At 41.3% G+C, this 72,089-nt stretch overlaps 1 long non-coding RNA gene across 1 annotated transcript; it reads right to left on the reverse strand.

The window, feature by feature from the left end:
• Positions 1–28,464: 28,464 nt before the first annotated feature.
• LOC139070516 (uncharacterized) lies at positions 28,465–29,176 on the reverse strand. Its single transcript, XR_011521014.1, has 3 exons — positions 28,998–29,176; positions 28,823–28,927; positions 28,465–28,733 (listed from the first exon to the last, which is right to left on the reverse strand). It is a non-coding gene; the product is annotated as an uncharacterized lncRNA (long non-coding RNA).
• Between the last annotated feature and the right edge of the window lie 42,913 nt (positions 29,177–72,089).

A 72,089-nucleotide genomic window follows, 5' to 3' on the forward strand; every position in this document is an offset into this window, starting at 1 on the left:
ATGTGCTGGTATTTTTTTAAAGTTGCACCAGAGCAGTTAAAATCAAAACTTAAAATTGGACAAATAAGGATTCATTGGTAAATAAGCCAAAAAACACACTCAAAGTTTTTTCTTCTTCTATCAACTGTAACTTTGGGTTTCCACAACATAGTCTCAGGATTCATATCTGAGTTGCTGTTCTCAGCTGGAGTCCTCGTGATGTGTTTGAAAGTTTTGTATGATGCTTCTTTTTATCTTCATGGGCCTCAAGACAAGAAAAGTGTGGATGTTTTAAAGAAAAAAGCTGGAGAATGGTTGAAATATATTTCCCAGTGTACAACAAGTCAAACGAATGCAAGCTTATAACAGTATTCCTAATATAATAGTTATTTTTTTAATCTTACTTTGAAGTCAGCTGTAAAAGCTACTTTAATCTGCACTGATTTGGGCAAAATGTGTTTTCTTTGAGAAATAGCTGTGAAAAAGGGGCTATTGAAGCCTTTGAAGCTCCATGGAGTGACACTTGAGTCCTTAATAAAAAAAGGATTTTCTCCTCTCTCTTTAATCTTTTGCTTTCTCTGTTTTATGTTTGCAAAAGAGTTATGATTTTTTAACCCACAAATAACCCTTCAGACAACAATAAAATGGGAATTTTTCCTTGTCAGACATCGAGTTATGTCTAAACACGAACAATGGACATTTTGAGAATATATCCAAAACTATAGATTATCCCAAAACATGTGAGCAATGAATGACTTAAGTTATTAAAAGACAAAAAATGCTACTTCTCAATACAATTTTAACTTTTGTAGGAAGAAGTTGCAAAAAGTTCCTCAAGAAATAAAATTCACAGCCAGAAACACCTCACATAAAATAAATAATAGTCATAAAAAAGAAAACCTCACACTTTGTTAGTGAGGAAACACATAGCTGGGAGTGAGAACACCTTCTGGTAATTGGGCTGGAAATTGGATCAGCATGAAGTTTATCTGTCAAGCATCCCGTATACGGATGGCTACTAAAATATTCAAAAGGAGATATCTCACAGAGGATTGAACACCAGCTGTGGCTTTACATTTTAAGTCCCAGTTCAAGGCCTGTTGAGGGAAATGTGGCAAAAAACAGCTTCAAACTGTGGGTTCTTTTGTCTTCTCTCCAGCTGTGAATGATGAAATGGTAAACCCACTCAGGTGTTTTAACTTTCTGCCTAATTAGGTCTTTTCTCAGGCCTGCGTGGGTTGGACAGATAGACGTTTAACCTTTTAGCCCTTCATTTCTGACCAAAAATATAAAACGTTGCCACATTTAAACATATTTGGGGAGTACACACTATCAGATGTTTGAAATCCTTTGTGAGATTTCTTCTGAAAGGTCTTTATGAAGTTTTCCTTTCAACTAGAGTAATTGTGTTCAAACATCTTGTAGTACAAGTACGTTCATTTAGATTCATGTTAAGTCAGCCTTAGTTATGTTTTTCAGCATTTGGGGTCATACATTGGTGCTTAAGGCTGGAGATGGGCCAGTGGGTAACGGGAAAGCAGGCTGGATGGTAAAACTCAACCAAAAACAAATTAAAACACAAACTGATGGCTAAACTAGTCAGCCAGAAACAGACAACAACCAACATCAGCCCACCACCAAGCAGAACTAAGGATTCTATCAGAGAACTGTAAAACTGGGACTATATGGGGTCCTGATTACGAGTGCAGGTGAGTGATTACAGATGGAGGACAGGTGTGACGGACAGTAAAACTAGGAGGCTGAGAAGAAATAATGGTCAGACAACAGGATGCCTTTATTTCAGCCCTGCAATAGAATTTAAATTAACAGGAGACCCTTTCCACGAAGAAGGTTTCCAGTTGGATCCACCATGCACAGAGATTTCCTCAACTTTCCAAGAGAAGAACAACAAACAAGATAATGAAGTCATCTCATCAAGCAGCCGTAAAAAGCAAAAGAATGCTATGATTGGCATGGGTTTTGGGGAAGCATAAAGATCTCCGATGCTGTAATAATAAAAGAAAGACTGAAGTGAGGAAAACCGTGAAAGCAAACAAAAAGAGAAAAGGACTGCTGCACGTAAGCACATCCCCCACAGCAGAAAAGCCAGCTGCAGATCTAAATGAACAGCTCTGTGATGACATAGTAAAGGCATCTGAGCTGTGGATCAGCCTGCCAACACCACTGATGATGCTTGGTTGATGGTGTTTGTGGGGTCTTATGAGGAGACAAATGCGGTTTTTTTTACGATGAGTTGGGCCTGTCAAACCTCTGTGGACACACAAAAAGGGGCAGGAAGACATTTCTGATGCAATGGTAGAAATGTAGCCTGCCACTCCATCCTACATGTACAGTAGTCTGGCTACAGCCCATAGACAGCTCCGTCATCACTGTAGCTTAGCTCCGTCGCGGCTCTAGTTCTTACCCCCAAATTCCACTACCTCTGCTCCGGCACGAACTCCGGAGCAAAATCGGTCCCGTTGTAGTCAATCAGAGCAATTCCACTACTGCGGCCATGCTCCAGCAGTGCGCCGCCCTGCAAAAATAGAATCGATCCTATTTTCCCGGACGCCGGAGCACCTCCGCAGTAAATGGACAGAAATCACAACCGCCCAACAGGAAAAGAAGCAAGTACAACTTCCGTTTTTCACAATAAACCGATAAACAAAAGGCGTTTTTTGTTTCATATGCACAGGTTTAACAACTTTTAACAACTATCAATGGCGGCTGAAGTTTAAATGCACAAAAGTAAGCCATAAATACAGTTTCTACTATCAAAGTAGTCACACTTTGTTGATCCAAACACTGCTGATCTCTCAACACAAATGATGGTCAGATTAAACAGTTCATTTCGATGCTTCTCCCACACAACGGGTGTTTGGATCTAACTTCCGCGTTTATTGCTCGGACTGTATCGCAAGATCTCGAAAATCCCGCGCATGCTTGTTTGCCCCCCTCAGGTCTCCGCACCGGAGCGGAGCCGTTGTAGAGCGGGTACCAGTAAAAATTGAGTTCGGAAGCGAGCGGCTGCGGAAGGCGGGGGCGGACCGGAGCGGAGGTAGTGGAATTTGGGGATAAGCCCGCCCAACGTCTCTCTGTGATTGGTTGAGCCTATACTTAGCTGACCCAAAGGTGGACCTTCTGAGGCCTCTCTGTCAGAACCAAAGCAGCAGAGTTCATGGAATCCCTGCAAAAATCATGAAAGATGGAAGCTGTGGCATTATTCCCTGATATAACATCTCCTCTCAAGGACATTGAAGCTAGATAGAACAACAGTCTGCCAGCTGCAGAGCGCGCTTTCCAAGAAGTACTGAAGGTCTAAAGGTGACCTACAGGTAGAATGTAGAACACATCATCTAGATTATACTACACATGTTTTATACAGCGTGTATAAACACATTTTTATCCTTCAAAAAAGTGTTAAACTCTTGACACAGGCCAAAGGAAATGGAGATAATAACAAGTGAGCAAGTCCTTCCGTTTATTAAAAAGGTCCATTTCTGGTCATAAAAGTGAGAGTTCTCTTCAGAAGCACAACAAACACTCTCAGTGACCACAGCTGCTTCACTGTAATGTGAGTTAATTACAAGCAAGAAAGCAGCACACTGAAAGATCCTCAGTGTGACGTTATTATCTTCTGGACAAAGACACTGCAGCTAATTTCCCTCTGCTGCAGAAGTTTGCACTTTAAAATCTGACCACGGCTCAATCCCAATACTCACACTGCGCCCTACAGTCTTCAGCGCAGTGCACTTGGAAGGAGTGAGCAGTAAGGATTCAAGTGCGTAGGCAAGTGCACAAATAATTGCTGAATTGGGACAGCGAGCATTGTGTCATGCACCACAATGCATGTCGCTGTTTGTTCTACTTAAAAAAAATCTTTATTGACAACTTTCAAACAAATAAGTCCGCATTGATGCCGACTTGCGAAAAGTTCGGATCAAGGGTGCAAAAGGGGCGCACTTGAGGATCGGGACACCCTGCACACTTGAAGGGGGCAAGGGTGGAAGTGTGGGTATTGGGATTGAGCCAATGTTTGGGTCACTATGCTGCTGTTAATCTGCATTCTCAGCAATAAACAGAGTAAAGACCTTGATAGTGGATTTCTGCACCAGCATCACCATCACCATCGCACCATTTAGCCAAAATTCAAGGACTTTAAATTGACGCAAGATGACAGAAAGTAGATTTCCTTGTAGCTATTGATTTCTTTGTAACACAAATCTGAGTGGGTGGTTGTTTTTGTTAAACTGAGACCAACTTTGTGTTATTTTTGCACATTTATTATATTTACATTTGCTGAGATTCACCTTATATTAGAACAGCAGCAATAGAGTATTGATTTGAATGTATTTCTAAATCTAAAATCAAATGCTCCCTTTCTCTCTCATTCACTTTGTGTTTGCCTGTGTGACTAATTGCATGCATGCTTCAGTTTAAGACATGTACAAGAAGAGCAGAGCTCAAACTTTAATCAGTAACACGGAATACTTGTTCTCCTAATTGGCTGAAAGGTCGCTAACTGAAGACAGTGGTAAGGACTAATCAGACGAAAACTTAACCAAGTCCATTCATAGCCTTTTTATTTGGTTTTATGAGCTTTATCACCTCTCCAGAGTGATAACTGGTGTGTGAACATGCATGTCTCACACTCATTGTGTGAGGTTTCAGAGCTCTACAGGTAAGAGTCAAGTTAAGACACTGGTTTAATTCAGTGGAAATGTTCTAAAAATAACAAGTGACCCAAGCTGGTGGACATTTCATTTCATTTCATTTATTTATTTAAGGACCGTGCACATTAATAAACATTTCTGTAAATGTGCCAGTGTTAGCCAGCAGGCAAGATGTTATACTAAGCACGATGGCTAAGGAGAAGAAAGAAAGAAAGAAAGAAAGAAAGAAAGAAAGAAAGAAAGAAAGAAAGAAAGAAAGAAAGAAAGAAAGAACACATTAAAAGAGCATAGTAAGTAATTAATATACAAAAATAAATAATAATGCCATTACATTCAATTTCATTAAAACATAACATACATACCTAAAGTTTGCTAGATTATATTTGGTAATTTGCACTACCTTTCTCACCTGATGTTTAAATGATAATGTATGGTCAATGATAATGCCTAGATATTTAAACCGTGTAACTGTTTGAATGACCTCCCCAGACACAAACACAGTGGGTTCACAGTCGGATGAAATGTTCCTTTTGCTAAAAAACATGCAAACTGTCTTTTTTACATTGAGATACAGCTGTGAGCAAGGGAGCCATTTATGTACATGTACCATAGTATCACTGAGCTTAGCAGCAGCTTGGGCTTTAGTTATTGCATGCACATATATGGCTGTGTCATCAGCATACGGCTGCACCTCACATCCAGTGCACACTGATGGCAGGTCATTTATGTAGATGCTGAACAGAATAGGGCCGAGGACAGATCCCTGGGGTACACCCGGCTCGTTCCTTAATGGTGTTGATGTCTCACCATTAACTCTCACACACTGAGCTCTGTTTGCTTAGTAAGATCTCATCCAGTCTATAACACTGGTTGAGAAGTCAAAACAAGACAACTTCTGGATGAGTATGTCATGATTGACAGTGACAAAAGCTCTTTTCAAGTCTAAAAAGATGGCACCAACTATACCTCCTTTGTCCAATTTAGACTTTATGTTTTCCACAAAGAAACAGTTAGCTGTCTCTGTGGAGTGATTTGCTCTAAATCCAAATTGCATAAGATGCAGTTTAGAAGGTGTACTGTTAAGATGCTCAGTCAATAGCTCAGCTACACATTTTTCAGAGATTTTAGACATAATGGGCAAGATACTAATTGGCCTATAGTTATTCGTGTCAGTTGCATCTCCTGATTTGCAGACTGGTACAACAACAGCAGACTTCCAGTTGTTTGGAAATTTACCCTTCTTAAAAGAGGTGTTTATGATTTTAGTTATAGGCCCTGCAAGGGAGGCAGCATGTTTCTTTAAAAACATGGAGTCCAGTCCAAAAACATCTTTTGATTTGGAGTCTTTGATAGACGTAATGATACATTTAACCTTCAATTCAGACATTTCAGTCAGGACAAATACTGGCTATGCTATGTCAATTGGTAAATAGTTGAGTGGACCACTTATGGGACTAATCACAGTTTGTCTAAGAGAATTAATGAAATGGTTATTGAGAATAGCCGCTATTTTAGCAGGTTCCTCATATAGAGTATTTTTGTCTTTGATCTCCAACTGCTTTGGTGCTTTGCTGTGTCCTTTCCCCATTAATTTATGCAGACAATTCCAAACTTGTTTGTGGTCACCCTTAGCATCTCGTATGAGGTCAACAAAGAAGTTAGATGTAGCAACCCTGATTTCCCTAATTACTTTGTTTCTCAAGGACACAACTATGTGCCTATCAGTCAATAGGTTGGTCTTAAGATAGAGTTTTAAGGCATTGTCCCGTTCTTTCATTCATCTCCTTATGTGACTAGAGATCCAGGGGAGTGTATACCTATTATTCCCTTTAGGTTTGCTTTTCTTAAGGAATCGCTTTGTTATGTTTTGGATTGTGGACATAAGGACATTTGTATTACTATCCACATCTACACCAGATATGATTTGATCCCAGTTAATATTTTTGATTTCCCTATCAAATTTATCAACATCACATTTGGGTATTCTAAATTGGCTAGATTTAGTGTGAGGCTTTATATGGAAACGGGATTTAGTGAGCTTCCTTGCTAAAAGAGTAAGGTTATGGTCAGACAGACCAGTTACCATGTTAAATGATTTTGTCACCCTTTCAGCCTTGTTAGTGAATATCAAATCAATTTGAGTTTTTGAAGACAACGTTATTCTGGTGGGCCCTTTAATTAGTTGAGTAATATCAAATGTATTTGTTACCCTTCGTAGTGCTCTGCTGGTGCCGTCATCCTCCCAATTTACATTGAAGTCCCCCATTATCAATATTTCCTTCCCTGAGCTACATTCCTTTACAACAGTTTGTAAGTTGTCAAAGAAAATTGCTTTAGCAGATGGTGGTCTATAAACTCCAATGATAAAAAAGGACATTTGTGGTGACAAGCTAATATTAGGGCAGATATGCTCAAGCTCATTAACTGAGCAATGAACCTCTTTACATGATATATGATCTTTGATGTAAAACAGTAATCCCCCACCTTCACCAGTCTTTCTATCTTTCCTAAAAACATTATAGCCAGGAATGTGTAGGGCTGCAGATGGGGCGTTTTTATTTAACCAAGTTTCTGATAAACATAGGAAGTCCAAGTTAGAGTCCATAAGTACACGTTTTATCCCATCACTTTTAGAACTCAAACTATGGATATTCAAGTGACCTCCCAGTAGCCCACTGGGTTTTGATCGAGGGTCCCATAAAACTTTAGCATTGTTCACCATTTGGAAAAAGTTGGTTTTATGCAGTTTTATAATTGCTGGATTTAGTCCCCCGACTCTTTGTTGAATGGCACCTGCTCCTATTCTACGAAAGCTCTTGACTGTCTCATGCCTACCTGGACCACAGTGAGCACAGGGAGGAAGAGCAGAGTTCGCTGCACCCAGATCAGCCGGCAGAGCGCTGCCTGGCCACCCGGAGGAACCACCGTCCCAGTTGGAGAGTGGGCCTTGTCCGATGGCAGCTGGGACACAGCAGCCGGCACAGCTGAAGCCTGGCCTGATGGCAGCTGTGCTGCTGCAGCTGGAGCCCGGCTGTCGCTCGGTGGAAGCTGAGCTAGGACAGGTGAAGTTTGGGCCTTACCTGATGGCAGTGGAGGTAGTGGAGCTGGAGCTGGTAGAGCTTGAGCCCGGCTTGGTAGTAGCTGTGCCACTAGTTAAAATGTGGATTGCTTTGACAATACTTTGGACAAGAGTTATGGCTAAGATACACTGCAAAAACTGATTTCTAAGAAAGTAAAAAAGGGTCATTTTTAGACAGTTTATCATTTTTTCTCAAAAAAATTAATATTAATGAGGTAAAAATCTTGAATATTATCAAAATATTTTGAGTAAATGGATCTGCCAATGAGGTTGGTTGGCTAGAAATCTTAAATCTAATTTCCCTCTGGGATTAATAAAGTATCTTTGATTTGATTGATTGAAATAATCAAGTGAAAGATTGTTTAGCTATTTTTAGGAATTTTAGCCAAGTAACTTTTGTTTTCCCCATTGGCAGATTAATTTATCCAAAACAAGGACATTTGGATAATATTTAGAACATTTATCTTAATTTAAAGAGACAATGTGCAGTTGTTACTATTCATCTCTGAAAATATCCATGGAAATGTTTTTTGAAAAGGAATTAAATGATGCCCAGTTGTTGACAAATATTGGCAGCTAACATATAAGCAGAAAAATTAGACGTGATGTTTCCTTCTACGGGAGCCCATGAGGACAAAATGTGTTTACTAACAAGCAGGTAACAAAACTTTTGACATTCATAAATGTTGTGTTATTTATTTCTTCACCCGTTGCCAGTGATGAAAGGGAGTTAGATGTGTTTGTCGTTTAGCTGGAGGTTGAACAAAGTACTTGTTTGAAAAAGTTGGTCCCCAATGGCCATCTGTTTGTAAGGTCTTACTCTAAATCATAAAAAAAAAAAACGCTTGTTTGCATTGATTTAGGTATGTACTGCCCCCTATGGCTATGGAAAATACACACCGTCACTTAGAATAAAGCTATTTTTCTAGATTTTCTATTTATTTTCAAACTAAAAGTAAGCTAAAATATCCAAAACTGAGTTTCTTAGAAATCTGTATTTTTCAGTACAGTCCTAAAATTAATTTTTCTATTTTACTCAGTAGGAGCCTAACAGAGGTGGGATTTCCCTGCAGGTGCATAACCAAACCCACAACCATTTATGATTGCATTTCTGCTCTTAGACTGCGTTACTAAACCTCCAAAGTAATTAAGTAAAGCAACATCTTCAACCTTGCATGAACCAGTCTGAAACTTCATAACACTTAACGTTGTAATGATTTCATTCTGTTACAATGTTGTTCTTTGATTATTTAATTGGCACTGATGTGCTGGAACACACTGATGATCTACGTTCCAGCTAACAGAGAACAGATGCTAAACAAAAGAGACATAACAGGAGCTAATGGTTTATAGTTGGGATGTCAGCAAGATCAAGTGAGCGATTAAAGTTGTTTACCACATTTCCTCCTTTTTGGGTTTAATCTTGTCACTAATATGGAGTTGGTTCAGGTTGGGGATGCAGAGGGGAGAAAACTGAATTTGCATTTTAACTGGTTTTTAATCTGGCATTGAGTCTTGAAATCTGAGTCGAGGTTTTTTGGTTTGATGAAGTGGAAGTGGTCTCGCACCCCGACAGTCAGCAGCATCCCGCACACCGAGCCACGTTGTTATGACAGCCTCCATTTTTCATCATTCAGCCATTTGATTACAAGTTCATGATGATTGATGAGGCCCACAGGTTGGCTTTAACACATCACGTCAAGTCTAAAGGTGGTACGGCAGGTAGACACCAGGAAGTGAGGAAGAGCACCTCTTTCTATGACTACAGGGGATAAAAGAGATGCTCCGATTGTTAGTTGCTCTGTTTTCACACACCACAAAAGTTTACTTAGTTATTTAAGGATGCCCAAAACTCTAAACCACATTTAAGACTGGAAAAACTTGAGGTCTTGTCTAAATGTTGAGAACAAACATCCACTTTGGAGCTTTCTTCTCTACTGAACACTTGATTTTCATCTTTCCACACTTCAAATCAAACTCAAGTGGTTTTCAGATAGATTGTTAGCTTTACTTCCAAAAGTATACATCTCAAAAACGGTGTTTTGGTCCTTTTGTCTTTTCTTCTATTATGGTTTTTCTTTGGAGAATCCAGAACGTTCGGGAGGTTTGCGCTAATCGTGTCTGGGTGGAAAAAAAGGATGTCTGAAAGCTTGAGTTTGAGATTATTTTTAAACTCTTCCAACAGTGCAGAACGTGTTTTGACAGCCTTACAGGCAGAAGAAAAAGGACATTCAGGAATAAATTACCTCGTGTCTGTGGAAACAAAAAGATGAATCACCATTTATTTAAAACATGTGCAGTCACAGAATCAGGTTTCTTTCAAAGGTATGACTGCACATATTTCTCTGTGTTGTAGCAACTCAGCCTCTGACTGAATAAAGAAAAGCTGGCCTTGTAGATTGAGTCGAATAAAGATTCTGCTTTAAAAAAGAAGGAAATACAGCAGCTGACTTGGTTACATTTTGATGTGAATGGAAAATCTTACAGGCTTAGAAAAACATGACAACTACTTTATATTCAGTGACAAGTGAAAATGTAATCACGATGCTTTGGTGTCCAAACAGAAATGACAGTTTATACCAACGCCTGTGAGGATGCGATTTTGAGGTCTCGGTTGGGAAATCCTCCTCATTATTCATCTTGATGAGGTGGGAATCAACTCGTTGGAAGCATAATTGGTAAAGTCAAAATGCTCTGTCCTTATAGACCAGTGGTTCTCAAAGTTTGGGTCGGGGGCCCCACTGTGGGCCACTAAAAACAACACAGCGGTCTCGAGATGATTTCCAGAAATCAAAATAAAACTGAAAAACAACTGTTAAAGCCATTTTTCTAGCATAACTGTGGAAAACGCTCAACTAAATGTCCATGATAGATATAGATGTAAGTGAAAATGAGCAGAATAGTAGTTTATGCCCTGAATTATTTTGCTTTTTAAGCATATTTGTATTGGTGGGCCATCCCAAAAATGTGTTCTGGCCCTATCTTGTCCCTTATGAAATGTCTGAGGGCACCATTGGCTTTTATTTCTTGCAGTTTTCCGATGGATTAGGGTTAGCCCAACCCTAACCCTAACACAGGGTAATGGCCTCCATGGCCGGCCAAACGTGTGCAGTATTTAAAGCAAAAGAAGCCCAACAAAGTGTAAAAGAAATGAAAATACTTTTCAGAATCCAAAAGGGTTCGGATGAAGGCAACTGGACTTCTTTAGTTTCTTGAAGATGTTTCGCTTCTCATCAGGAGCTTTGTCCATTCTGACTGGAATGACAGAATGATGACAAAGCTCCTTGGATGAGAAGTGAAACATCTTCAAGAAACTAAAGTCCAGTTCCCTCCATTCAAACCCTGCTGGATTACCATGACCTGGATTACTGAGGACCTTCCCCAGCATACGTTTCAGAAGCATGACATTTTAATCCAACATCTTATTCCTATTTATCTTATGTGATTTTCTGTTACAGCGTCATCTTCAATCCATAATCAAAATTACAAAACACAAAGGCTGGAATCACTTCAAAGAGGAAAAAATATACCCATAATTTCACAGCGGAGCCTTGGCAACCTCAGTTGCCAGTGTTTAACCCCTCCTTTCCACCAGATAATAAAGGTGTTTTCCCCACGAGCTCCCTTTCGAGCGTTTCTGATTCGAAATGGGAGTGAAAGGGTTCCACCCAGCAGTCCCGCAAGGTCACAGAGAATTGCAAAACCACACGTGATTTTGGAAGTTCACACGACAACAAGCAAGGAGAGATGGCTGCTTGTATCCCAAAAAATGGTGTGCAATTTTTACTGGTTAAGCAACTGGAAATCTCTGCGTGACTTTTATTTTGAAAGTTTCCAGATGTTTTACACTGCTTTCGTCTCCGATTTCCTGAATGGACCGAATTGAGCTGTTGATTTTGAGACGGTCTAGAATCAGAATCAGATTAGGTTGATTGCCATCGTCAGTGAACAAACAATTCACAAACTAGGAACTTGCTTCGGTACTAACGTGCTACATATAACATGAATAATATAATTAAAAATAGAATAAAGTAGAATAAAATATAATAAACTAGCATAAAACTTTGCTATAAAAAAGGCAGGTAATGGTAACATGGCCGATAACGTGACGTCATGTCGAGTACAGAAGACGAGCATGGTTGTGTGTTTATAAGCTGTTCACAAGTCTAACGGCAGATGGAAAGAAGCTGTTCTTGTGGTGGGAGGTTCTGGTCCGGATGGACCGTAACCTCCTGCCTGAGGGAAGCGGCTCAAAAAGTCTGTGACCCGGGTGCGAAGGGTCAGCTGCTATCCGACCTGCACGCCCCCGAGTTCTGGAGACGAACAGGTCCTGGAGAGATGGAAGGCTGCAGCCAATCACCTTCTCAGCAGAGCGCACAATGCGCTGCAGTCTATTTTTGTCCCTCACCGTGGCTCCAGCGTACCACACAGCGATGGAGGAAGTGAGGATGGACTCAGAAGAGTAGCGTGTAAAAAAAACTCCAAGCGTGATCAATGAAGCCCTTCGCTTCTGGGACACGTCCAAAACATGACGCCTGGTGGTCGGTGGAATGGAACCCGTCCACCATAAAAGCGGCTATGGCGCAAAGTATGTTTCCACAGCTTTTTTGCGATGCTTTTGCGTTTGTTGGAAAGCAGGGGTTACAGTATAATCTACGAATTTAATGTATTTAAATGCATGTTTTGATGTAACTTTTGTACATTTTTTCTAAGCGGGATGGGGTGGTGAAACAAAAATTGTCAGAAAAATTGAAACTTCACCATTTGACACTATTAACTAAAAAACATTTGCTAAAACATTTGAAGCTTTGAAACTTCCATAATTCCCTGTTTTACAACAAGAAAGAGAACAAAACCTGAAATGTTGTTTTTCTGCACCGGAACATGACCTTTGTCAAAACGGAGCTGAACACTTAAAACCCAATCCAGAAAAACCCGTTCGCCCCTTTCAACCTGCTTCGCTCTTAATCTTTTTCTGTGTCCGTCAGCTCTTGTTTCTCCTGTCTGACAACTTTTCCCCTCAACCCTTTCAGACATTAATGATAGCGGGATAATAGCAGCTTTTATGTCCAGGCCTTTGACCCTCCTGGGTGTTTTTCAGGGCTGCAAATGTAATCTTCCGTCTCGTCACTTACGGCTCTGCCGAACGCCCATTCATGCAATATAAATGAGACTAACAAGTCTATCAACAACATAAAACGTAGCATACCTGGGGTTGGTTGTTGGGAGCATCATCCTCATGGTGGATCAAGCTTTTCTCTACAGGAAGGAGGGCGAGTCTTGGCCTTGCAGAGGGATACCAGTGTCAACAGTGTTCAGTCACCCTCGCTCGCTTCTGTTATCAACCTACCCTTTTCCACCTTATCAAATATATTAATCTTTATTCTCGGGGCCTCTCGCTTTCTTTTTTCTAAATAAAAAACAGCCGCTATAACCTGTTATCGCACACGGACGGGCATGAAGGATTTCTGTCCTTTATCACCCTCCTAACATGCAACCAAATATGGTTCATTTCTCAATCTCTCTCCACCCTCATGACTCCAGTTTGCCATGGAGCCGCCTGGCTTCTCCATAGATACAGCAGGAGGTTTTCTGTGGCTTCAGATTAAGGCTGAGACATCAAAGGGTGTCTTGTGGGCACTACTCGATCTGCTTCTCCATGAAAAAGCAGCAGAAGAAAAAAAAAGCCACAGCCTGGCCTTTGAATTCACTGAAACAGGCTGACGGTGAAGGTTTTACTGTCACTTTACTTTACTTTACTCCCTTGGTTTAATCTTACCTGTGCGTATGAGAGTGGAAATCAGCAGAATGTGACTGTAATTATGGAAACTAATGCAAAAACATTTCCTTCCTCTGTATTTGATTCTTATTCATCGTGTACTTTGATCTGTGTTATGTTTTCCCAGACGCTTTTGAGGAAGCCTAACTGTGCTTAATGTTTATGGATGAAATGCGTTCCAGACGTATCTTAGTGTAGTAAAAAGCAAACAACATGCTGATCAAATTGGACGTATGAAGGCCTGAATATTTATTTTAACAACAATGCATTTGGTGACCTACTACCTCGTCAACAACAACAACAACAACAAAAAATACTGTCCCATGATTTATTTTGACCAAGGCTTTAAATTTGCATGATGTAAGCTATTGTTCACAGGTCAAGGATTCCTAGACCAGCACAGAAACATTTGGAAACAATTAAAAATAAAATAAACAAGGATATAGTGAAAACACAGGGCTTCAACTTGTGTAATTATTTATGCATTTTTTCACTTAGGGAAAACAAATTAACCATTAATTAGCTGCCAATTAATATGCATATTAGCGGACTACTAACTCTGAATTAGTCATTATTAGGTGCTTATAACCAGTGCTGTAATTCTAATATTAATAGCCCAAAAATTAAGAGTTTTATCCTAATAAGCCATTCATAATGGTTTGTTGCTGATTAACACACATGCTAATTAGCTCAAATTAATATGTGGCTTTTAAAGGAGTAATTCAAGGGGAATAGTTATTCTGCATCAATAACCAAAAATATTATGTTGTGGTATTATGTAAATAAACACCACAGAGCCTAAACAACAATAATTTAACCACTTAAAGGCAGTAATAGGTTCCCCTTGAATTACTTCTTTAAAAGCCACATATTGATTTGGGCTAATTAGCATGTGTGCTAATCAGCAACAAACCATTATGAATGGCTTAGGTCATAAATCAAGAGTCTTATCAAACTGTCAGTGCTAGAATTACGGCATTATGTTTATGTTTATTTATTTAGCAGATGCTTTTACCCAAAGCGACTTACAATTTATAACCTATAGGGCATGTTGTGATCTGTGGGGTAAACCGGAGTACCCGGAGGAAACCCACACATGCACGGGGAGAACACACAACTCCACGCAGAAAGGCCGCAGCTGAGTTTTGAACCTGCGACCTTCGTGCTGCGAGGCAACAGTGCTAACAACTGCGCCACTGTGCAACCCAATTAGTAATGAGCTGTTAAGAAGTGCTTAATAATGAGTAGTACAGACTTAGTAGTCCACTAATATGCATGCTAATTGGCAGCTAATTAATGGTTAATGTGTGTTCCCTAAACTAAAGTGTTACAGAACATTTATATAAACTATCCATGTATTTTTCTCCACATATCTAAGGTATGGTCCAGGAAGGAAACCAAAACTTCCCACCCACCAGTGAGATTTTCCAGCTCCTTTAGATGGATCTAAAGTTGTGGAAAGACCAGATTAGATATACAATCCCTCCTGAAAGTTACGGGTCTGCCCAGGGTCAAATACAAGTGGAGTGTCACTAAATAACCTCACACAGCTAGCTGTACCAAACACAGCCTGAGATGATCTGTACGTCACACAGAAACACAACAACCCGGAAACGGCTACGACTAGCGAGGCAGCAGGCAGAGAGCTCTGTAGCAACCAGCGACTCCACCCCCTAGCCAATCAGTGACCGACAGCCAGGCGATGTGTAATGTCGACACAGCTGATCATGCTTGTAACCACATTAAATGAGGTATTAAAAAGCTGGAGGGAAATACTGTCCCATGCTGTAATAAAAGGCCTGTAACAGACTCACATCATCTGCAAAACCCAACACTGGTATTCCCAAACCAGAGACCCTCCTCTCCACGACCATGATCTCAGACCTCATCCAGGAACAACACAAGCACTTTGGTTTGTGGATGAAGACTTATGACCAAACTCAGTCTGGGTTTAGTTTTTTACTGAAATCTTTACTGAAACTATTTGTCTTTCACAAACTGGTCACTGGTCAAATGAAGAGTTCCCAAACTGAAAATATTCTTTTATTACGTCAAAATAGTTAATCTGTTAATAAACCAGAAAATCTTGTTGAGAATGAAAGTGGTTTTAACTCATTTTTGTTTCCGTGAGTGTGATCAGGCTCAGAATCAGTCAGTCAGAGCAAAAGCTGTAGTGGTTTTGGTCTTTGAGCGTTTGGTTCGACAGCTTTAACTAATCTGTTGCTTTTCTACTGTTATGTTTCAGTTTTCTAATTCTGACCACAGCCTCCTTGTCTCAAATAATAGAGCAATCAAATTCCCAGTGAGCTCATCTGACTTTCCAATCACCTCCTTTCAATGTTTATACATGTCCTAGTGTGGGTAGTTATCTTCCTCTTACTGCTGTGTGCATAATTCCTGTCTTTTGAATGATGTTTGGACAGCAGATACATAAATATTTTGGTAAAACCGTGTTTTCCATCTTGAAATATCTTACAGCAGTTTGACATATAGTCTCCTTTCTTGGAAAAAAACTGTTCGGGAAGCATGCTATTACAGTTGTCAAATTGCAACTGCAGTTTATAGCTTAATAATGCAGTCATCACTCAAACTGTCAGTGACCATCACATGTTTCACATTAGCTCCACGTTTCTCTGCACACAAGCAAACATAAGCACCCAGTCAGCCTCTGCCCGTACCAGACAGTCTATTCCCACTGCGGTATTTTTATTTCAGGTTTTTATTTGATGCTCAAACAAGCTCCAGCAGCCTCTCTTTGTTCCAGCCTCTCTATACTTTCTGATAAATTCCGCTCCTTACGGTTACTATCTTCCAGGCGTGCTCCTCTTCTGACCTATCCCAGAATGCCATTTGGCAGAGAGGGAACAGAATTATATCCCTTTATCTACTGCACAGCCCAGGCTCCTGCTGTACCTATCTGTTGTGGAACGCCCATAAATAACGTGTGACAAAGGTCTGCAAGGGACAATCCTTGGCCTGCTACTTTGACCTTTCTGCAAAGTGAAACTCGACCAAAAAACAAGCAAGTCCCCTTGACACAAGGACGCAATCTAATTTGGTGCAGAGAGGCTGAAACAAGGATTTCCATTTCAGAGTCTTTTGGAGGAGCCGATTCCAGCTCAGAGTACCTGATCAAAGAACAGCCAAAGCAAGCTTGAAAAGAAATCAATGACAAATGGTTTAACGGGAGAACTATAAGTAGGGTTGCAGTCTGGACCAACTGTGGTCTCTGGAAGGTTAGTAATAGCTTTTCAGTGTGTAGAGCTGACTCTAAGCAGTATTGTTGGACTATTTTAAGAAGTATAAATAATGGCCACATCTGTGCCATGAGCTGACATTTTAAGTATTTCAGCTCAACCCAACCACAAGCAATCGTGATTTGAATGAACACAAACTTTCAGATGTTTGAGTGACACGTTAACTGTCAGGCTTGTTGCCTCAGTATTCACGATGGCAGTTTTCGTAAACTCCAGAATCGATCCAGCTGTAGGATCAGGTCACCGCTAGTCTAGAGTTTGGTCAGGAATGGCAGCAGAAAGTTGTGAGGGCATCTGCAGCATCACACGATTGGGAAGATGACCTTGGAGTCAAGATGGGCAGCAGAGGAGCCTTTCTTACTATGAGAAAACCATTGGGGTGTTCTGCTTAATATCTAGGGGTTTATCTGCTTTACTCTAATGGATCCATTTTAGAGATTTGTGAGGCATCTGGAGAAAACAAACTATCTGCAAAAAGCAAAGCATCCTGAGCCCGCACATGTGAAGGCCTGCTTCCCAGCCAGGGGAGAGGACTCACTCACAGTTTAGCCTAAAGATAATATAAGTAAATAAATTAGGGCTGAAACGATTCCTCGAGTGCCTCAAATAATTCGAGTACAAAAAATCCTCGAGTCAAATTCTCTGCCTCGAGGCTTCGTTTAATTCATGTTTAATTGATTCATGGCTTTGCAGTCGCCCGGGGTCACGTTTCACCCGGACCGAAATAAGTGACGCACATACACACTGCACTGAATGCACACGCGAGTAGTGAATGTAACTTAACTTCCTCTTAAGCCATGGTGGACAACGTGGACCCCGGTGGAGTGCGAAAAAGACAGAAAATGTCAAAGGTGTGGGACCATTTTTCACGTCGTTAGGCGGAAAACGTAGTCCAGTGTAAATACTGTAAAATGGATTTAGCCTACCACAACACCACATCCTCAGTGCTACAACACCTGTAAATGCCACTTCTGCAAGCGGACTCGGAGCCTCTACAAGATAATGCATTTTAGCCAGTATTTCTATATATTCTGCGGACACTGTGCGACGTTTTCATTTGTAGCACTCAGTTTCAGCTCACACCGTACGTCTGGTAGCAACACGTCGGACTTAAAATGTGCTAAAAATAGCAGCTTTTACAACATGCCAGACTTTTTATTGTGATGTCTGTTGTCCCTCGGGATCGCTGCAGGAGGACACAGGTATTTATGAGTGGCGGAGGAAAAGGAAAGAAAGTAAATAAATGTTTTGTGATCAGTATAACTTGACATAACCACGGTAAACATGCATTCACGACAATCCTTGTTAGTGTGTGAGAAAAAATGTGTAGAAATTAAAACGGACGTGTGTTAATAGGGAAACAGCTGGCGAGCCATGTTTGCGCATGCGCCGTGAGCGGTTCTGGTGCTGTTTGGGCCGCAGCCGCTCGCATTTGTTTACTGTAAAGTGAAGTTGAAGTGCTGAAGTTTTGAAAACTACTTTTGAATGAAACTTGAAGAATAACTGGCAATTGTTTGCTAATTTTAAGAGGTCTTTCATATTTTATAACATGCTATTTGATATAATGGTTTAAAAAACGCAAAAGGGTAATTTATTAGAGTACTCGATTAATCGATAAAAGATTCAATAGAGTACTCGATTACAAAAATATTCGATAGCTGCAGCCCTAAAATAAATATAAACTTATTCTAAAAGCGTATTTATGAGGAACTCCTCCAATAAGTTAATACAAACTGTTTGCTGATGAACAATACATTTTCCAGCATGTGTCATAAAACTAAAATCAGACCTCATTGGTTTGGGAAATAAAACATGAGCTTTCTGGGTCCGTCTCCCAAAAACTCTGCAGACCTAAATTCCACCGATACCCTGATTACCAAGAGGTGGGTCGACCAGTCGCTCCAATGGGATTAGCGGGGCTGACACGCGTTTAGCCGTCAGAGGCGAGGGGTTCATGCGGCAATATCACTACGAGGCTAAGCGCATTAGAATCCAGTTTTATCACCTTTCCCCTTTGCTCCTTGCTGCATTTACGAGACCCACAGTTTTGGATTTATCACTCTGTAATGACGCGATGGTCTGTCTTATAAAAGAGGCTCAAGTTTCACATGCAGGCCACACATGAAAATAGTCTCGTACACCTGTCTCCTGCATTAGCCGCTGATAGAAAATAGATGAGGAAACACATTAGAAAAACCACCACACCTGTGTCAGACTAAAAATAAACATTCATGGACTCATCCATCTTGTCTCGTGACAGGAAGGCTGTTGTTGGTTTTGCATCCAGGAGAGAGCAGAGCGCTTCTCGGCTAGTAGAAGCTAACCGTTACCATTAGCAATTCCACAACATGGCAGAACTCCTTCAGGCGTGTGTTATGTGTGTAGATAGAACATCAATGTAGAGCAATGAGAACCAGTCATGTTGCTCTTAGCCAATCAGATGCAAGATGTCCGGATATCAGGAAATGTGACTCCAAATGAAGCCACTGTCCTCCAGCTGACGTCTGCTTCATGAAACACGAGCACAGTTTGTTCTCCAACAGAGATCAACTCAAAAGACATTCTTTTACACCAGAGACCTCAGAAAATGTAGTTGGAAAAATAACGAGTAAACTTGGGCTGTTAAAGTGAGCTGGACTCACTTTGAAGTTCAGTTGTCCTTTAAAAATCTTGTGGCATTACTCCACAAAGAGCTAAAGTCCCACTGAGAAGAAAGATTTTGGTCTTGGCTTTCTAAGTAATGTATCAGACATTTTCTCTGCTTGAGTTTAAAGCCTGGTAGATGTGCCAAAAGGGACAGAAAGTAGAACACTGTAGATTTCAAATTACAGGCTTCTCAAACGTGTCTTAATGGCAATGAGCGGAGGTTGGTGGGTTCAATTAGTCATTTAAATAGCAGCGCGTCTCACAAAAGACTTTCTCTTTCCCATCAGCGGGAATATTACCCCTGCCAAATATCTGGGTTGTACAAGATCCGATTTGTGTGACGTATAGAGTTTAAGTCCAGAGGAATCAAAGTGCTTTCAGACGCCCGGCAAAAAGTCTCGTGAACAACACACCCGAGGCCGTACACCTTCTGTGAATTGTGACCCGTCAAACCTGTCCAAATGATACTCATTTCTAAAATTTAAAGGTTTAATTTCTAGCTCCCCAGTAGGATTGGTTCAAGAGGATTGATATATAAATAAAGGCATAGAGTAGTTTCTATTTAATGTGCTTTTATCTGTGTGGTTAAGGATTGCATTAGCTTGAAGGGAAAGTGTTTTGTGGAGGATTTTTGCAGGTCTGCATGAAGCTACGACTTCCTCCTATCATAGACTGACCCCAGTAAATGTCTTTTGGCAGATTTGGACAAGATTTAGTGTAAAGAACTTATACAAAAGTGTTTTTCCCCATCGGAGCATGTGAAAAGTTCGAGTTTTTCGAACTGTACTTGTAGCAATGTTTTTTTTTTTTTTTTTTTTTCACCAATCCACCCACTTCTGGTCACAGTGGGCTTTTCAAAATGAATTTCAGCGTATTTTTAGACCTAAACGGAGAGGACTGTGTTCAAGTGTGTATGTGTGTGTTGGTGGCATGTCCAGTTTTAGCATGTAAGCCAAAACCGTGAAACCGTCAGCACAAATTGGGCTTTTATATATTTAAATTAGAACGTGTCGAGTGGGTGCATTTCTTTAGCTTTTTTTTTCTCCCTTTGGGCATCTACTTTGACAAGAACTCTGATGTAAGTGATGTGACAAACGTGTAACGTGGCATATTCAATTTCACTTAATCCAGTTTGTTGCAAGGACGGCAATCTGAAACGGATCGTATCCAGAACACAGAAAATGGATCTGCAACGGCACTGAGGGTGGAAAGTCGGCACGAAGGAACTGATAATTTATTCATTTCTGGGAAATCTTTCTCAGTATCAGAAGGTAAAGTATGAACTCATATTTTGATGGGCAAAGACCCCATTTGATGTTTTTACTTGCAGTGTCAAGTCGCTTTATGACAGAGTTTACTTTGTACATTTCAGAGGCTCAAGCATAGATTTTGTCACAGGTCACAGGACTGGAAGTCCTAACTCAGACGGACATAAAATATGAGGTTACTCATTTATTTATTTTTATTCCCGCAGGCTTGAATTTCTCATGTTGACCAGTATTATTGACTTTTTCAGAGATATATAAAACAGATTTATGAATATCACAATAATTACAAAAAACTTGCGATTAATATTTTCAAAAGCACAAGAAGAAAATGTTTGCTTTTTTTCCTGTTTGCGTCCTTGAGCAATCGATGTCTCCTGACGGCCACTCAAACGCTGGTCGGAACTGTTTTATCTCTGGAGAAATATTTCCAAATGTCAGAACATGAACTTGAAATGGTTCTCCTTGCCTTCATCTCCTCCCGTCTACATAACTGTAACACACTCTTCACATGTTTTAACAAAAAGCCCTTGAACGCCTTCAGTTGGTCCAGAACTCTGCAGCGAGGCTCTTAAACTGGAGCAAACAGAAGAGCACACGTCACTCCTATTCTGATGTCTCTGCACTGGTTACCCGTTAACTTTAGAGTTCATTTTAGAGTCCTGACTAGAACTTTCAATGCTCTACGTGGTCAAGCTCCTCCCTATATTACTGAACTGTTAAAGCCTTAAGCCTGAGTCATGCTTCTCCGTCTGCGTCAGTGCGGAGACACGCAACACCATTATCCGTCCTTGCGGGCCTGCTGGAGAGCCCCGCAAGGACGGACGGAGTCAAGCTCTCTTTTCTATACATCCGTCTGTCGAGACGGAGAACGCAAGCTTGTGATTGGTCAGGGCACCGCTGTCGTCTACACCGCCGCCATTGCGCCCTCAAAAACATGAAGAGAGCTTCGGATAACGAGCGGCAGACACGGAGAAGCTTGAAGAATACCTCGCGAACAAATTCTAAAACATATGAACTTTTAATTCCTCGGTGACTGGAGGAGTGAAAAGATACGCAGCAAGCGTTTTATTGGTGGACGGAAATGACAGGAAACATGGTTTTAGAGGTGGCGAGCGCATGAAGAGGTGGAGGATGAGAGACAAATTTGTCCAAAAAGTCTCTTATATACAAAAAACACAATATAAACACACTATCTTGGACTGATACATGACAGGATACCACAGAACAGTGCTGCGCCCTCTGCTGTCCTGGTGGGGAATTGCTTAGCAACACTCTCCAGGAGACGGAGAAGTATGAGGGCTAAACATCTCCGTCCGTGCATGCGTCTCTCCCTGTTGGAGCTGACAGAGAAGCATGACTCAGGCTTTATGCTCCAAACTGAGTTCTCAGGTCCACCCACCAGAACCCTCTAGAAGTTCCAAAGACCAGATTTAAAAGTCGCTCCTTCCAGACAGTTGGAATGAACCTCCTTTACCCTTACGTAGTATTGGCAGTGTTGTCACCTTTAAAAAACAAACATCGGAACACCCATTTATTTAAGCTGCTTTGACATAAATATTTAGTTTTCTTCATTTTTTACTGAGATTTATAATAATCTTTCATTTGTTTTATGATAATTATGATCTTTTTATATTTCAAGCCTTTGTTCTTCTGATTTTAATTGATTTTATGATATTTGCTATCTTGTTTTTTGAACACATTTTGATTTTATGATTTATCTTGTTTTGTGGGTCCCTGAAGCACTGTGCTTTCCTTCCTGTGATGAGTGTTATATAAATAAAATTTACTTCCTTACTTGCGATGGCGGAGCCTGGAAGTAAAAGTGAGAGTAATGCCTTCGGAGGTGAAGAAAGGAGCTGAAACCAGAGTAAACATCAGCATGGCCTACGCTAGTTTGAGGGAGCTAAAGGAGGCTACAAAATCCCGGACTGATGGTGACCTGGCTTTGTTGCCACTGGACTTGTAAGTAATAATAGTTTTTGTCCAACAGTGTGGATCTTTTTACTTTTACCCTGTTTTGTTTATTTTAGTATTAGTTTGGCTTATGCTAATATTAGCTAATCTTTTGCACATTTTTAAATGCAAAATTAATTAAACTAATTACCAAGATAAATGAAAAAGCCCAACAGTAAATGAAATTCGTCCTTAAATTAAAAAAAAATGCATGCATGTTTAAAACCGGCGTGTTTTTTAACGAGTCTGAGGTCGTCCTGTCTGTTAGTAAAAAAAAATCAGACAAACCCAAGAGAATATTTTATTTTTAGATTCAACGTCGGCCAAAAGAGACATCAGCACTCTTCAGGCCAATAAAAACATTTGACTAATCTTTTTAGGGCATCGTGCTGACTCAGAATAGCTGCCTGATAAGGGATTTCTTTTGGTATCGAGCTCCTGCAACTCATCACTTCTTGTAAAGCATGCTGGGAAGCAAATGAGACCATTGGGAGTGATTACTGCAAATTACCCACAAGGCCCTAGGAGAAGGAGGTCCACAGGTGGGTGCTAGAGTTGTGATAGTGGTTGGGATGGAAGTGGAGCTGAATGAATGAGAGTAATCATTAACCTCATGCAGACAGAACAAACTAAAAAGTGTCAGAGAGATGGTGGTGTGTGTGTGTGTGTGTGTGTGTGTGTGTGTTCATGGCAACATATTGATCTCTTGTTAAGTTTTATTTTATTTTTCTTACAAAAGTCATGAGAGCCTTGCTGTCGGAGTCTGCAATAAGGATTCAGAGAAGGTTGCAACTCGAGATATTTATAGAGATTAAATTAAACAGAACAAACAATTATAAAGATGAAATGATTCGTCTTTACTAACTTTTAATTAAATGAAGTTAGAATTTAAAGAAAAAATAGATTAATCTTTAAACAGAAATGTCAAAATGTCACCGTTTGCTTTGGGAAAAACAAGAAAAAGTCTTAATCATGAAGATGATCATAAAGCCTTTGTACTCTTCAACATTTCCTGAAGTGGTAAGGTGGTAATTAAAATCGCCTTCGTCGTCGTTATCTTCCTCCGCTTATCCGGGTCCGGGTCGCGGGGGCAGCATCCCAACTTGGGAGCTCCAGACCGTCCTCTCCCCGGCCACCTCCACCAGCTCCTCCGGCAGGACCCCAAGGTGTTCCCGGACCAGATTGAAGATGTAACCTCTCCAACGTGTCCTGGGTCGACCCGGGGGCCTCCTGCCGGCAGGACATGCCCGAAACACCTCCCCGGGGAGGCGTCCAGGAGGCATCCTGACCAGATGCCCAAACCACCTCAACTGACTCCTTTTGATCCGGAGGAGCAGCGGTTCTACTCCGAGTCCCTCCCGAATGTCCGAGCTCCTCATCCTATCTCTAAGGCTGAGCCCGGCCACCCTACGGAGGAAACTCATTTCGGCCGCTTGTATCCGCGATCTTGTTCTTTCGGTCATTACCCAAAGCTCATGACCATAGGTGAGGATTGGGACGTAGATCGACCGGTAAATCGAGAGCCTGGCTTTCTGGCTCAGCTCCCTCTTCACCACGACAGATCGGCTCAGCGTCCGCATCGCTGCAGACGCCGAACCAATCTGCCTGTCGATCTCCCGATCCCTCCTACTCTCACTTGTGAACAAGACCCCGAGATACTTAAACTCCTCCACTTGTAATTAAAATCTCCATTAGAAATCTCTTTTACACCAGTTTTTATTTATTTATACACAACAATGCTGATTATCTTTAGACCTAAGCAGCATGTTATTCTTTATTAAATGGCCCTCCTTGTTCGGAGGGAAATGCCTAAATACTGGACTGCACAGTGCTGCAGTGGTTAGCGGTGTTGCCATGCAGGGTTCAAATCCCAGCCTGGGGTCTTTCTGCATGGAGTTTTCATGTTCTCCCTGTGTGAGCATGGGTTCCCTCTGGGTACACAGCCTCCTCCCACAGTCCACAAATACATATAACTGTCGGGTCGATTGGTTTCTATAAAATGTCCTGTGTGTGAGTGTGTGTGCATGGTTGTTTGTCCTGTGTGTCTCTGTGTTGATCTGGCAACCTGGGTGTACCCCGCGACCCTACATGGACAAGCGGGTATAGATGGTTGATGCCTACCTAAAAATAATGTGTCATGCTTAACTGGTTCTGTGCTCAGCAGAGAGATTTGCTTGCTTCTCTGAACAAAAAGACAATAAAAGGGAATATTTGTGTTTTGATTCTGTTAAAGTAAGATTTCAGAAGTGATTCAGAACCACTTCAATGGTTATACTAACAATTCTGCCGTTACCAGTTTCCTACCTAGTTCACATAAAATTGTCACGAGTTGGTTCAGGAGGAAGTTAGGACCCAAGATGCAGAGAACCAGACGGACGAGGCAGGGGTGAAAAATGAAATAAAGTCCTTTATTTAGGGATAATCCAAAGGCAGGGAGCCAAAAACCAAAAAAATCCAAAATGACTAAATTAGAGATCCAAAACACTAGAAGCTAGAGACACTAGAAGCACTGGAGACACTAGAGATCAAATGAGAAGTCTGACAGACACAGTGGACCGACAAACACACAGAGACGTAGACAGGGTTATATACACTGGGGAGGATGAGAGGGAGATGAACTGCAGGTGTGTGGGGAGAGAGCGAGACCAGGTGAACTGAGTTACTAATCAGGGAGGAAACTAACATGACCTAAGAATAAAGCCTAAAGACAAGAAGAGCAGGAACATAACCAATAATCTAAGGAGGGGAGAAAAATCACAAACACCAATGGGAAAAACACACTAGAGAGACTAATAACATGAACAGCTGCAGCTAAAGGAAAATGACCAGAAGGGCAGCAAACATAACTAATATTCCAAGGGGGGAAGCTGAAACTAGAGGAAAGCACTACAGAAAGAAAAACTACAGGGGCGTGACTAAAAGGGGGCCAAGGGAGCACCGGACCTGGGAGGGGGATGCCTGAGGAGGGAAACATAGAGGGCTGAAGATCTGGGGGCAAATGGGGAACACCAGGTGACACAAGAGGAAGACGCAGACAAGGACACATGAGGGCGCTAGGAGACACAAAAGGGGAATCTAGAGAGGGATGGAGAACATAAGGAGAAAAGTGAGGGGAGACAGACTCAGACCATGACAAAAATGACTAATGTTCTTTTGAAAACAGAGAAGCGACCAGAATTACAAAATCTTAACAAAAACCTGACATCCTCCTTTTCAAAATCTGCAATTTGGCTCTTTGCACTAAGGCCTAGTCCACACGTAGTCAGGTTTTTAAAAAAATGAATATCCGCCCCTCCAAAAACTTGCATCCACACCACCTCGTTTTAAAACAAAACTGTCCACACGTACCCGGATAAATACATTGTTAACTCATTCACTGCCATTGACGACTAAAGTCGTCATTTTAGATCCAACCGTCCACTGCCAATGACGACTAAAGTCGTCATTTGCATTTTTTTACTGTTTGAGCATCGGAACGAGCCCCCATGCTGAGAGAACAAACATCTCAGCCCTGAAGCCGATCCTTCATCCGCATACGTCACAGATCACATGATCAGGAAGCAACACATCCATGTGTTAGGAGATCGTTTTGGGCCGTTCCTGTAAAAAAAGTGAGGCGCGAACTGGAAAAGCATCTGCCGATCACAATTCGACAACGGATTATGAAAGAACGGATAACGCTCGACACACACGGCTTCTTCCTGATGTAAGAGGTGAGTCTCCTCTTTGTTTTAGTTGTTTTGGAAATCGACATCATGCTAGCGCGCAACGTTCTGTCACTCTTAAAAAACAGTAAAAACGGTGAGAAACGCTGGCTGCGAAGGCCGTTAGTGATCAGGAAACGACTGGCAGTGAATGAGTTAAGGACATGCCAGACCTGTAGGCGGCAGTACTTCCCCCGTTCTTAACCTCGTCCTTCATCTGTGGTCTTCCGCAAGGAGCAGTAATTCCGCTTGCAAAAACAAACAAGCAAAAAGCGCTTGGACAATTGATAAAGCGAGCGCAGCTCTGAGGGCATCCATGCTGTCGGCTAGTGTAAACACAGGTCGCACACGTGATGTCAGCATTTTTTTGTTGCGGAAAGTGACGTTGCGGACCTTAAAACTCCGGCTTTGTCCGTCCACACGCAGACACCCAAAACGGAGAAAACGCAGATCTTCACTTTGGCCGGAGTTTTTAAAAAGATCCGTTTTCGTGTGAAAAAACTCAGTTTTCGTGTGGATGACAGGCCAAAACGTAGAAAAATATCTACGTTTTGGCAGATCCCCGGCTACGTGTGGACAGGGCCTCAAACCAAGGGATGGCATTCTATTTTCATTACACATGAGAACATTCCGGGCTCCTAAATCAGTTTCTATGTGGCTGAAAGGCTAAAAATAACATTTGACATAACCACCAAACACAAGCAAAACTTTAGATGGCAAACAAACGTGATACACCAGCTTTACGTTCCTCTTGTGTAGTTTTAATTATGCTATTCCACCAACCAAGGCCCCAGTGGTGCATCTCAACCAGCACTCAGCTCCTAAACCTCTTATTTCTCACATGTCTAAGCTGTTATTTTCACCTGGACATGTCACTTTATTGCTTTCCTGTTGTAATATCCCATATCATGCAGCTACACAAGCAAACCTGGAAATGACTTGTTTATCTCATCTTTTTCTCTTCTGCAATTTCTTTTTATCCTGGCAATTTTCCTCACCAAACTCTTTTTCTCCATGACAAGACACCTGATTTCTGGTCCTGCAGAACACGGTGACTGTTGAGCAAGGTGGAGTATAAAGGTTTATATACAAATGTAAGCACCTAGTGAGGTATGAGATATATTGTCAGCTCCCCAGACTGAGAGACTTGTTCTGTGGGCTCACATTATCGCCTCTCTTGACTGACTGAAATGCAGTTTGTTTTCTGTCTGAAAGGGTTTGACAAAAGAAAAGCACACGAGCAACAAGGAGAACAGGAAGTTGGTGACTTGTTAGAATGGAAATGTGCTCCGGGGCTGTGATTTTGCACAACCATTATCAGCAGCCATCGCAGCGTGAAAACCATCACTCTGTCTCATTTGGGAAAACTTGACATTTAAGGAATAATTATTCTGCTTGTTTGCAATGCTTCAACTTTTCAGTAGTGTAAAGGGACATTTTTGGTCTGAGAAGAATGAGTCTCAGGATTGTTGGTGAGATGGAGAGAACAACGGAGGCTGGTGACAGAGCCCTGCATTGGGACTGGGATCTCACGAGATCCAAAAGACCTAATGCAAATCTTATAGGTGAGACTGCTGTGGGGAGGATGCAGGTGGCTAAAAATAGATTGTGTTGCTACTAAGACTGTTGGTAGGATGGAGGTCCATCCATCAGTGTTCCTCTGCATATTCGGGGTCAGGTCACAGGAGCAGCAGCTTAAGCACAAACCCCCAGACTTCCCTCTCCCCAGCCACATGGACCAGCTCCTCCAGGGGAATCCCAAGGACTTCCCAGGCCAGCCGATAAGCAGCCCCTCCATCTTGTCCTGGGTCTTCCTTTAGGCCTCCTCTTGGTTGAATGTGCTCGCCTCCTGATGCCTCCCTCACCAGGGAGGCATCAGGAGGCATTCCAACCAGATGCCCGAGCCATCTCATCTGGCTCCTCTCGATGTGGAGGAGCAGCAGATCTACTCCAATCCCTCCCGGATGATTGAGCTTCTCACCCTATCTCTAAGGGAGAGTTATTCACCGGACAACGAAGCATTGTGTAACCTCCGCAAAGGCTAATAGAGCTAATAACCCCCATTACAGTTAATGGGCGCGTTTCTACTGGATGCGAAGCAGTGTGTTATAGATGCATCCCAGAAATTCAAATTCAGTACAAATTCAAAGATACTTTATTAATCCCAGAGGGAAACTAGAGTTTCAGTACACACAATTCTGAGATCAGATATTACTTTGTTTTTAATTAATTAGTCAATTGCAGTGTGCAAATAATATCCTTTAATTGCCATAGCCACACCCATGACAGAAAACATATTTACTAAAGAGTATCTATTCTCATACTCCCAGCACTTCTGTCCAGTTTCCCCCTCCTGTCCGTTGCTCTTCTCTCCGTTCTCCACAGCTGTGATTTACTGCAACATACGAGTTTATAGTACACAAGAATAGGTTAGTATTTATGCTAACAACAGCAACACAATAGAAAGAGATTCACTTTACTCACATTACTGACAGCCCTTTTCTCCAGTCTCCTGTCTTCTTCTCTGCTCCTCTTAAGGCTCCAGTCTCCACTTGTCTTCTGTCCATTCTCCACAGCTGTCTGCAACAACTGGGTTCATAGCACATTAAACACAGAACAATTTAAACTTGTTAAAATAAAATGTAAGGAGTGTACTCACCACTTAAAAGAGAACAATACGTCTGTTTTTATGATTGACTGCAAAACGATCAATGACATCTACATCCATCTCTCTTTTTTTTTTTGTTCTTCTTGAGCGGATTGCCAGCACAGCAAGATTGCTAGTTCGTACATCGCCACTTTTGTTTCTGAGGTAGGTTTTTAAATGATGCAGGCAGGAAAAGCTCCTCTCACAAGCAGCTGTTGATACTGACAGTGTCATGGAGATGAACACGAGTTTGTACAAGTCAATGAAAGCCTCTTTGTATGGCCTCAACAGAATCGGCAAGTCATGGGTGCTGTTGAGAGAGACCCCATTTTATTTTTTTCTGTCAATGAGGCGTTTCAGTTGATGTAGTTCTGCTGAAAGGCTGTCTTCTAATATGCCATAGTGAGTAGCCATGGGTTGAAGGGCATCTTGGTGCAGGAACGTCTTGTGTTTGGGATTAAGAGCTGAAACTCCTTTCATAACATGACAACTGTCAGCAGAGAAATGCCTATTCAGTTCACCGATTAAAGGGTCAAGTACTGGGAAAAAACTGTGGATTTTGTAGTCTTCAGGTGTTTGCAGTATTTTATTCATTGTCTGACTATTGCTGACATGAAACTGCTGCAGGTTGGAGGTCTGCATTATTTTTCTTTTAGCCTGCTGGCACTGCATGTCAATGCCCACTCGCTCACACACGTCACTTGCACCCTGCCACAGATGGGTCCAAGTTTCACCACTGCGCTCTTCTTTGAGGCCCTGTCCACACGTAGCCGGGGATCTGCCAAAACGTAGATATTTTTCTACGTTTTGGACTGTCATCCACATGAAAACTGAGTTTTTTCACATGAAAACGGATCTTTTTAAAACCTCCGGCCAAAGTGAAGATCTGCGTTTTCTCCGTTTTGGGTGTCTGCGTGTGGACAGACAAAACCGGAGTTTTAAGGTCCGCAACGTCACTTTCCACGACAAAAAAATGCTGACATCACGTGTGCGACCTGTGTTTGCACTAGCCGACAGCATGGATGCCCTCAGAGCTGCGCTCGCTTTATCAATTGTCTAAGCGCTTTTTGCTTGTTTGTTTTTGCAAGTGGAATTACTGCTCCTTGCGGAAGACCACAGATGAAGGACGAGGTTAAGAACAGGGGAAGTACTGCCGCCTACAGGTCTGGCATGTCCTTAACAACTTATTTATCCGGGTACGTGTGGACAGAGTTTTTTTTAAAACGAGGTGGTGTGGATGCAAGTTTTTGGAGGGGCGGATATTCGTTTTTAAAAAAACCCGGCTACGTGTGGACTAGGCCTCAGTGTGTCAGCCAGTGCAAAGACCAGATCAGTGGCAGATGCCAAATCTAAATCTGTGGCCTGTAGTTGGTCAGATAAAGTTTTTGTGAGCCCAAATATGTTCTCCAGCATGTAGATTTGCAAAACAAACTGTGCATCAATCAAGCCATTTAGTGATCTTGCCTCAACACCTCTATGGCTATTTCTTTGATTGCAGACTTCCTCAAGTGTGGCTAAGGTGCTAGGGAGGGTTCGCTTTATTGCCCAAAGACTTTAGTACTGACTTGCCCATCTGGTATCTGACAGGAGTTTTAATTCCACAGCTCTTTTAGTGGGCTCAAGTTCAGCTTGTTTTTCCATGAAGACTTTGTGAGTTACTGAACCAGAAAAAAAGTTGTAAAGTAGCTGAACTGTGACAAAGCATTCAGCAACTGGTTTTACATTGTGGACACAGTCAACTAAAACCAGGTTTAATCCGTGTGTGTGTGTGGCAGTGGATGTACACTGCCTGTGGGACCTCTCTACAAAATTTTTCCTGAACACCGTTGTTGCAGCCAGACGTTACAGACGCCCCATCGTAACAATCAGAGGCGGAGCTGGCCTAAATGGGTCACGTGACAGGGAGTAGTTTATATGGGTTACACTTTGTTGTGCTTTTATTACAGAAATATTATTATTATCATCACTATTATTATTAAGAACATGCAATTTCTATGTTTTGTTTATGTATTGGTTGATGCTAAAAAAAAAAAAATTTAGAAAAAAAAAAAGGAAATTAAATGCCACCCCCGGCAGACTGCCGCCCAGTTCGGCCGCACATGTTGCACATATCAAGCTCCGCCACTGGTAACAATGTCCAATGCATGCATTTTTGTCTATATTGAATCTAGCCAATGCCCCTTTCACTGTCACAAGTAAAGACTCTGCATCCAAACGATGGACAAAAATTTTTTTGGGGGGGGGGGGGGGACATGTCCCCCCCACTTTTTCCAAAGTCAAGTTTTGACCCCTGCACTTTTTACCATCCAAAAACAATATTACGCTATATTAAATTGACCCTGGTTGAGCTCTAGGACCAAGCGGAAAACAATCGTTTGTGTTGAAGCTTGTTTCCCATTAGAGCATATTGTAAAGTCCCCCCCCGTGTCTCCCCCACTTCTAAAGTGAAAATTACGTCCATGTGAAGCAGTCTGAAACATTCATTAGTTTTCAAAATAAATGAGACCAGTTGCTTAACTAGTAAAACAAATATGTCATTACCTGTGAAACCTCAGTGGCTGAGGTAAACAGAACAGAAAATTAACCAAAGGCCTTTAGGATACATGCTGCGGTCTTTCTCCTGGTTTGTTATCGTGCAAACTGCTGAAATCATGCTTGATTTTGCAATTGTTGGATGTTTTCATGAGCTGGCGGGACCAGCAGCATGGAGCGCTTTCACTGTGGATGCATGTCTGAAACACGCGTCTGTTACGGTACACGATCCTTACGCACTCAGCGGAAGGACCGGCTAACACTAGAACGTTTTAAGACCAAAGAAAATAATTGTAAATCCACTGTAAGGAAAGTCTTGTTCTTCTCAAATAAAATGTTATTATGAGCATTTGATTGTTAAGTACATCTGTAATGGGTTTGTGGAGGGAAGGAGGGACAGATGCAAATGCTGTATTACAGGACCATACCAGAGAGCACTGGTCAGCTTTGTTTATACTGTAAAGTTGTGTAGCAGTGGCAACCACCCAGTGCAGCCTTTACCACTTCATACCAGTAGACCCAACAAGGCTAGTTTGAAATATTTTGTGCAAGAATCTTGTGGATCCTCATCTAGGTTTAGGATTTTATTTTAAAAGCAGCCAGTATTGTACCATTTTAAATAATATCACTGAATCTGGATGCAAGACAAGAAAGTTGTTTCCTTCGTACTAAAGCGGTGAAAGTGGTGACGTTCGAGACAGTTTCAAACACACTTTCAAGATGAATTTATGTCCCAGCTGTGAAGTGTGAATTTCTTTCCGATAACTTAATGGAACGGAGACAAGGAGGGCTCCACACACCCCCTCAGTCGTAGCATTATACCCAGACAGTTTGTGCTGCATAATTTAACTCCATCTGTGAAAAAATGTGGAGCTTGCTGAGTAGAAAGGCATGAGGAATGAGGTCGCCTGTGCTCGTGGTGTCTCTTCTCATTCTGACGCTGGCTGGTACAACAACGTTTCCCATCATGACTAACAAACATTTAAGCTAATGGTGGTTATGGGAGGCGTGTCATTTTGGGTTTCTCTCATCCAGGTCATGGTTAATCCAACAACTCCCTCTTCTTGATTCTTGGAGAAAATTTTCTTCTCACCCTGAGAACTTTGTCAGGTCTATATTGGCCTATGATTAGAGTACTCATGCTTATTTCCACCCTTATAGAGTGGTATCACTCTAGCAGTTTTCATATTTTCTGGAAATCTTCCTTTAACAAATGATAGATTGCATATATATGTATATATTATATATATATATAGATGGTCTAATAACTACGTCTATGATGTTTTTCACAAGAGACATATTCATTTCGACATAATCATTTGAAGTCTTGTCCAGACACTGTGGCACTACTTGTAAAATTTCACTCTCATCTACTTTATCAAGAAAAATACTATCCACAATATATTTTATTGTTTTTCCAGTATTATCATTTTAACTTTAGGAATTTGTTTAGCTAAATTTGAGCCGATGTTCACAAAAAATTTATTAAAGTCATTTACGATTTCTTTTTTATCATAAATATCCATGTTGTTTTTTATAAAGTAATTTGGTATTTGTGGCCGTACCATATCTTTTTTTAGAAGTTTACAAATTACACCCCATGTGTTCTTTGTGTTATCCTTGTTTTTATCTAACAATTGACTGTAATACTCCCTTTTCTGATGTTTTATAATCCATAGTAATTAGTTTTTATATTTTTATATCTCACTTCTGATTCTTTTGTCCTAAGCTTCAAAAACCTCATATATAATTTTTTTTTCTTGCAGGCATTTTTTGTACCATTTGTCATCCACGGTTTGTTAATTTTCTTGGCATTACCTCCTTTTTTGATCATTTTACAGTTCTTATTGTACAAAGTTAACAGTATGTTCATGAAAGTATTATAGGCAATATTCACGTAATCTTTGTACACACCATCTCATTTCTGCTTCTTTAGGTCTTCTTTAAAGGCATACAATGCTGTGACTGATCTATTTCTTACATATACTTCTGTTTTGTCTCGGACAGGCTTACTATATTCGCGCTCAAGAATAGAAAATGTGGGAAGATGGTCACTCACATCCGTCAGTAAAATTCCACCTAATAACAACGAATCTCCTGTTTTCATGTTAGTAAAAATATTATCAGTAATAGTTGCACTATGTGTTGTAATCCTAGTTGGTTTAGTGATCATGGGGAACAACCTGTGCTATACATAGAATTCATAAACTCCTTTGATATATTCTGCCCTCTCTCTAGATCTACATTAAAATCACCACAAAGGAACACAAATTTACTATGAGACTGATCAAACGCATCAGTTATTCTATCTGTAAATTTCTCTACACATGACCCAGGTTCTCTATAAACACATATGATGATAATATTCTTACCCATTTCATTGATTATCTCTGCTGTAACCATTTCCATAATATTACTAATAACAGTTGTCATGTGCCCCACAAGTTTACATTTGAATTTAACATCTACATATAAAGCAACCCCTCCTCCCCTTTGATCCATTCTATTGGCATAATATAAATTATAACCCTCAATCTGAACATCGTTTACATCAGTTTTCGTTAACCATGTGTCATGAACTCCTCCTCTTAAAGAGCAAGTCAACAACCTACCAGAGTCTAACTCCACTCCCACTTCATGTTTGAAAAATGCAACACATGCTGTTGCCTGGCTGACCGAGAGGGCGGAGCCGCTAACAAATACACACACACACATAGGCTCACGACAGCATTGTGACATCATAATGTACCAGTTTACATCATAGCATACTTCTTAGCCAATAGCGGTGGCAGATTTAAATTAAAATGCAGTGCAGAGTTTTTACCTGACAACGGCACAACACTGACAGTTTTAGGCAGATTATTTAAATTTTAACTAAGATGCACTGAAGTGCCAAATTATTGACGACACGTGTCTACAGCACGATTAGACACTCGTTTATTTAGTTTATCAGCAAAAAAAAAGTTCATTTGGGGGTGACTTGCTCTTTAACCTCCTCTGCGGGCCTGGCTGGCACTGCACTCCATTTCCCAGCATCCCTGTCACCGACGCTACCCGGTGACGTCATCCCGCTGAGCCTATTTAAGGACCTGTCACAGCTGAGCCGGCACTCAGTCATCATCTCATGATAGACGTCAACCCATTCTAAGACAACTAAGTCTAATCTGCCAACTCTGAATACCATCCGGGAAGAGAACTTCCCACGCTGTAATCACTCACTACCAAACACCACTCTCTCCGCGCCTGGGTCTCAAAGCCACACTCCAGCTCAGCCGATCGCTCCTGACACCATGTTTCTGTCACTGCAATTATACTGAAGCGTTTACTTACTTGATTCAAATAATCTGTTATTTTTCCTAAATTACACTTTAAACTACGTCTATTGAAGTCAGTGCTCTGTCTATCACAGGCCCTATTATATCATTATATTCTCCCACTGTATAATATTTACATTCATTAATAACAGGACAAAGCTAATTATAATCTGTATTTTTGTCTAATTCATATATTTTATCATTAATTTCATCTATTGAGGCAGGTTGAGGCAGGCAGTCAGGATGTCACCTGCACAGCTCTTGGGGGAATTCTTTTGGCGCATGTCCTCCCATTAGGGAACCTGGGGTCATCACAGGACACTCGGGAGAGATGATATCTGTAGAATGGTCTGGTGAATGCCTGAAGTTCCCACGGCAGGAGCTGATAGGAGCAATTCAATTTCAATAATTTATTTCACTCAAATTTTAAATATACAAACTTCAAATCAGAATATAAGCATTCGAGTGAAAAAGGGGGAGGAAGAAGAAAAAATCTTATATGACCTACCCTCTTTAACTAAGACAAGATAAATAAAAAAAGTACAAAATGGCCTTATACACAAAAAATAAACCGCTCTCTTACTTCCACAAATAATATCACTACTAAAACATTAATCCTCCATCCTCAACTCACCAAATCATACGATTTTAGCATTTTATCTTTATAATTTTTTTGAATTGATCAGTAGTTATACATTTTTTAATTCATCATCCAGGTTATTCCATAATTTCACACCATATATTGAAATACACATTTGCTTTAATGTAGTACGAACAATTATCCTTTTAAACTCTGGTTTCTTTCTACTCTTATCATTTTTTGGGATCAAAACAAAGAACCTTTGTAGATTAGTTGGCAGTAAATTATTTCTAGCCTTAAACATAATTAGTAAAATCTTCAAGTTAACCAAGTCTTTGAATTTCATAATTTTAGATGGAACAAAATATTTGTTAGTATGTTCTCTCGGATTTGCTTTATATAGAATTCGCAAAACTTTCTTCTGTAACAGAAACAAAGGATTAGTGTTTGTTTTATACGTATTGCCCCAAACCTCAATACAATAAGTTAAATATGGTAAGATAAATGAATAAGATAATGTCTGAAGCGTTAAAATTTCTGGAATACCTTTGACTTTGTTTAAAATTCCAATACTTTTGGATATTTTTTGTTTCATATATTTTATATGGGATTTCCAAGTGAGTTTATGGTCCAAGAGAACCCCTAAGAATCTGACTTCATTTACTCTATCAATTAAAAAACCATCAATAGACAACGTAACTAATTCATTAGTTTGTCTGTTACCAAAAACCATGAATTTTGTTTTATTCCAATTGAGAAATAATTTATTGTCATTAAACCACTTCTTAAGTTTAGACATCTCACAAACCATATTTTGAATAATAATTTCTAAATCATTTCCAGAACAAAACATATTTGTGTCATCAGCAAACAATATGAACTGTAATACTTTGGACACATCACAAATGTCATTTATACATAGAATAAAAAGCTTAGGGCCCAACACTGACCCCTGTGGGACACCGTGTGTAATCTCTAGTGAATCTGAAATTTCATCATCTAACTGTACAAATTGATTTCTATTGGTCAAATAACTACTTAACCAGTCATGGGCGATTCCACGTATCTCATAATCCCTCAGCTTGGAGAGTAAAATACTATGATCTATTGTGCCGAATGCCTTTTTTAAATCAATAAACAAACCCACTGTAAATATATATTTTTTCTATTGCTGATGAAAGTTCTTCATTTAATTCCAATAAAGCCAGGGATGTAGATTTATGTGATCGAAACCCATACTGACTCTCACTCAGGAGGTTTTCATTCTCAATAAAGTTATCTAGTTTCTGAACAAACCATTTCTCAAACACTTTAGAAAACTGGGAAAGCACTGAGATTGGTCTGTAATTATCAAACTTATGTCTATCACCATTTTTAAATATTGGAATTACTTTTGCAGTTTTCATTTTTTCTGGAAATGTACCACTCTGAACAGACAAAGTACAGATATAAGTGAATGGTTTAACAACATAATCAATAGTTTTCTTTACAATCATCATGTCAATCCCTTCACAGTCTGTGGATGATTTATTTTTACTTTTCCTAACTATCGTCAAAACTTCATTTTCACTTACATCCCCTAAAAACATCGACTGTAAAATTTTGCTCCCTCCTTGTATTTTTCCAGCTTCATTAGTTTGTGTTTCCAGTAGTGGTGTGCATCTCTACTTGCCTCACGATTCGATCTGATTCCGATTATCTGCCTAAAGATTCGATTTGAGTATGAAACGCATCACGATTCTTCACACAACAATTTTCATTACTTAATAAAAGCAGTAGAATAGTTTTCAATTTCTTTTTTATTTCGATGTGCCTGAAAAACAGAACATTCATCTATTCACTATAGTGAGCAACAATGTTTAAAGTGTGCTGCCTATAATTACTTAAATAATATAAGATATAATGTTGTCTGTACAGCAGCTTTAAGATAGAATACAACTGAACTTAAAAATAGTAAACAAATACTGTGTTGAGTGATTCTTTCACATCCAGGATCCCAAAACTGAAATTAGCCCAGACATCCGATTTAAATGTAACAGGTGCATCTTTGATTATTGGTAATGTTCGTCCTGTATCCCTGTCCGCCATTTCTGTTTTAAATTGGCGCTAGGGCAACACAGTGCTCATGTCATTGCAACTTTGCCCCCAGAATTAGTTGTAAAACCTCAAAACTTTATTGTCCTCGCGCGTCCAGAACATAGACATAGACATAGGGAGAGGGAGAGAATCTCATTATGTCACGTTGCTGCATCGATGCAGAATCATGCACGGCTGAATCGCGATGCATCTTAGAATCGATCATTTTTCCCACCTCTAGTTTCCAGAGATTTGGCCAAACTTGGTCCTATGTTTACAAAAAATGAATTAAGTTCATTTACCACCTCAGCTTTATCCCTCAAGATCTTATCTCCGTTAGTAAAGAAATCCGGATAACGGGCATGCTGAGAACTGGATCTTATGACACTATTCAGAATTCTCCATGTTCTTTTCATGTCACCTATGCTTTCCTTCAGCCTTAAATTATAATGATTTTTTTTGCTTGTCTTATTAATGATGCCAATTTATTTTTGTATATCTTGTACTTAATTTCTGTGGCTTTGGTTCGGTATCTGACAAAATCTCTGTATACTTTGTTTTTCCTTTTACAAGATTTTAGTAATCCCTAAGTTAACCACGGTTCTACATTCGTAATTATCTTTTTTCTACAGACAACTACAGGGCAGTTCTTATCACATAAAGATTTATATGTTTTTAAGAACGTATCATATGCCACGTTCACATCCTTCACAAAAACCCCACTCCAGTTCTCCTTCAACAAGTCATTACAAAATGCTGTTATAGCTTCCTCTGTCCTTATTCTAACATGTTTTATCTGATCTAACTCCTTAGGTTTTTTGAATAAATTTTTATGTACTATAAAAATTGGTAGATGATCACTTATATCACTAATTAGGGGACCACTGTTAGCGGTCTTCTCAATTTCATTTGTATAAATGTTGTCTATTAATGTAGCACAGGTACTGGTGATTCTAGTAGGCTGAGTGATCACAGGATATAAACTCCTGCTGGACATCACATCCATAAAGTCTCTAGTCATTTTGTTTCTCTAGTTAAGTAAATCAATATTGAAATCTCCACATATTAACCAGGATTTGTTGTCATTTAATCCATCTATGAGAGTTTTGCATCTTTCTTTAAAACATTGTAAATTGGAGCCAGGTGTTCTATATACAGTCTACTATAATGTTTCTAGTTTTTTCCATTTCTATTTCAACAGCTGCACATCTTCCACAGCTACTGCCATGGCCTCCAGTATTTTACACTTCAAGGCACTTTTGACATACAGTGCAACCCCTCCACCTTTTTTCTTTCCTCTGTTTGTATAAAACAAATGGTACCCTACCATATCAAAATCTATACCCTTTTCTCCATTTAACCATGTCTCAGATAAAGCAATCACTTCAAATTGGTGCTTAAATGTTTTCATATATGCATTAATTTGGTCAAAACTAACGTAAAGACTTCTACAATTAAAGTGGATAAGTGAGAAATGACCTAACTCTACAGAACTATTAAACTGATCATTTGTGTAATATTTACAGTTATCATTAATTGTATTTAACAGATTACCATCTGGATCAATATTGTTTTCATAGTCAATTGTGTTATATTCAGTAACTTCAAATCTTTTCAGAGTTTTCACAGCAGAATTTGCCATCAACTATTTTTCACAAAAGTACCTCAACTCTTGTGACTTAAGAAGAGTGTTGACTCCTTTAATCAATTCATGACCGGGGCTTGTTCTCTGTTGAGCATGAACTGACTCCCATCCTGCGCTCCTCAGCATTGATTCCAGATCGGGAACCTCTTCTGGAATATTCATGTTTACTCCAAACTCACGTAGTCCAATAGCAGCAGCCTGGGGGTGCTGCTATTGGACTGATGTGTGGAGCAGCAGAAGAGATGACAATCTAGGCTTCGTTTCAAGTGTTTTTGTCCTTGTGACCCTTATAACCCACAGATGACACGATGAGACCCTAAATACAGACCTGAACTTACCAACAAAATCTAATATTAGGACTTTAAAACCATCCATTTTAGGTCAAATGTGTTCTTATTTAGACCAGATATCTGCAAAAGCAGGATTTGGGGACCTTTTAAGACTAACTGATGACATCTCAATCTGCTTCTGTTGTTCAAAAGAAAAGTGAAAAGGTCCAAACGACAGCAGCTTTGTGACTAACCGTAGAATAACACCTAAATCAAAAAACGCTCAGAATAAGGCGTCGGCCCATGTCTTAGCAACATCTACGGTAGTTTAACTTTTTCACTGCAGCCCTGAAATCCACTGCTACATATTTATTTCCAGGTGTGACAGAGCTCAGGGGTGGAAATAATTCTTAAAAGACCACAAAAAGAATCAGTAATTAAGTAGTTTTATTTGATTTTGATATTATAATTTTCCATTTTGATCATTATCATCTCTCGGCTTTTGTTTTGCTTAAAAAAGAGGAATACATTGAAAAACAGATTCAGACAGAAGGGTTTGCTTGTGAGGAGCTGTTCCTTGTGTGTAACCATTAAATAACAAGAGCAGACGAGCTTGGTGCTGAACACTAATAGCTGATGTATTTACAGCAGGCTCAGTCCTTCCCACCTTCGGTTCTGCATGTGTACTGTATAAAAACCTGGTTGTTGCTGGGTTGAGGCCCGGTTAATGAGGTTTGCCGGGGAGTGGCAACGCCACGGCGTGATGTTGTATTTTCCCGGTTTTGGCTCAGTGTCTCCACTCCACTTACCTCAGCTCATTACTGCGCATGAGAAGAGGTGTCAGTGGTGCTGTGACCTCGCTGGTCCGATTCATTACCCTGCATCCTACACCCGCCCCCACCCCCGGAGCCAGCCTCGTCTACAGATTCAAGGTGACAGTGAGAGGCAGAGAAGGGGAAATCGTAGAGTAAGAGATAGAAAGAAAGAGGGATCAGGATTGGTCCAATTAGCAAACTCGATTTGTCTTCCAAAGCGAAACGTGGATGATGATGTTTTGCCTGTACTTGCCCTTCATCAGAACTTCTCACAGGATGCTCTTAACCCTTTAAGACCTGCCATAGAAGATACTCGCCAGAACTTGTATTTACATTTTTACATGCTGTGGTGCCATTTTTTGGAGTATTTCAACTTTCTATACCTCAATACAACCCTTACATTATAGATTTTAATTCTGTAAATGTAAAATCTTCATAGAATTTTTTTTTTTACTAAAAAGTGCAATTCTCTCTACAGAAATTGAAAATTGTTTGTTGTTTTTACACATATTTTTCATTATACAGAAATGCCACAGCTTTATCCCTTTATTCCTCGTGCCTATAAACACGCTGTTCTACAACCAATCTTGAAAAAACCCGGCCTTGATCCCACCGATTACTCTAATCTCCGACCAATTTCCAAATTACCGTTTTTATCTAAGGTCCTTGAGAAAATAGTGCATGCACAGTTGATGAAACATCTGAATGAATTTCAGGTAATGGACACCTGTCAGTCTGGTTTTAGAAAACAGCACAGCACTGAAACTGCTCATCTTCGGGTCTTAAATGACATTTTTCTGGCTTTAGATTCAGGTTTCCATGTGGCTCTGGAACTTTTGGATCTATCTGCAGCATTCGACACGATCAATCATGACATTTTGATCACAAGAGTTCACACTTGGGCTGGCATTTCAGGCACAGCCCTAGATTGGTTTAGGTCATACTTTTGTAACAGGTCTGCCAGGGTCATGTTGGACGGCTGTTCATCCGAGTCACAGCCTCTACGTTGGGGTGTCCCACAAGGTTCAATTCTCGGCCCGTTACTGTTCAACCTCTATGTACTGCCCTTAGGAGCCATTTTCAGAAAGCACGCTGTCTCATACCATCTTTACGCTGAAGACTGACAAATCTATTTTTCATTTAAGCCAACTCAATCAACGAAAGTTCTGTCTGATTGTATCCTTGAGGTCAAGCAATAGCTAGCTGATAACTTCCTCCATCTCAATGACTCCAAAACTGACTTAATCGTTTTCAGTCCTAACAGTACCACGGCTACTCATCAACCTGACCTCAACTATCTCTCACCTAATGTATCCTCTGTAATCTCCAACCTTGGAGTAAAAATGGACCAGGCTCTGAAGATGGATGCCCAGGTCAATAACACAGTTAAATCATGTTTTACCAACTAAGACGCATCTCGAAACTAAAGCACATCCTGAGTGTCCGTCTTCTGAAATCCGTGGTCCACACTTTTATCACCTCAAGGCTGGATTACTCCAACTCCTGCTTATATGGCATCAGTAAAGCAGCTCTCTCTAGACTTCAGCTGGTCCAGAATTCAGCAGCTAGGTTGCTGACTGGAGCTGACAGAAGACAACACATTTCTCCAATTCTGAAATCTCTCCACTGGTTGCCCGTGCAGTTCAGGATAAACTTCAAAATTATGCTTCTCACTTACAAATCCTTGAACCATCAAGCTCCTCCATATCTGTGTGAACTTGTCCATTACTACAACCCGCCGCGTGCTCTCAGGTCTGAAGATAAGCTCCTCCTAGCTGTTCCCAATGCACGTTTAAAAGGCCGTGGAGAGAGGGCTTTCTCTGTCTGTGCACCCAAGCTGTGGAACGCATTACCACTGCTAGTGAGGCTAGCACCAACAGCTAGCATTTTTAAATCACGCTTGAAAACTCACTACTTCAACCTAGCTTATACCACATTATTATGAACCTCACTTACATCTGCGCTGTTTAAAAATGGACTTCACAATATCAACTTCCGTACTATTGAGGTTCTTTTTAAAATGTTTTGCTAATTTTTTATTCTCCCTGTGTCTTATTGATTTTTAGCTGTTAGTTTTGGGAATTTTGTTGTATTTCCTTTTTATCTTTTATCTGTGTTCGACATGTTTGTATAACGCCGGTTTAATTAACTAACATTTTTAGTGTACAGCGCCTTGTTTGGTTGTAATGCCTTGTGAATGCGCTTTATAAATAAAATTGGATTGGATTGGAAATGTGTCAATGGAAAAAAGTTTCACACAATCCTTTCAAACAACCACATAAAGTCAAATTAGATAGAAAGGCCGACATGAAAGGCTTTTAATTCATGCAGTGAAGAGATTTTTTTCTCTGCAGAATCTACCAGAAGTGGTGAACATCTGCAGCAGATGCAGAATTTTCTCATTCTGTACCAATCACAGTAAAATCAGTTGTGAAGCTCCGCCCTGACAGAAGTAAGCCCTAAATAAATAAATAACCTTTTCAACACAATGGTGAAATAAATGTGCTGCAGGCTTTGGGCTGTCCTGTATGGATGTGTAATTACATCAATGTCTCCATATGAAGCAGCGCAGCGAGGTGCAGAAGCCGAACACATCTCTCAGCAGCGCTAAATTAGCTTTGGGATGTGTCATGTCAGAGTTGTTGGACTTGCCCTCAGCAGGAATGCTTCCTTCCTTTCCCCACACCCATTCTCCCTTTTTCTCTTCCCCGTCGACCTGTCAGCTTCCATATCACTGCTGCGGTGTCAGACGTTTATTCTCACCCTACAGAGCTACACTGAAACCCTGCTCTTCTTTCCCCGTGGCAGCTTGTCACCTGCATGCACCCCATTCTATCACCTCCTCCCTCTCCTGTCTCCTTTATTTCCCATTTCCCTCTCATTTTCTTGCTGTGTTTTTTGTCACGGGCTAAAAGAGCAAGCCGATGACCTACATGTACTGGCCTATAACTCTGGCGCGCAGCTCTTGATTCCTTGTCTCTCTGACTGCTCTCGACTATTTCCTCTTCTCCCTCCACTCTCATTTTCTTCTTGTCCTTTTCATTTGATCCTGCACCATTTTCTTGTCCACATTGCACGGCTGTCCTCGCTATGAGGTTATACGGTGAAATGCCCACTTGCAAACCGCAGTGAGACAGAACAGTTCAGGATGATCTGCTAATGAGGTCACACATCTACTCAAGGCAAATTATTCAAGTTAAAGCACAAGTTTGTCCCGTTACAACAAGAACTGAGTTGAACTGTCTCTAATTTCACTCACATTTGTAGCAAAAACAAGAAAATGCACCTGGGGACGCAGAGACAAAACACCACAATTCAAAGCCGCGTTTAACTTGTTGCTGTTGAATATAGGCAGCTGGAGGTATCCAGTCTACCAAAAAGGGTTGTGCTGTCTCTGAGAATAAATGTATTGTTCTCTACAAGGATTTGGTTCTCATCCTTCACGCCGATGAGCCGTCCAGAAGGTTTGATTCATTTGTGAATGTGACTAATAGAAACCTTTGTCTCCTATATTGGTCTGCTAACTGCAGAGCACTAGCCTGAGCTAATGCTAATGCAATGTTTGGAGCATAAGCTATTCAAGGACATTCTATTATAATAATGCATTATTATAATAATTATTTATAATTTGTTACAGGCACCGTTGGGCCGGAGTGACACCCTTGTGTGGTCTTCTACTGCTGGGGTCCATCTGGAGCAGCTGCTGGTTCTGCAGACCTTGTTTGGAACCAGAACTTATCAGAATCAGAAAAGCTTTATTGCCAGTGCTCCAGTTTCCCGAAGCATAGGAACTTGACTCCGCAGCACAGCCTGACCAAGGTTACACACACGCATGTAGACAAAACAGATACAGGCAGACCACGAGAGCAGCCATGAGGCGCTCATTCCGTTTAGATGAAAAGAGAATTACATGAGGATAAATTGGGGGAGGGGGAAAAAAGCATTCCAGAGTTACTCCCGAGAGGGAGTAGCTTTGCTATGCAAAAAATAAATAAACACCTCAACATATAAGCACGAACATCAACAGTTCACAAAATAAGATAAGTCTCCAGTAGGGAGGCGCGGGTGGGGGTGGGGTGGGTGGGGGGTCCTGTTTCCCCAGCTACTGTGGACCTTCTATCATCTAGAACCAGTTTGACCATTCTCCTCTAATCCCAAAACAGACTTTTTAATCAATAATCCTCACTGGACAATTTATTTTTTCAAACTATCCTCTGAACTCTAGTGGTAGTAGCAGGACAGCATGTAGCGCAGGAGGTAGGGCGGGTTCGATCCCGGCTCTGACCAGAGAATTCTGCCGTTGTGTCCTTGGGCAAGACACTTAACCCACCTTGCCTGCTGGTGGTGGTCAGAGGGACGTCAGTGCTCGGCAGCCTTGCCTCTGTCAGTGCACCCCAGGCAGCTGTGGCTACATCGTAGCTCATCCCCACCAGCGTGTGAACGTGTGTGAATGGGTGATTGTGTTGTGAAGCGCCTTGGGGGGTCGTAGAACCCTAAGAAGGCGCTATATAAATACAGCCAGTTAACATTTACCAAGTTGAGTCCACCTGACAGCAACAATCACTCAAAGTCTAATAAATATTTTTCTTCTGCACTTAGATTAAATATTTCCGTTAAATCCAGCTTCTGTATACGCTGAGTTGTTGCCTGGTGAGATACTTGTGTTTACAAGCTGTTGAACGAGTGTAACCAAAAAAGTGGGATAACAGCGCATTGGATCATCTGTAAATATAACGTGGATTACATCTTTACTGAAGTGTTTTGAAGAAAATCTGAAGTAGATTAAAAACTTTAATCCGACAGTAATTCTAGTTTTATTTTACATGAACAGCTCTGTCTGCTTTAGCTGTGAATCAGTGAATCATCACCATCGTAAAAGGACATTTTCTGTGATCGTCTTCTTTTGTCACTTTAGTCATGTAAATGTAACTTTTATTAGTTTAATATTGTTAAAGTAAATTCAAACAGACACACCTGCTGTTAACATTAGCATTTATGCAGAATGGTGCAATAAATTTCACATTTAGAGGTCAGTTCACCAGCTAATGCTAGCTTTGAAAGTGACATTTAAATGCTCCCATCTGCTTGGACTATTTCACTTTTTGCATCAGTAATTTAACCATCCTCACTTATCACTGCTTTTCCTTTTAATCTGCTCTCATTATCGGAACAAAGCGCAGGTCTGCTTTAGATTGAAGTTTTTGGCTTTGGTTAAATAACTGATGTTTTTGTCTTGAAGTGTTCTCTTTTTATTTAGTCAGCGTCCATACGTCATCACTTGTGCACCCATTGAGATTGAGATTGAGAATAAAATGTACAACACCTCTAATTATTTTAATTCCTTCAGGTGTTAATGTCTATTTAACATGTCATGGAATGTGCATGTGTAATTTGAACCCCTCTGTCTTGTCAGCCTTGTTTTGTGCAAAATTATCCAGATTTCTCCTGTGCATCTAGGCTTTTCAAACAAATCTCAATCTGGAGTTTCAAGTAAAAACCCCCCACTGCAGAATGAAATCACCAAAGTCAGCCTTGCATGACTTTCCTGACATCGAAAGCCCTGCAGGCTGCTGAAGGGCTCCAGGTGACTTTTCAGACCGAAACGCAGCGGCTTCATGACAACATGTTTTTATCATTAATCTTTATTCCTGGTGATTTAGTTTAACATGACTTGTGTTCTTAGTAAAAAAAAAAAAAAAAAAGCAACTCTAACAATGGACAGACTCAGACTGCGAGAGACAATTTTTTTTTTTAAAAGCCTCTTATATACAAAGACACAATATAAACACACTATCTTGGACCGATACATGACAGGATACCACAGAACAGCGCTACGCCCTCTGTTGTCCTGCCGGGGAATTGCTTTGCAACACTCCCCAGGAGACGGAGAAGTATGAGAGCAAAACACTTTCGTCAATCCGTGCGTGTCTGTCCCTTGCGGAGCTGATGGAGGAGCATGAATCAGGCTTAAGCTTGCAGTTTGCATGCCAAGTTTATCCTGGGAGGTAAACGATGACCTCCTGTTGTCTCCTCGGCCTTCATTAGTGTCAACAGGAGTGATTAATCACTAAATCAAACAAATCAGCTGTGTTCATGATCTAAAACATGCAGAAAACATTCTGGAAGCTGACTGCAGCGCCAGCACGTCTGCTCCACTTTACTAACAGGAAACAGCCCGATACTCTGAAGTTGCAAGTGTGGTATTCTGGGCACAGATGGAGGTGGGAGTCTGAGTTATACTTTATCACCCTGTAAAGGGTCGTTTTGGCAAGTACTGGCTCAAGAAAACGATTTAAAAATATGAAAAAAGTTGTAGAGTACGGCTTTAATTATTGCAATGACAAAACATCAAGGATCACATAAAAACCTGCATCAGTGATAGAAGCCTTTTGTGAAGTTATAATTTTCTTCTGTTTCTACGGCAACCCTATGAAAGGATTGGCATTTAGCCAAAGAGTCTCCATTTCGGCTTTATCTTCTGCTCTTGGATTGCACTGTTGTGTTTAAGTGGAGCCACTGCTGTGAAGATGGTAAGGAGTTTGACTTCTTTTCTATTTTCGGTCCACCCTTGTCTCGCCTCTGCTGTCCTGATTCTCTCTTGTTAGTCTCTCATATAACGTGGCTTGATCACGACTGATGGGGAAGGCGGCTGGAGCAGCGGGAAGCACTAAACAAGAGTTCTGTGGTGGATACTTCTCTAATGGGGAGGCAGTATGCTCAGAAATGTCATGTGTGGAGAGGAGTAATATTAGTTAGCAGTGTGTGTTATTTTCTCCTCCTCTAATGGGCGAGTGAATGTCAGGCAAATGAGGGGTTGGGCCGTCCCCTTCAACTGCTCAATGTTTTACCCCAATCTATGTCTCTTCATGATCATTTCTGCACTTCTATCTGGATTTTTCTCTAGGAATTCTGTGCAGTCTGGTCTTTGTCAGTGCAGAGACGGCATCAAAAGGCTACGTCCCACCATTGATCAAGAGAGAAATCCTGCAACGGCTAGCCTGCCGTCTCAGGAGACACCCGGTCGGAGGTATCCAGACACCGGAGCAGGGTCATCATTTCCGGGTGGAGCCTTAAGAACATACAGCTAGATTTCCTTTGACTCTGTGAGTGATGCTATTAGCGTGTTGGGGAGGGAGTGGGGAGGGCTTTTTCTATTGGGTTGCAGACGCGGGGGATATTTCCCCAGTGACGACATTCATATCCATTACCTGAAGTGCCTCGCTGTCAATGCCACAAATGGAGATCCCACTCGCTCTTTATCATCACTCTGACATTCAATATTAAAAAAAACATTCAAGCATGATTGAATGTTTGATGGCGTTATTCAATGACTGTGTCTGGCGGCAGCAAATCATTTGGTACATTTGCTGCAGCAAACATAAAATATCACTCCATCCCAGCAGCTCTTTTTTACATCTCTTTATTTTTTGGTAATCATTTCTGCTGCTTCCTAAGAAACACGGTGATTTTGTGTGTCGCGGTGATGCCGATAAGGAAAAGGTGTGAGGTGTGTTAAAACATGGTGTGAGTCGCACATCTTGCTCAGCAAACCCGCGCTAATCTCATTCCGCTCCCGTTTGTTATCTTTTCATCTCTAATCATGAGCTCCTGACGCAGAACCACATTCTTATCCAACAAGATAGAAAACGTTGGAAGAAAAAAGAACGCTGACGGCCGCCGACAGAACAAGAGAGGAGGCGTCCGACGCTTTGGTCCCATTTGGTGATCTGAGGTAAAAATGAACTATGATACAAAACAGCTTCACGCCCAACGAGGAGTCAGTCAACAGCAGGATGGGGATTTTAATCATCGCTGAAAGCAACAACCTCTTTTTACAAATGTTGATATTTTTTCTGAGTCAGATCCAAATTAAATGAATGATTTTACACATGAACGACTAACGAGAAGACAACCAACAAACTGGGCTTATTAGAAAGATAAAACCATCAAAAGTTATCAATTAAAATAAAAATATTAACGAAAGTTTGATGAAATATACTCTTAAATTTAATGCAGGTCATTTGAAAGCAACTCATAAGAATGTATTTTAAATATTTTGTTTTAGCACACAACTATATTTTTATTATTCTATTTAGACATTTCATTTTCCCCTGGTGGTACGTGATTCCTTAAATCCCATGAACATAAAAAACAAGATTTTTAATGATTTAAGATTATTTTTACCTACATTTTCTTTTTTATTAGAAATATAAATGTCCCTAGATGACACTTCTGGAAAAAATTTTAAAGAACACAAACAATTGTTTGTTCCATCAGTTCTTTTGCATCTTTTTAGGTATTTCTTTGTGACAACGAAGAATTCCGTCAGATCTGTTTGTTTTGGCTGAAAGTAGAAATCCAACCCGGTTCTGGGGCCTCATTTATCAAGCTTGCTTACGCACAAAACGGGGTCGGAAAACTGCGTAAGCAACTTTCCACGCAAACGTTGGGATTTATGAAAGAAAACTTAGCGGAAAAATGTGCGCAACTTTAAGTTGACTAAGGACCTGGCTTACGCACATGTTGGACATGGAGAGCACCTGCATTGCTGCTGCTGAGAAGGATAAAATTATGAAATCCTGCAGCATTATCACTTGTACTGCTTCATTTTCACACAGAACAAGACCCCCCACACACTCACACACACACACACGCGCACGCACGCACACACACACACACAGACTGAAGCGCAGAATATGGAATGCAGAATATCAGCGGGGGGCAGATTGAGACAGAATGTTGTGCGTCTGTGACAGTGTGTGTGTGTCCTGTCACTGTGACCCGGTTAATCATGCGCCCTGGCTACTTGAACAGGGGAGATCTCCGTTTGGGTGAGTGGTTAGCGCGCGTGACTTTCACCTGGGAGTCTGGGGATCGAACCTCGATTAGACCATTTTTTTTTATATCCGCCACAGATCTCTCTGAAGAACTCAACATTGACGGCTTCAGCAACGCTGTGCATCTCCGTGGATTTTCTCTTATTTGTTTTGCAAAAGCACTTTCTTTCATTTCTCCACCTCACCCACAGGTACCTGAACTTCTGCTTCTGTGAAATAGCTCTTCCTTGACCTGCCTTGATCTACGGTCGCCATGTCATTGGCGGAGCGCTGCAGCAGCCGGCTTATGTACATGCATGAGCTCCACAAGGCACTTTGCATTGACTATTTATGGCAGTAAGTGGGCATGGTGAGGGCGGGATGTGACTAAAAAGCAGCTGAGAACCTTTCTAGTTAGTTTCTGATTTATGAAGCGGAGATTGCGTGCAGCTGTGCGTACTCCATGTTTGATGGATCACAAACCTACTTAACATAAGCTCGCTCTTAAGTACAGTTTTAGTAGGGATTCTACGCAACGTTTGATAAATGAGACCCCTGGTGATTTGGTTCTTCAAGGTCATTTTGAAGACTGTTTCCACGCAGAAGTTAGAAATTATTTATTTAATAATCACACCTGTTAACTTTATGAATGGCCTTAGTTTAGAGAAATCTAATTTGTATCAAACAAGACTATTGAGCAAAGTGTCGTAGTTTTAGGGATAAATTTGACCCACATGCAACAGAAACTGTTAGAGCAGCAGATGGTTTAAACATGAGTGTTCCATTTTTTGGAACTGATAGAGAGGGCTGGAGATGAGTTGGGCTCTGCAGCCGGAGGTTTGGAGGTTGGTGGGTAATGCCGGAGAGGCGAGCAGGAACTGGGGCTGTAGTTCGGAGAGGAGGCTCAGGCTGGAGCAGGAAGGTGTAGTGCTGGGAGGGTGGACAGGAGATACACTGGAGGACGGGAGGAGATCCAAAGCCAGGGAGTTATGCAGCTGTGGTTCTGCAGGTGAGCAGTAAAAGTAGGTTTGAGAGGCTGAGAGCATCAGCGTGGCTTGAAGTCTAGCTTCCTAAGAGACTAATTAAATGTTTTCGGTTCAGGTAAATCAGGACAGCTGGCTGGACGTTACCACAACGTCAAACAAACGATCTAGCAATGAGTGGCTGGATCCCTGGCTCCTTTATTCATCCCATATGATTAGATGATCAGCTGCAGGTGAGTGAGCTGCAGAGCTCAGCTGGAAGGTGTTGTCCTGAGTGTCTCCATAAGGCCTCCAACAAGCCTGTGGATTAAATACTATCTGCACACAACCCACAGCCCCAGATCCTGACACAAAGTGTCACCAAGGTCAAAGGACATGGCTGTCTTCAGCTCTATTCTACAAAATAGCTGTCGAAATGTTTTTCACATGAGCCATTGTTGTTTTAATTATTGTTTTAACTAAATTATCCATTTAATGAAATATTTGAGTCATAAAAACGAGAACATATAATAAACAGTCTGTTCAGATTAAATAATGGCCAGAAGGTGCTCCAACAAATGCAACGCAGATTTGATCAAAACTCCACTGCTGCCATCTGTGGCTGGTCCTCTCAAGACGTTTTCTGGTCCTCTCAGTGAAAAGCAGCAAGTATATCCCTGGAATAGTACATTTTATTTGAGGGAGCCTTTCTAAGACTCAAAGTCACCTTAGAGATAAATCGGAAATAAGAACATTTAAAACAAACATTAAAACAAATGTTAGGAGCTAAATCAGTGCATCGGAGCTACATTCAGTTAAAAACCTCTATCTAAAGTGAATTTTCCTGCTTGAACAGATGGGTTTTGAGATGTGTCTTAAATAGAGTAAAAGAGTCAGTGTTCCTAAGGAGTGCTGGAAGTAAGTAAGTAAATTTTATTTATAAACCACTTATCACAGGCATAGAGTCAAAAAATTATAAATAGATTAACATCATAAAATCAAAATGCTCTCAAAACAGAATTATATTAACATCAGAAAAAATAAAGTCATAAAATTATAAATTTTCATAAACAGATGAAAGATTAAAATTTGAGTTAAAAATAAGAAAATAAAAGGTTTAAGTAAAAGTTAAATAAAAGGGTCTTAAGCTGTTTTTTTAAAAGTGTCCAGACTGGCAGTGCTGCGTAAGGATAAAGGAAGATCATTCCAGAGTCAGGGTGCAACAGTCTGGAAGGAGCATCACCTCGACTTTTGTATCTGGTCTTTGGAACTTCTAGATGGTTCTGGTGTGTGGTCAGTTCCAGCGCTGGAAGCAGAGCGACTGAAAGCTCTGCTCCCCATGGTGTTAAGACGGGCACGAGGAGGGACTTTGTCATTGAACCCGGTACAACAACATTTTTGCTCCAGTACAACCTTTCCAAGAGCAGACACACAACACCTAGCGCATGTAAACAGGAATAGGCTGACGGTGGGCATGCAGCCACTTCACGGCAGAAGATGTAGAGCGGATGATGAAGCAGTGGCAATGTTGAGCAGGTCACACAGATAAGGCCGAGCATGGCTATGAGAACACTTAAATGGAATCAAAGTTAAAGTGGACTTACACTGATTGTTACAGCTGTTGCTTGTTCTTCCCGAGGGCTGGAGATCAGCACCACGGACAGCAACCTGGACAGCACCTGCTCCTTTCTGATCAGCGGCGTGACAAGTAGGGGGCCTCCACCCATCTTCCCTGCTGCATGCAGCTGACACAGCTGTTCTGAGTGATGAAGCAAGGAGAGGTTATTCTTAACAGGAAACCAGTTCTTTCTCGTTCATTTTCATCATATTTGATTATCTCGGCTTTGATTGACTAACAACAAAACAACTCGTCTACTACTTCTGTTCGTTTTGCAGCGTTGATGTTTTATCTCCACAAATACCACAAGCCTGAAGGAGTTCTGCCATGTGGTGGAGAAGCTAATGCTAACAGTTAGCTTTTACCAGCTGTAACATGCTCTGCTCTTTCCTGGATGATAAACCAACAACAACCGTCGCCAGCCAAGAAGGGTGAGTCCACGAACCCTAACTTACAGTGTAACGTAGATCTGTGTGGCTTTTTCTGATCCAAGAGTTTATCCATCTATTTTCAATCAGAAGCTAATAGAAGCAGGTAGAAGACTATTTTCATGTTTAGCCTGCATGTAGAATGACTGATTGTTTTTCAAAATAAACATGTTTTTTTCTTCTTTTTAGTGAATCTTATTTTTTATTTCTTTGGATGATATTTGAAGCTTGGTGTGCCTTCAGCTGGCAGCACATTACAAGCTGTCTCTTATTTGCTTATGAGAGTTTAAGGAACCCTGGCATTAAAAGACATGCATTTATTTCTCCAAACCAAGGTTAGTTAGGGAACTATCTTCAAAAAGTTTTTATTTATAACTTCTGCACAGAGACATACATCAAAATTGCAACAAAAAAATCATTTAAAGAAGAAAACCAACTGTTCTGTTTCTGGTTTTGAACTTACGCAAAGCAACAAGTGATGGTGAAGGAGAAAGTTTCCATTTTAACCCAAAGAGACCTTCCTTAGATCCCGTATTCAGGGAAGGAGCAGATGTTTTCTGGGCTGTGAGGCCCACAAAGTTTGATATGATTTAGTTCCAGATGTATGATACGCTTCTGAGCTCCAGCTCGTGTTAAAGGTGATAAAAAGGTATCTGCTCAACACCCTGAAACGTTAAAGCCAGAGAACGTGCATAGTTTAATGCTTGATGAATATTTTAGGAATGTGTGAGTGCATCATTTATGACAGGAGTGTCTGACAGATGCTCTCCCGTGTACGACTCCAGGTTCGCTGCCATTCTAATGGCCGCACTCCACTGCAGCTGATGTTGTTGGCATCGCTGGAATAATGAGCCGCTGATAAGTCACACCGCGACAGCAGTGCAACTCAATTACCCGCTGACAACAAACGGGGATGGGAGGACGTGGCGTTTCGTGATCCTGAAAGGAAACAAAGCATCTCGTTGGGCTGATGCTCAGGATTTGTTGAACATCCTCGCTCATCAGCTCCTCTGTTGTGTTAGCGGCGAGCCGGAGCTGCTCCGTTCAGCGGCTGACGCTGAATCGTGTTTGGGTCATTGTATTTGAATATTAGAAAATGATTAAAGGTGCATTCAGGAGGTGACACTTTTCTGTTAAATAAATGAGAAAAATACTCACGATATGACCTGAACATGTTACTATTACTCCCTGGTTTGATTGAATTCAGATAAAAAGTTTAATTAGGCAAACATGTGAGTGTAATCGGTACATAAATAATTCATTTTAGTGTGAAACTGACTCACAAGCCTTTCCACCTCCCACTTTCTCATCATTTCTCAGCTGATGTTCCCTGACTTTAGGATATCTTTCTGTGTTGCAGATAGTTGAGTTTCATCACACTCGTGATTCATTTTCAAAGTGAATTAATTGGCTGCAGCAGATGTGCAGAATTTTATTCTTATACTCGCAAGAGTTTTTTCAACAATATTTCAAATCTTCTTACAACAGAATATGTCACTTTTTTCCCATTACTGTGTAATTGGGTTTTTAGTTCCAGATATTAACAAATTCATTTATTTTATAAGGAACAGCTTGGATTTCTGCAACAGGTTTTCCTAGAAGAAACTTCTGTTTCAGATATTTAACTTGGTTGTTTCATTTCACTTGTTTTGTATTAAGAAATTTTACACATTTTTTTAAAGGCACACTTTGCAGTTTTGCTTGCTTTTACCACCCCCTCGTGTCCATTATTATTTCTCTGTGGTCAAACTGAAAGCAAAACCCTTCTCCTTGCTTTGCATTTGTTTGTTTAACACTTTAATCTAACAACTGAAATGTCTCCTCAGCCTTCCTTAGTGTCTACTGGAGCAATTAATCACTAAATTAAACGAATTAACTGTTCATGATCTAAAATGGAAACGTTTTAGATCATGGAAACGTGCAGGAAACGTGCAGGAAACGTGCAGGAAACGTGCTGGAAGCAGACTGCAGTACCAGGTGTGTCAGCTCTAAGCTGCAAATGCAGTATTCTGGCTACCGAGGGCGGTGGGGGTCTGAGTGCCTTTTCATTAACACTGTAAAGGGTTATTTGAGCACATACTGGCTCCAGAACTTGATTTAAAAAGGTGTAAAAGTTGCACAGTATGGCTTTAAAGTTAAACTCAAGCACCTTCTACTCAAGCACCTTCTACAGGGGTTTTTCCAAGAGTTTCCAGCAGCTTACTGTGGTAACAACTTATGAACAATACATGCAGACTCAAAAAAGAAACATCACTCCTTCGCTTCATAGAAGTATGGTAAATTGGGAGCTCTCAAGCCCACAAGCTCCCTTCCAAACAGAAACATTTCAGATGTGAAATGGGAGCAAAAGCGTTCCACACCGCTGGTCCCGCAAAGTCCCAAAATCACGAGAGAATAGCAACACCACGTGCGGGTTCAGACGTCCACACAGTATCAAGAAAGGAGAAAGCCAGTGGCATGTACCCATAAAGGTCTGTGGTTCATTTTCTGTTCTGTTTACGGGTTGTTTTAACAGGAAATGATGTTCGTTTAGCTGCATGTGACTTATTTTGAGCAAAGGTTTTGTGTCTTATGTAGTCTGGAAGCGTAGAGTGTAAAAAAAATAGACTTGAATTGTAATGATAGCATCTTTTAGGTTCTGAGACGTATAAAAAAGTTACACTTTGCTGCTGGTGGAAAGGAACCCTTCGACTATAATGGCAGCTGATTGCTGCAAAGCATGTTTTGAAACGCTTTCACATGCTAGGAAAGGAGGCTTCAAACTTCAGGCTAAATTTCAACACACTGAAGATAAAAACAGAGAACCGAGTGTGTTATTAGCATTAGCAATGCTAACACAAATGCTTGTGCATGCATGTTCTTGAAGCTTCTGACGCTGTATCAGTGGCTGAAATGAAAACACCTTCCATCTCTGGTAATTTAGCCAAACATACTCCCTTTTTCCACTCTTTCAAAGGTTAATCAAACCCTGCTGCTTGTTTGCATCGCCGTGACCCTGGAGCAGTCCGACACTCTAATGAGGATGAGGGTGATGCATTTATAATCTCATTAGTTTTTATTTAGAGGATGCTTTTGGGTGTACATTTTGAAATAAAAATTAGAATCTTTTAGGCTTTTATGAGTAAACTGAGGCCCAATCTACCTGGAGCTCATAATGAGTCTTTTTCTGCTTCTGATAAAATCACAAGAGAGTAAAAGTCTGATCAGGGCTTTCCGACCAATGCACGAGCGTTGTGTAACGTACTGGATGCATTTACCCTGCGACCTCAGCGGCACGTCCCTTTCGCATCCCGACGCAAAACGTGTAGCAGGTTCCATGAGGTCACAAACTCACAAGAAAGTTGCAAGATCACACGAGACTTCACCAGTTCACGCGATAACAAGCAAGGAGAAAGACACCAGCATGTCGTGAAAAAGATCCGAGGTTTATTTTCTGTTCCATTTACCTCGGCTACAGAGTTTTCACAGGTTTTAACTAGTTAAGGAACTGGACATCTGCACTTTTGTTCGACTTCCTGTCTGGCCCGATATAAACTGTTGAGCTTGACGCGTTCTGACAGCGTGTGAATTTAGCAGCAAGACAAAACACTAAACATCTGGGATGCAACCAAAACTAGGGATGGGTACCTTTGACATTTGAATTGATCCGGTACTAATTCCCGGTACCCACAAATCGATACCGGTACTTAACAGTACCAATTTTTGATACTTTTGAGTGTTCAATATTTTAATTCTCTTTTATAATTAAATTATTTTTCTCAATATATAACCATATTTGATAAATATAACGATAAATAACATTCAACTGTTTGTATTTTAACATCGTCCTTGTAGTTTTATAAGCTGATAATTAAACTGAAGCAAACATCTTTACTGTGAACTAAATTTACTGTGTATCTTCATTCCTTTTGCCGTCTTTTTTCATTTGATTTTTCCTACTGGGAAGCTAGAATTTCCGAGGAGAAAGCGAACGCACCATTAGCTGATAACAATGGTGGCAATGGAAGCTAACGTATCAAGCTAACGTTATCTTAAACAGTTTATTTAACTGCTGGAGCAGATTAAAATGATGATGCCTCACACTTAGATCGTTGTCACTGGTTTCATCTTCACCCAATCACCCGTCGCATTTAGTAAAGTGAAACCAATCTATAGAGCGCGTTCATGTTCTTCTAGTCGGGAATTCGGAGTTCCGAGGAGAAAGCGAACGCACCATTAGCAAAACGGAAGCTAACATATCAAGCTAATTATATTTACCTACCAGAGCAGATCAAGATGAGGATGTCTCACTTAGATCGTTGTCGCTGGTTTCATCATCACCCAGTTACCCATCACATTTAGTGAAGTGGACCCAAGCTTTAGCGTGCGTTCTTTCTACCATGCTGCTCTGTTTACAACTCGCTCGCAGCGACCGACGACAGAACGCTCTTGCACATGCGCAGCTGTCTAGGCAAGTTCTCGTTATGAAGGACGGGTACCGAAACGAGGCACCGTTTGAAATGACGTGAATCTGTGCTCGGTCAGTACTATGGAATTCGGTCGGTACCTTAAAAAGTACCGAATTCGGTACCCATCCCTAACCAAAACACAGCCAGTGGAAATGTACCCGTCCACTATAACAACGGCTAATAGCTGCAAGATACGACCTTATGCAACACTTAGGTGTCCGATGGAAATGCGGAGTGATACTCACAGGTGGAAATTTAAAGCCCAAGGAAACATTTACTAAAAAAACCAGAAGCTTCCAGGCAAATGTCCTTTTTTGCCAAAACTTGCAGCCCAGACAGATTTTGACTTTTAGATCTGACAGTAAGAAGAGGGTCACTCAAAGAAAATGAAGTCATCAGAAAGTGGGAGGAGTCCACTGATTGGAGTTGTACTCATTTCTGGTCAAATCAGTAACAAACTAGTGTCTAATTTTATGTATTTTAAACAAATCTGGCTTTAAAAAAACATCTAGAGGCTTCAGAGGATGTCTTACTGCCTCTAGAAGCTCCACTAACTTCCAGTAGTCTCACCAAGGGTTTGGTCCTTGCTATGATCAATAACTGACAGAACCCCACATTAGAAAAACTGAAATGTCCCTTTGAGACTATTTTAGATAATATAACTCTTTACACACTGTGACTATTAAGTATTTCTGCTTTCAAGGTTCAAACCTCACAGCTTTCCTGTCATTTTCCTCCCGAAGAGGCCGAGGGTTGCTCTCATAATCACGGAAAGCACGATGGGTGTTTATTAATGCAGGGAATCATATTCAAGTTGGCAGCCAAAGCCAGAATAAACAGTCTGTGCTTTAATTAACTCAGCAGAAGAAAGAGTACGACTGAGTCAATATTTATCACGTCTGGCGACGGCGGCCCACGCTGGCTTCCCCCACAAGGCCTCGCGCTAATTACCTGAGGGCCAACAGGAGTGCTGCTCAAAAATGATGAGATGCATGGCCGATTATTTCTTAAATTTCCTCCAAGTGTCAAGGGTAAGAAAACAAATGGCATCAAGGAAAACAAACTCCTTTTATTTTTCTTTGGTCATTAACTCAATGATCGGACCAGAGGAAGAAATGCACGACTAAAGGCTGAAACGGTTTGTGCGGAACCAGACGGCAGCACTGCGTGGGACGACTTCCTGTCTCTGTCTGCACCTGCAGGAAGATGGCTGCACGCTTATAGAGGAGCAACACCTAATTACTCGTCCACGTCATGCACAGTGATGCAGGTTGTGCTGCATATTAAGAAAACAAAAGCTATAAATGCAGGCGCAAAGATAAAAATAAAACTTGTTTTTCTCAGGAACAATATAAGAAAAGTGGAAGTTTGCAGGATGATAGTGAGCCTGCTGTTAGGCCAGTGAACCAAATAGATAACATATTGCAGCTGCACAGCACGGAGACGCTCCTTATCTAGGAAAAATGTGTCTTTGAGAAAGCTGTTTTAATTAGCTGCTCTTTTAGACATTTAGTCTTTTTTATTCTACTTTTCAGTCTCTTTCCCCTCTGATGTGAAATGGATTCAGGCACAACTTGCTTGGTGTAATTGTCTCCAAAGTGGAGCTATGAAGGTCGAAGCTGGGTAAGGGTCATTTGAATAATTTGATTATGCCACTTTTTTTAACCTGCAAAGCTCTTAATCCTGAGGCGACGAGGGAATGTTAATGAGTCACCTGCCTTGTAGAGCTGCCTGATAAGAGCGGGGCAGGAAAAAACTTCCAGTCTGAGTTGGTTTCAGAGTGAAACTGTCAACGCACGCCGCCGTACGTCCATGTTTGGTTCTTTAGGGGATCATTTCCAAGCAAATCCCAATGGCCTCCAGCTGTTTCACATATGTACAGCCATAACTTATCGGCAATAAATGAGACAACATGACCCCAAAACACAGAGTGGGGATTTGCTCTCAACTGTTTGATGTTTACAGGAAAAAAATTGGAGCATCTGTTTGAATTTTACGTTTATCTGCCACAAAGTACGCTCTCAGATGCAAACCCCGTTTACCTTAATCTGGTGAAGCGCCGACTCTCCACCCCAGTGAATGTCAGACGATGTGGCTCATGGATGCATGCAGTAAGAATGGCCTCTTGTGGTCAGATTTGGGTACTGCAGTCCAAACGAGTCAGGTCGGACCAACTGTTGCCAGTTAAAGTCTGTGACGCGCAAAGACGAGTCACACACAGCAAGTAGATCAACATTAGCTTCTAGCCATCTTCATTAGTATAATAGCGTAAAAGTTGCTGCTTTAATTGGTTTCCATTATCTTCACACCCACTGCTGCTTTAGTCAGCCAGTGTCAAATTACACATGCCAGCAAAGACTTGGCAACCCTGCAGGCTCTGGACCCAGGAGGTATGGATGCAAAACAGATTATTCACAACAACTGCGTCCGTCTTCATCCTTTTAAAAAGGAGAAAACCGGACAACCCCCCAGCCAGATGAGAAGGACATCTATTTAAACGCAACCTTCTTTCCAACCTGATTGAGAGTTTTGCGAGCATTTCAAGGTAAAAATTCTTGCAACTTTTAAATACAACACATCATCAGCAAAAAGCTGAAGTAGACCCTTCTCTCCACCACTAAACCCTAAGCTAGTTTCTATAAGCTAAGGAGGATCGCCAAGATTAAACGTCTGCTCCATGACTTTGAGACGGTGATTCACGCGTTTATTACATCACGCCTTGACTATTGCAACTCACTGTACCTTGGTCTCCCTCAGTCTCACCCCTCGCGTCTTGAAATGGTGCAAAATGCAGCAGCACGCCTATTGACGGGTTCGAGAAAGAGGGAGCACATTACCCATATTTTAGCTTCGCTGCCTGTCGATTTTAGGGTCCAGTACAAGGTTCTTTTATTGGCTTTTAAAGCTGCACATGGCCTTGCTCCGCAGTATCGGTGCAAACTTTTAGTTGCTCACTCACCGTCTCGGTCACTGAGGTCAGCCGACCAGTTTCTCCCGGAGGTGCCGAGAACGAAGAGAAAGCCCAGGGGTGTCAGAGCTTTCTCAGTAGCAGCTCCAAGGTTGTGGAACGCACTCCCAATCCAGATTAGGATGGTTTCGGCACTGTCAGGTTTAAAATCACTTTTAAAGACTCATCTGTTCTCAGTGGGTTTGAGAATGCCCTTCATGTCATTTTGATATGTTTGTTTTTATCATGTTTTTACCTTTTGATGAACTTTTATCTTTCTGTTAGCATTTTAGGAAACTTCTGCTCATTTTGGCTTGTGAAGCACTTTGGTCAGCTTGTAAGCTGTTGTAAAGTGCTATATAAATAAAGTTGACTTGACTTGACAACACATCATCAGCAAAAAGCTGAAGTAGGACCGCAAGACCCTTCTCTCCACCACTAAACCTTGAGATCCTTTCTGTGACCACCAGAAACAGGAATTAAGTCCAACCCACACGCCCTCCCCTGTCCAAACGGAGGTGAAACGCGCAACTCTGCAGCTGCACACACTGAAGTGAGGAGAGTCCCAACCCTACCTCCCCACCCTAGGGATGGGTACCGAATTCGGTACTTTTTAAGGTACCGACCGAATTCCATAGTACCGACCGAGCACCGATTCACTTCATTTGAAACGGTGCCTCGTTTCGGTACCCGTCCTTCACAACGAGAACTTGCCTAGACAGCTGCGCATGCGCAAGAGCGTTATGTCGTCGCTCGCTGCGAGCGAGTTGTAAACAGAGCAGCATGGTAGAAAGAACGCACGCTAAAGTTTGGCTTCACTTTACTAAATGCGATGGGTGATTGGGTGAAGATGAAACCATCGACAACAATCTAAGTGTGAGGCATCATCGTTTTAATCTGCTCCAGCAGCTAAATAAACTGTTTAAGATAACGTTAGCTTGATATGTTAGCTTCCATTGCCACCATTGTTATCATCTAATGGTGCGTTCGCTTTCTCCTCGGAAATTCTACCTTCCCAGTAGGAAAAATCAAATGAAAAAGGACGGTAAAAGGAATGAAGATACTCAGTAAATTTAGTTCACAGTAAAGATGCTTGCTTCAGTTTAATTATCAGCTTATAAAACTACAAGGACGATGTTAATATACAAACAGTTGTATGTTATTTATCGTGATATTTATCAAATATTGTTATATATTGAGAAAATTATATATTTAATTATAAAAGAGAATTAAAATAATAAACACTCAAAAGTATTGATAATTGGTACCGTTAAGTACCGGTATCGATTCGTAGGTACCAGGAATTAGTACCGGATCGATTCAAATGTCAAAGGTACCCATCCCTATAGTGGACACTTACGTTGTGTAATGTCTGAAGTCGGTGAGCATTTCTGTCTGAGGTGTTTTTTGCAGAGCAAAGCTGCCTTCTCTCTGGAGGATAACTCTGAAGGGCCTTTTTTCCCCTCCCCCTGACTCTGTCCACATATAAACCCTCTATATCTATTACGGTAGCGCAACTCGGGTTGCGAATGACCACAGTCACCAATTCTTGTCGTGTGTATATGTATGTGTGTCTGATCTCAGAATTGTGTGTACTGAAACTCTAATTTCCGTCTGGGACTAATAAAGTATTATTGAAATGAATTGATTTGAATTGAATTGAGAATGAGCTCAAATCTTTCCTTGATCTCCCTTTGAAGAACCAGTAATTCATGACACAAGAGGTTGTTTCCTTAAATAAATAGGGAAGTTTAGGGGAGAAAAAAGACCTAAAAGCCTCATGAGAAAGCCTGAGCAGGAGTTGTCAGGTAAAAATTCATAATCAAACAGAGCTTTTACATTTTAAAGTGTTGTAGAAATGCTTCCTGCCTGAATGCAAATCGTCAGGCTCATCACGGCTAGACTTGGTGACTCTTTGGTCTGTCTGTAGCATCCTGCTGCGAAGACCCCCTTGAAGACTTCCTGTTATCTTCTGATGTAGGTGTGGTTATCTTTGACTTGGTCCTAATAAAAGTGCTCCGCAGCTTTGTTTCTGGGTGAGAACAAACCGCCTCTGACTCTGGTGTGTATGTTTCACCCTTTGCAAAGTTTGTTCATTGATTGTTGTTTGATGATTATAATTTCCAAAAAGATCTAATCCCTCTGTGTATGCTCTGACTTTTTTGAGGTAATTTGGACGTAATATAGACATTACCCAACAGGAGTAAACTGACGTTTGTGCTTCAGGTGTCCGGCCTCACCTCCTTCCTGAGTCACGCTTTCATACATCAGGCAGGCAGAAGGATTTCACTCTTCATTAATTTGTATTCATTGTGAAGCTTAAGAGACCGACCGGCGTGGGGATATCTAACTGAAATATTCATCAGAGTCCCAGCGGGCTCGTCCCATTAAGACGCTGGAAAAACAGAAAAAGTAAATACCATCCACACTTAATTCACTCAGGGTAAACATTTTACCTTCTCTAAGCAAGTCGCAATTACAGAGATTCTGTGTTGATGTGCCTCTGTAAAAAGTAGAGGACAGATATTATCTCTTTTCAATTTGAAGTCAGTTTTTATGACAGGCTGATGCGGCGAAACGCATACTAATGCAGGCTGCTAATGGGAGCGCATACCAATAGTGAGCTTTAAAAAAAACCCACACACGGAGCTCCGTATCAGAGGAAACACGTCAGGAAGAGATGGTGTGATAAAGAAAGCAGCCATTAATTACAGCGCATCAGTTAATGAGTCCGTACAAACTGATAAACAGGGTTAAACTGAGGATCCATGACACTGATTTGAGTGCAAATCAAAGATGTCAGGAAGTTAGCTGTCCAGGAGGTCAAAGGTCATGTTCAGACAGAGTGGAAGCAGTTCAGTCTTATTGCTGACAAGGAAAATTATCTGATTAGTTGCTAAGCTAAATGTGATTTTAGTTTTATTCTACTATAAATATGCTGGTGAAGGTTTTCAGTCAGTCAGGTCGTGGGAATCCAAAGGGGTTTGAATGAAGGCAGCTGGAGTGGTTATTTAGCTTGTTGTTTTTTATTGTGCGTCGCTTTGGTCAGCTGATAAAATCAAACAAAGTTAGTATGATATATTATGGCCTGTTAAGCAGTAACAGACAGTGTTTATAAGCTTGGCTCTCCCGTATTCCAGTCAGAATTGACAAAGTTCCTCGGATAAGAAGACAAACGTCTTCAAGAAACCAAAGAAGTCCAGTTGCCCTCTCTAGAACCCTCTGCCTTGTAAGAAAAATAAAAAATGAAAAGCATTTTTTTGGGTAGTAGAGTAAGTTACAGATGGAGTTCACCGGATTTAACCAGCTTTGGGTAATGACCAAAAGGACGAGATCACGGACACAAGCGGCTCAAATGAGTTTTCCCCGCAGGGCGGGCTCTCCCTGAGATTAGAGCCAGTCGAGGTGGCTCGGGCACCTGATTAGGATTTCTCCTGGACGCCTCGCTGGTGAAGTTTTCCCAGGAATTCCAAGGAAGACCCAGGACAAGCAGGAGGTACTGTCTGGTCAGGGAACGCCTTGGGATTCCCCCGGAGAAGCTGGACCAAGTGGCTGCGGAGGGGGACGTGTGGGCCTCTCTGCTTAGACTGCAACCCCCGTGCCCGACCCCGCATAAGCTGGTGATGATAGATGGATGGATGGAAAAATTCACTTTGGGAGCTCCAAAATTAAAAGTTTACAGAGGCAGCACATTAAAAAGGTCCAACTTACCAGAGTTGTAGTCCTCAAATATTTCAGTTTTTCTCATCATGAGAATTTTTACCAGATTTGTGTTCATATTATTATTTATTTCCCTCTATTGGGAGCTGAGGTCCAAACAGTATGGAGCCAATCCAGTCCTGGAGACCCGTAGTATCCATTCATCTCCCTCAGAACAAAACAAATGAAATCTGAATGCTCTTGCGGATATTGATGTGCTTCGTCTGGATTTCTTGTCTCCATGTTGACAAACTGATGTAAGTACGACTAAACGCTTGTTCTGAAACCGAACAGCCTCGGTTCTGATGTGTGGCGTCACCTGCGGCGCCAATCTGATGAACAGGAGAAGCATAAAGATGCGTGGAAACACATTTTCCTCCCACTCTGATCTGCATGTGTGTCTCAAAAATTGGATCCCGAGGCTTGTGGATCTGCCAGCGTCTCCATGACGGTGCATAAATCTTCCATAATTAACCTGAGAAAAATGCTGTGAGTTTTGCACCCGTGGCAGCTTGGCTGTTAGACATGGACACCCAGAAAACAAACAACGGAAGGAAACCAAACAAATGAAGTAATTGGTATGTGGGATGATGCCTCGGTTGACTCAGAATTTGAAATCAGAGACACAAAACAAGACAAATCGCTCAGCTAGAAACCAACGCGTTATAGATAAACAGCTTTTTATCCTATTTAGGTTTGCTTAAAAAATAAATTCTTGCATTATTTTACAAGCCACAGTGGACTTTTTCTACAGCGTTGCATTGTAAATCTTTGAAATCACAGTCAAATATCAAATGTACGCTTAGAAATAGATTATTTTATTTTATTTTAAAGAGGCTGAGGCAAACAAAAGATCGACACATAAATGATGGTCCTGACAGTCAACTACTGGCAAATCTTGATAAGAAAATAAAACAAGAGAGAGATAAGGACATTTGGTGGGTTTAGATGGCCTGACAAGTCATCCTTTATAGTCTCAGAGCTCAGTTGTAGAGGAAGAAGATACAGTTACCTTTCAAAATGTCTGGACACAGTTGGACAGCGCTAGGACCAATCAGAGCAATGAACATCATGACGCATTAATCGCTTTAAAAATGTCAACGGGGCCGTCCGTAGGACACCGACGGTGTAGGAGAAGAAGTCCCTTCATCTGGTCATTTCTCAAATACAAGCCTAAATCTTCCAAAGTTGATGCTAAGGCCGTTACAAATGAACGCCGTTCCTGAGCCATCAGGGATCATTCTCTCTGCCTTCATCATTAAATAATTTAAAAAAGCTCCGCCCACCATTTCTCCACTAGCAGAGCTCTGTGATTGGCCCAGTCTAAACTCAGTCGAGCCAATGGTAGGCCTGCTGAGTCTACAATGGGGTGTGGCTAGGCCAACCTGCAGGGACAAAATGGCCGTGTTCGAGATGAGTCTGTTCTGCGCAGATTAGATCGCCGTTGGTCGGCGCTCAGTGCCTGCCGGTTAGATTTGTGTCCAACTTGCTCTGACGTCATGCATACGTAGGCAACGATAACCTCGTGAGATCAAGGCGGACGCAGATTTTGGAGCAAGGCGCTGCAGTTGCTCTCCACCAGCTGCAAAACCTAGAGGATGACGGGAAACGCCTGGCTCTCACCTGATCTAAGATCTGATTGGGTCACATTCTGATCCAAACATCCGGTGGTAGAACATGAAATGTATTCTTTAAATCATGTAACGTTGATGACAACTATATAGGCCATAAAGGGAAATGTGATTTGTGTTATTTTGTCACATTTCCTATGAACACACTAAAGCTACAGCTGATAACCTTTACTTATTATTACAGTCATGTCTCCATATACAATATATGATATCCACAAGCACGTGAGGATGTGTTTCGGCTGCTAACAGGCACCAGAATTAAAATAAAACATTAAACAAGTATGAACTCTAACGCGATATCTTCATCCGTCGTCACCCGCGAGCTACACATGTAGGGAAATCTGTTCGACTTAAACGCCGGCTTTCAGCCACTCCCCCTGCTGCGTCCGTCTGCTCTCGTCTGTTTTCCAGGCGAGGCGCCGCTCTACTCGAACAAGGCCGATGTTTTCAGTTTGTCTAGATTTCTAGGCTTGGGTTTTGGGACATTTAGGAAGCAGGCAGCTGAAGACAGTCAAATCTAATTTTTATTGGCTTTTAATAAATCCTCACAAAGTCATAGAAGAGATTTGCCTCAATATGAATTTATTCGTCTCCAAGGAGAAACTCGGGAGCTCACAAAGCGTTTTCACACACAAACAGTCCAAACTTGGTTACTGCGTCACTGAACACATCGCTGAACCTTAAACGGTTAAATGTTCATAATAACAAACAAGCAGCGACCCTGGAGACCTGGTCAGTGACCTGGAAAACCAGAACATTGTGTGATCAGAAACAGGTTAATGCAATCCCAAGACACTCTTAAGAATGAGTACAATCACATTACCTGGGACCCACTATCCAGCATGTTCTAGTTGTTTTCCCTTGAATCACCTGTTCAGCAGGTCGTCAGGTTCTGCAGAAGCCTTTTCGTAACCCACAGGTTAACATCAGGTGTGCTGATGCAGGAAAACATCTAAAACACGCTGGATAAGGGCCCTGGAGAACCAGAGTTGGACACGACCGATCTACTTTACACACACGAACAATAATGAGATCTTGTTCCAGATACGTTCATCTTTGCAGCTCGAACAGCTTTCAACTCTTCTGGGAAGACGGTGTTTACGGGAATTCTTGCACCATTTTCTTCTCCACACCAAACCCACTCATCCATGTCTTTACTGGAACACCTAGATGCATTGATTCGATGGAGTATCTCGTTACTTCAGAAAAATAAAATAAGATTTGCAACACAAGCGATTCTGGTGTCCTGCTGATAAAAAAAAAGCTGAAGTTTCTGTTATTTTCCACTTTGGTATAAATCTCCAGAACGATGTCACGGACGGTGTGGTTAAGATGCAGAAATCTTCCTGTAGCATGGTGACACATTTCTAATGAATGCTTCACTGTAATCAATGACCAGGCTGAGTGTGTGGGTGGCTGAGCCCTGGTGGCGCTCGCGTTGAAAAATGAATGCAGACATGACAGCACATCTCTGGAAGGAACCTCATCTATTTACTGCTCTAATAACGGGGGAAACCAGTGGTGTTGGGATGAGCTTTCTTTAAACTAATGCATAATTTGTAGAGGTGGAATTAGCTCGGGATTCAGCTAAATATTACCCAGCAGGATGCTGGCAATCTGTGAAGATGCTGCTGCTTAGCATTAGATCCCTCTACACATATAGAACGCAACACGGTTAACGGGGCTAATTTGACACAAATAATCACTGAGCCTACTCAAATTAGCTCAAACTCTAAATTTCTCATTGATTGGATTCTTGTTTCTCATCCAAACAGAATTATGACCTCTGGTGTTCTCTCTGGCGGTTTCAGTGACCACTCCATTATTCATTGCATTTGGAAAATTACAACTCCTCATCTTTCTCCTAAATATATAAAAGGTTCGTGAATCAAAACGATTTCAATATAACTTATTTATCAATGACACGCTAATGATTAACTGGTACAGACTTCATTTAATACCGGATGTGGAAGCTGCTTGGGACTTCTTTTATAGTGAAGTAGGGACGGTTATAGATAGACACGCCCCTTGGAAATCTGTTAAGGTTAAAGGGCATCATCTGCCTTGGGTTAATAGTGAGCTCATTAATCTTTTTAAAACCAGGGACAGGGCCTGGACTAAACATAAACATACACAGTTACTTGAGGACTGAGAGGAATACAAAAGACTTCGAAATGTATCCACAACTTAAACTAGAAATGCTAAAGCTAATTATTATAGAGAGATCCTATCAAATGATCCAAGTAACCCAAAGCAATTCTGGAAGGGAGTCAAGACTTTAGCAGGTAAGTCTAATAATATATCAAATAATATGATAGTTGACAATGAAATTTCCAATGACCCAGCTGGGATTTCCAATGCCTTTAGCTCGTTTTTCTCTCAAATAGCGCCTGTTCATTCTCCTGATCATTGTGTAGATTCCTTGATGTACGGCCAACCCTGCAACAGCTCTTTCAAATTCCAACTACTCACATCAACAGATGTTCAAAAGGCCATTGATAAGCTCTCCTCCAGCAGCGGTCCCGGTCCTGATGGCTTAGAGAGTAAGTTTATTAAACTTGCATCTCACGTCCTCTCACCCCCATTGGCTGTGCTTTTTAATATGTCGTTTGTCGCCTGTGAAGTGCCCCTCGCCTGGAAATGTACTAAAGTCGTTCCTTTGCATAAAGGCGGTGACTCAAAAATTCTGAATAACTACAGGCCTATATCAATAATCAACTGTGTGGTTAAAGTGTTTGAGAAATTAATCTTCAATCAACTTTATGACTATCTCTCCGATAATAATTTATTCACTCAGTGCCAGTCTGGCTTCAGAAAACATTTCTCTACTACCACTGCTCTCTTGAAATTTACCAGTGATGAATTCTCTAGCTTTGATAATAATTTGTGCACTGGTGCCATTTTCTTAGGTTTTTCCAAAGCATTTGATTTAGTTGGCCATCATCTTTTACTGGATAAATTGCATGCTACTGGCCTTTCAAGATCATCCTCTCTTTGGTTTAACTAACCTACACTATCATCGCCAGTGTGTGTTGTACAGGGGCTGTCAGTCAAATTTTACTGGAATATCTAAAGGCATCCCTCAAGGTTCTTCCTTGGGACCTTTATTGTTTTCTATTTATGTTAATGATATGCCCCTGTGATGCACAGACTGTAATATTCATCTTTATGCTGATGACACAGTTTTTTATTGTAGTAAGCCAACTCTCACTGAGATACATTTTTCACTACAAAAATACTTTAATTCTATTCAGCAGTGGCTGTTGGCCAATAAACTTCTCCTTAATAAGTCCAAATCACATTCCTTACAGATTCATAAGAAAGCCCTAGATATTGGCGAAAAAAATCTTAAGCTTTGTTTTCTCGACTCCTCTCCTCTGGAGACCACAGAGACCATAAAATATCTTGGTGTTTGGCTGGAACCTGATTTATCCTTTAAAACAAAAATACAATCAACTACAAAAAAATAGTCAATTCTCATCTTAAAATCCTCGATCAGTCTGTTAACTGTTTTAACTTTCTGGTCAGGAAAAGAATCGCCACACAGCTGCTTCTGCCTATTCTGGACTATGCTGACATTATCTATCAGAACACTTCATCATCCTGCTTGCACTCATTGTTGTTGCTTATAATAGCCTCTGTCGTTTTCTTCTTCGTTGTCCATTTAGGACACATCAAAGTGTGATGTATCGACAGTTGTCCTGGTTTGCACCTGCTGTCAGGAGACAGTTTCACTGGTTTCAGTTCATTTTTAAAACTTTTTTCTTTAATTATCTGAATTATCTTAAAAAACATTTAAATCCCTATAATTCACTCTTACCAGCTATTGCCCAATGTATCTTATTAATGTTGATCTCAAAATAATTTGCAAAGCACTGGCAAAAAGATAAGAGAAGGTAACCCCCTTCATAATACACCCTGACCAAACTGGTTTCATCAAGGGGAGACAGTCATCCACAAACTCACGTAGATTACTTAATTTGATAGATTTCTCTTACAGTAGAAACATAGAAACTAGTATATTATCTCTAGATGCAGAAAAGGCTTTTGATCGAGTTAACTGGAAGTTCTTATTTGCAACTTTACATAAATTTGGTTTTGGGAACTTCTTCATAAACTGGCTACAAACATTATACAACTCACCAACAGCACGTGTCAGGCAGGGATGACCACTCTCCCCCTCACTGTGTGCTATCTTTATCGAACCACTAGCAGCAGCAATTAGGCAAACAAGAGGTATTAAAGGGATAAAGTGTAAGAAAATAGAACATAAGATAAGTCTTCATGCAGATGATGCATTACTCTTTCTCCAGAATTCTCAATCCTCTCTCTCCCATTCAATAGAACGAATAAACTCTTGTTCAAAAGTTTCAGATTACTCTATAAACTGGTTAAAATCCACAGTTCTACCAATTAATTTCTCTTTTGTCAATTTACTTAATACACAATTGGAGTCAGGGAATATCACATACCTGGGAATTAATGTCTCTCCCAAGTTAGCAGATCTAACCAAACTAAACCATATCCACTTTTAAAGAAAGTGGAAGATGATCTTGCAAGATGGAAATCCTTACCAATATCACTCATGGGGAGAGTTGCTACCCTTAAAATTATGGTCTTACCCAGAACAAAGTATTTATTTTCAATGATCCCAAACAAACCAGCAGCTGACTGGTTTAGATCTCTGGACTCCTCAATCACTAAATTCCTTTGGCAGGACAAACCTCCACGAATTAGCTTAAAAACGCTTCAGAAGACCAAAGACAGAGGAGGACTGGATTTACCCAACTTTTATTATTATTTCTTAGCCAACAGGCTGCAATATATACCAAGATGGTTGCAAGATAACCCATTAGACGAGTACTGGTTAGATATAGAACAGGCACTTTGCAATATGATAGAGCTTTCAGACTTACCATTTATTAGCTCAAGCATAAGAAAACATGAAAGCTTCAAAAGTATTAGTATCAGCGCCTCTCTGACAGCATGGTGGGAGTATCTTAAAATGACAGAGTCTTCACTAGTACGATGCAGACGCACACCTATCTGGAATAATCCTGATATTTTGCAAAAATAACAAAATAATGAACCTTCTGGACTGGAAAAATAAATGAATCCTATACTTGGAACACATATATGAAGGATTGGACTTCATCCCATTTAATAGAATAGTCTCCCAATTTGGAATAGTTAAGAATAGCTTTTTAGAATATCACCAAATTAAATCTGTAGTCAAACAAAAATTTAAGCTCAATAAAGTAGAATTAAAAACACCACCAAGGGTATTAGACTTCTATAATATCAAACCCCCCCAAACTACTGTCTAAAGTATATAAGACACTGTCCAAAATAGATGTTAGAATAGCAATCCCTATTGAAAAATGGGAGGTGGATCTATCAGTTAGCTTTGACCAGAACTTCTGGTCCCAAACTTGTTTAAAAACTTTTAAAATGATCAGACACTCCAATTTACAATTAATTCAGTACAAAATTCTACACAGAGTACACTATACAGGTCATCGGATGTTCAAGATGGGGTTTGTGTCATCTGACACCTGTACCACCTGTCCAGGAATTTTGGGGTAGAGTATGTGAAAACCTGTCAAAGTGTCTGAAATGTCATCCCAACTTCCCCCTCTCTTTGTTTACTGGGAAACCTGGACAATGTCCCGATTGAAACATCTTTGGCTCACGTGGTTCTCACTGTCATATGCATCGCTAAGAAAACCATCCTCTTGAATTGGAAAAATAGAGATGCTCTTTGTATCAACCAGTATAGAAATCTTTTGTTAGATCATATTACACTTGATATAGCCTCTGCTTCCACTTCAAATCAATCTCTGAGCTCCTTTGATCGGTTCCATCACATAGCTATGATGGGGGACCATTGATATTGTCCTGCGGGATGATGTGGGTGAGGGGGTGGAGGGTCTGAGTTTGGAGTATATGGAAGTTCCCTGGAGGTGGGTTCACTGGAGGTGTCTGGGACTGGGGGGGCTGTTGCCCCCCCTCTGGAGGTGCTTGGGTTGCCTCGGGGGGTGGACTACTGGCAGTTGTGAGTGGGGCCCCTCGGAGGTCTCGGCGGTGGCCATGGGTCACTTCCCGGCAGCTGCATTGCCCCTGGGTGGGTCTGGGCGGGGGCCTGGGGGCTCGGGGTGTGGGGGTGGCCGGCCACGTGTGGGGACCTGGGCGGGGCCTTGGGGGTCGGATCCTGACATGTATGCTGCTGGGAAGAAGGCAGGTACATGCAGCAGTGCCTGGCTCAGGTTCAGGGGCCTCAGGCAGACCTTGGCTCCTCTGCTGTCCCATCACAGGGGAGGGGGAAGTCCAGGATGGGGAGGACCCAACCTTACCTGGATGTCCTATGTCTTATATATTCTGGAAGTTGTGCAAATGCAGGGATGGGTGTAGATATTCTGCTGGGGTAGGGCTGGGTTGGTGACCTCGGACTCCGTGAGGCTCTGTGATGCTGCTGCTTTGGGTCCTGGCAAGATGGGCTGGGGTCTCCATGCCCTGGGTGGCATTTTGACAACAGAGGTGCCTATTGGGGCCAGTGGGGCAGCTGGCTCCCTGGAGGGCTAAGCCCAACCAGCCATTCCTCCCCATCCCCACACATTTCTCTCCTCCTGCTCCCTCACATCATCACACAAACATGCACATAGGACCTTGGGGGTGGACAAGTCAGGGAGTGCGGTTATGGACCCCATTTCCGCATTCCTTTGGCAACATGCCCCCCAATTTTATTTGCACCTTAAACATTTCCACCAACCACATTCCACGCAAACACACACTTAGGGCCTTGGGAGTGAGCACATTCAGCGGCAGTTGGCAGGGGGATTTCTCAGCCTCATCCCAAGTGCCGGTGCCCACTTCCAATTTTAAACTGCACTTAGACACTGAGGGTTGTGGGTGAACGTGGGGTGGTGCGGTGGCATCAGCTGGCATAGGCCAGACGATGCCTGCACTGCCCGCTCACCACAGCCATGGAATACACCTCATCAACACTCACTAACACCATATTGGAGCAGGCAGAGGGAGAATAGGGGTCTTAGCACACCTCTGTTGTCGCTTGGCTTCCTGGGCTGGAGGCTAGGAGGGGGATCCGGCTGTCCGCTGGGGTCTGGGGTGGTGGGTCGCTTTGCTAGGCGTTGGGTGGGGGGGCCTGCTCATCAACACCCCAGCAGAAAGGGTCAAACTCTGGGAACCGGTGATGGTTGTACCCCTGTGCAGCAGTACCGGGACCAGAGTGAATAGGGTGTGTATGGGAGCGTGAGCGGGTGTCCGGTGTGCATTTTTGTAATTCTTTGGTTGTATGTGCATGTGT

Source organism: Nothobranchius furzeri, chromosome 7 (genome assembly GCF_043380555.1).
Source record: "Nothobranchius furzeri strain GRZ-AD chromosome 7, NfurGRZ-RIMD1, whole genome shotgun sequence".
NCBI lineage: Eukaryota > Metazoa > Chordata > Actinopteri > Cyprinodontiformes > Nothobranchiidae > Nothobranchius > Nothobranchius furzeri.